The 57,459-nt window shown below is 38.8% G+C and overlaps 1 protein-coding gene across 2 annotated transcripts; it reads left to right on the top strand.

Annotated features, from left to right (window-relative positions):
- Positions 1 to 404: 404 nt before the first annotated feature.
- Positions 405 to 50,617, top strand: prkd3 (protein kinase D3). 2 transcript variants are annotated; one of them, XM_032547526.1, is made up of 20 exons: positions 405 to 805; positions 2,435 to 2,590; positions 2,745 to 3,073; positions 26,400 to 26,538; positions 33,237 to 33,368; positions 33,679 to 33,836; positions 35,218 to 35,413; positions 35,493 to 35,570; positions 35,835 to 36,018; positions 37,401 to 37,524; positions 37,688 to 37,765; positions 42,017 to 42,293; positions 44,326 to 44,378; positions 44,803 to 44,875; positions 44,976 to 45,082; positions 45,220 to 45,381; positions 46,745 to 46,843; positions 47,545 to 47,812; positions 48,911 to 48,996; positions 49,106 to 50,617. In XM_032547526.1, exons 2-20 carry the CDS (start codon positions 2,572 to 2,574, stop codon positions 49,277 to 49,279), a joined length of 2,736 nt encoding a protein of 911 aa, XP_032403417.1. In that variant the 5' UTR covers positions 405 to 805; positions 2,435 to 2,571; the 3' UTR covers positions 49,280 to 50,617. The 2 variants fall into 2 exon arrangements, with proteins under 2 accessions (XP_032403417.1, XP_032403416.1); XM_032547525.1 differs by having other exon boundaries at positions 2,435 to 2,623.
- The last annotated feature ends 6,842 nt before the right edge of the window (positions 50,618 to 57,459 follow it).

The raw sequence follows: 57,459 nt of genomic DNA, 5'->3' as shown, positions 1-57,459 counted from the left end.
TTTAAAATGCTATGGAACCGGGATGTGGTCAGATTTTATGCCATAACGGCCTGCCATACAGCTGCCTCGCAAACTTTAGTCTTTTGACCAATTAGAACTATTTTGTTCTGTCAAACGGCAACATGTGCAAGTGTTAAGACACATTAAAATACATTTTCTTTGCCGTTAGCTGACATTTACTGAAACCAACTTGACATATTTTGTTCCAGTGTTACTTTAAACTTACTTTCCTTTGAAAAATGAATGTATTACTAACCAATCCGGGTCATGTGGAGGATTTTTGTTCTTGGCACAGTTAAGATGAAATAACGGAAAAGGACCGCGCTTGCGCGCTGGTTTGATTACCCCCTCCCCTAGCGGAGGCGCCATTGCTTTACATGGACTGTAGTTCAAGTTTTCCTCTCCGCACATGGAAACTCACTTATGCGGAGATAATAAAAAGACTCCAATCCCCAGCGAGAACAACTACTCTCCCTCTTTTTTCATCCTCGTCAAACAGGGGGAGTAGTCACAGCTGGAAGGATAATGAGATGCGCATGAATTTACAATCTGGAATAAGGGATTAGATAAACTAAATGGACCGCACGGTTCGTCTCGGCGAATCTGAATGAAGAATTTCAGCTACTGTTCGTTAGTTGTAAAACGAAGACGCTGCGCCTTTATTGCGTGTGACGTCCAAAATCGAAAAACAGAAAAAGAAGGGACCAAACTTCAGGCTTAGCTGTCTCTCTGTGGATGGAGTTGAAAAGTTTCATCTTCAGTTGTCTCACAATGGAAAGACAAGCGCCCTTCGCTGGAAGTGGAGGTAAAGTGTCATTTACTTCGACGGATTTGGGCTGAAACAGATTTTTCAACGTAGAGGGGGTTCCGGGGCAACAAAGAGGGACAGAGAGAGCAGATTTGGCGGCTTGTATAACTTGTTTTGCTGGCGTCCGCTCGGTTTAGGTTTTGCCAGCGAGCCGATAGAAAGTGGGAGGGGTGCAGATGTTCTGAAGCTTTGGGTCCAGATGTTTGTGCGGTTGCAAGAGGTCTAAACGTCAAGTTGAACTATCTCCTGCCTCTCCTTGGGGCTCTAATGTTCGTTTAGAGCTCTGAAGGATGAGGTAGGAACTAAAAAAGTTACAATTCTGATATTCTTACAATTTCAGTGGCTCATTTGTTAGAAAGTATCTACAAATTGATAGCAACTGATATTTAACAAAGCAATGAAAGGCAACATGTTTTATGCTGTGCATAAACTGAAAGCAAGCCAAATAAAAAGTAATATTATACTGTAGTTATATTAAAAATTACAAGCATCATAATGGTAAAGCCCTGGGGTGTAAGATAAACCAGTGATTCCCAACCAGACGGGCCCTGAAGTGGAGAAAGTGTGTCTTAGTGTAAGGGACACACTGATTGCATGGTCAAACGAGTTTGCATGCATTTATCTGCATTTTGCAAGTGTTTTCATGGAAGCAAAATAAATAAGCACATTATTTTGACTGTAATGGACTCTTAAAAACAGCATTCCCTGCACACGTATTCACTCTCCACAGAGAGAAAACAGGAAGATCCTGAAACAAACAGGAGTTTGTCAGTTAAATATGACATGCTACAGATGGACGAAACGTGGCGTCTGTGTTCTATTATTGTAAAAAAAAAATATATATTTTTAAGGGTGGGGATCTTCGCAAAAGAGGTCGCTAGGTTTCATACTTCTCATGTCGTGCATCGTTATCGGGAGCAAAACATATTGCAATTTATTGTGCTGAAGTCACAGAGTAGTTTGTTTCTTTTGCTACTTGAACTAGTTTTTAAAAATATAATGATTTATCTCATAAATCATAATTAATCCACATAAGGTGTGTGTGTTTAAGGTCGCGTCAATCTGATTGATGACTGGCATTTGCTTTTCAAGATCTTTTAGCCTACTGAATTTGCCCCTCAAAATAGCTGAGTTAATCAGTTTTTAAACATTTTTTTTATTATTTAATAAGCAGGTTTATTTGTGGATAATATCAAAATTAGTTTGATCTGAACATTTTTGTTAGTAGTTAACAAACAAAAATTAAACAAGAAGAAGAACATCTGCTCTTATATTTTTGTTCTCCCTTGATAAGCATACGAATAATAATGCCTGCCGCTAAACTGATTGCTGGTGGATAACTGATTTTATGATTAGGTAATAGAAATCAGCAAGAATTAATGAATTATCAGATTTTTTCAAGGTGTGTTCCATTTTTCTAGGAGAATATTTTAACCACCAGCTGAACTGAATGCCAAGTTATAAGAGGCGGGTAGTTCCAGGATTGGGAATAACCCTAGCGTAATGAGATTTAGCCTCAAGGCTTGGAACAAAATGTAAACACCAAGAGCTGACTCATTCATGGGCCTACTTTGCTTTTTATTGTTCTAATAACGTGTGTGTCTTTGTGTGTGTTTGTGAGAACAGGCTTCCTCTGGTCAGAGTGGATTACTGACTTTAGAAAAAAGAAGGAGCAAAACGTCAGGATATGAAGTTTGTTGCAGCAGCCTGTGGATTGTTCAGAGACCTTCCCTCCCTCACCTGGCCCATCTCTTGAACGATGCATGCATTTTCTGAGCTCAGGTGGGTGGGCAGCATCCTCTCAGCATCATTTCTGTGAGTCAGTAACACCTAAATTAAAAATATATGCCGCTGACTCATTACTACTGATGAGGAGCGCACATTTCCCGTGTGACAAGCCCATCCACAGAGACCGTGCTGTGCTTCTCCCTGCCAGCCTTCACTGAATCCCACCGTTCAGCGTTTTCTCAAGTCTCAACTGGAAGAAACCCAATGTCTGCCTCCTCTCCCCCGTCCTTTCCTCGGGCCTTCCTGCACTCGCTCCATCCGCTCCACCCACCCTCGCCGGGATCGCCTGGACAGCTCTACCAGCGGCTCTCCAACGGGAGCCACAGCGCCCCAAGTCCTACCAACTCCCGTAGCTCTTTCCATGGGGTCTCCTTCCTGCTGCAGATCGGACTGACCCGGGAGACCGTGAACCTGGAGGCCTGTGATCTCTCACTGTCCGCAGTCAAGGACCTGGTGTGCTCCATAGTTGATCAGAAGGTAAGATTGTCCTAAAATGTCTTTTTTTTTTTCAAGTGCCATCCATGCAATTATTCACTTTTTGAAATTAAAGGTTTTCCTAAAAACTTCAGCCAACATAATGATGCCTCGGAGCATGGTCTTTTGTCTCCCACCACATTCATCTGTCCAGATCATGTTTTTCCAAAGCAGACATCTGCGCCATGTGCTTAAATAATGAGTCAAACACAGCAGAAACGTGCAGGATGGTCGCGCCGAAGCTCCTCCAGTTACACAACACGCCGTCCACGTGCCAATTGTTTATGTTGTGGTGTTTTGTTACTTGACGTGAAACAAGTGCACAAACATGTACAGACCAATGCAGCACTTTTTGGTCCAATCTGGAATCCACTTTTATTTTCCATGACGGTGGTAATGTGTTATAACCACACCGCTGGAGTGGATTTCAACACAACTGTAGGTCATGTTGGTAAACATAATTTACCATTTCTTTTGATTTCTGGAAAAATAACTACTCGGATGAGTGCAAGTGATATGTTTTTCCCCTGTTATTTTCCAGTTTTGCTGAAATTTATCAAAAAGTTTTATTCATGTATTTTGTTTTTCTGTGTCTGTGCGTGTGTTCATTTTTATGAAGTGTAACACTTTTGGAAGAATAAGCATTTAAAGTTTTGCTTTATGAAATAGCTGAAATAGCATGAAGAAGTAATTTGGGAAAACTATTAACTCAGAAAAGATCTATATCGACCTAAGGTACAGAGTCAAACAATCAAATATTTTGTTGCCAACTTCTGATCACAGTTTTAGTTTTTATTGCTTTTACCTGTAAATACCACTTTCTCATAGAGTACTTTAAGGCTACGTTCACACAGCAGGCAAATGTGACTCAAATCCATTTCTTTGCACATACCTAACTTTTTCATCGCAACCCGAACATCCCAATTTCAATCTTTTCACCCCCCGAAGAAATCTCATCTGTGCCACTTCCATATGTGGTATGCGGAGAAGTATCTGTTTGCAAAGCATCTGCGGTCTAAAAGGTCTTTTCATATCTTTACATCTTATCTGACTTTTAGGTCATTGATGTGTGGTGTGGATCATGATTCTGCACCAAAAGAAGCCAGATCAGACATAAACAATGGCTGAAAATTATAATTTTGAAGGAAGTCTGTGTCAGTGGATCACATCACATCACACTCCCACTAGTTGTGATCAAACTGGACATCCAAACAGACTTCTCTGCTGAAGTCTGTTTGCTGTCCTATCTTTTTATAAGCTTCCCTCGTGTTGCCATGATCTTGTGACAATACTTTTGGCTCTGAATAAGTTTAAAATTGATCCATAGTCAATGGCATCCATTATCATTTCTGTAAACAGTGCGCTGCTCTGTGATGTCGACATTCACGCTCTCCTGATGATACACACCTAAAATGTAATGTACACCACATCTTAAATAATTAAAATTCACAAATTAAATAACAATGGCATCTCATTTGATATCTCAGAGGGAAAAGCTTTGACTTCGTGTTAAGTCCTAAATGTAAATATTATATTTCTACAGGACACTAAGAAGCTTTTTGCAATCCATTGTCAATTATTTATGTTAGCAGCAGAAACAGCATCACAAGCAGTCAGCACTATACAGCTCTACATGTCACCAATTTACATATTTGACTAATATTTCTGAACAAACCAAAGTTAATCAATAGGTGATGTTTTAGTTTCTTTAGCAATTTGCATTCACTAATAGCATTGCTAGCATTACTGACTGTAAGTGTCAATCTCTGCGTCTATAACAGGGCATCTGTTTGTACTCAGAAAGTTCCAAGGTGTTAGGGTCTCAGAACTAAGGCTGAAAAAGATGGAGGTCACTGAGTAGCCTTGAGCTCAGTGTCCATTGTGGCTGTCAGCCATATAAAACACTCTGAAAGTTATAGGTATAAACTATTTATTCACACATCTGACTGTTTCTGCAAATTAAAGCACTGACACTTACTGTATCTACAACATCTACTTGTTAACATGTGCTTTTAGTGTTTGCGTAAGGTGGCTTGCATTGCTAATCATGAAACAAATGGGACAGGTTTTCCAAATGGCAATAAATAAATCATCATCGGTTGTGATATCATTGACATAATCTGCTCTTCAACTTTAGAAACAAACCAAGTCTAGCATGTTCCATGTCGAGTGAAACATGACTCTTCAAAAGGATAAAACTTAGCAACTTTGCTGTAATTCGCTCAGCTTCCTGTTATCTTGAAGTCTAGTTCTCTGTTGTGGTAGCCTGCATGAACAGACAACATGCCTCTACATAATACACGGCTTCCTTTCTAGAAGCTTCTACTAGCTTTTGCGTGTTCTCTCCCCTTGTTTTGAAATTATCTACAGCTATTAAATTTACAGTTTGATGTACAGTATATTCTTAGTATTACATCATAGCTGATATCTCATTTGTTATTGCTTATAATTAAAAAGTAAATTTTAACATTTATGTGATGGTTGATGTAAAAACCCTTACACCTCTGTCTGTCGTAGTATGCTTTCTGTGCTTGCTATGGAATATAATATCTGCTCATTTACATTTATTGTAGAAATAGTAGATGCATTTCAGATGTCATCTTTGAAACCAAATCATGTCATAATTTCTTATATAATGGAAATGGCTAACTTTGTTTACGGTAACAACTTTTATGCCAAAGTACATTGTTGTCAGTGTAACATTATAGGTTGAAAACAAATTGGATTTTTATTTTCCAACTTTCTGATGGCCTAATGGGGTCAATCAAGTGTGAAGTCATGCCATTCTGGTCATTAGACAGTTTTTCTTTTTTTTGAAGTTTTTGTTTTTTTGACTTGTTACAAATTCTAAATAGTATTTACCTAACACTACATTTAAGTTTTACCAAACCATCAGCTTGATTTGTATTCACCTGCAGGTTCTAAATATCTTTCTAGTGCTGTAAATATTTGTTTTGCATTAATATTTTCTGCACTTCGTTGTTGCATGGGATTAATAGAGAGCGAAAGCCTAGTGAATTAATTTAATAGCTCGAGAGTGGATCCATTATCGCCTTTTTTTGGCCTCTTTTGATTAATGTTGATTACTCTGTTTGGTCTGTAATTATTGTTGACGGAATAAAGAAGAGCCTGATTAAAAAGAGCCATTTCATCAGCAGCTGGAATCTGCAGATTTAGACTGGACATAGCAAGGCTGATGTTTGACACAGTGGTTGTTAAAAATGAAGAGGAATGACATGAGGAGCTGGCTTAAGCAACAGGAGGATGTGGAATTAGCCATCTGTACTGAGTTTGGGTCCTTTGCCTCCAATGTTTTCTGAGTTGACATTCCAGAGGAGCTGGGTAATGTTGTTGTTCTTTACAAGGTCGGCTGATTCTCACTAGCTAGTTATGAGCAGTTCTGGTCCACAGAGCAGAAAATCTCATCACCACGGACATTTCAATGGATTCTGTAATATGTTGGATCTGTTGCAAGAAAACAGTAAGAGGAAAAGAGTTGGAAATATGAGGCTTTAAAGACTAAGAAAATCAGTACACGGTCCTCCCAACCAGCACATCTGCCAAGATGAAATCCATATTTCTTTTCTCTTGTGCACTCTTTTTTTTATCACAGAAGATGGTATCCATTCAGATGTGGTGAGATTATCTTGGTTCTTCTCTACATTATTGCAGCAGAACACATCCAGCCTGCTCAACTGCTTTTGTTGTAAAGTTTGTCTGCCAATTGTAGTGTGCTGCTTCAACTATTTCATGACATCCAGCCAAATGGCTTTGAGATCAACGGAAAATATGACTGTATCCTCGTGTGCTTTCAGTTTATCCCTGCCTCGCTTCTTGTTTTAAAATATGCATGACAGTGGGAAGTTTTTGTACGGTCCAGGTATTCGTGCCAATTTGTAAAGCTGTGGATCTCTAAACCTGGTTTGATTGTCCACTGATGGATGTCCCATGGCGTCTCTAGTCAGCAGAACTTCAGGTGTCTGTCATCGAAGTGGAGACAGGAAAACGATTTTGGACTTCATCTGTCAATATCTGCATGGGGGTAAAAAAAAAAAAAATGAATGCAAGTGCGCTTCCCTCCCATGGTGCTGTTTCCTCCGCTGAGACTTGGCCCGTTTCACCGAGTGACTCACCATTCAGTCATGCGACAAACAGGGATGCTCAGTCCAACTAGAATCTGCAGTCCAGTGTCAAGCTTTCTGCTGTGTCATCATTGGGAACTTTCTGAGTTGATTTCAGTTCCCTTGTCTTAGTTTTGTAAAAAGTTCACATTAAAAGGCAGAAGTTCCACTGCTGCAGAGATGGCAAAAAAGCTGTGTATACGTTTTAGTTATGAAACAATATCCTGATAATCATACATCTTTTGGAGACCTGTTCAATTCATCGTTTGAGAGTGCAAAGTGTATGGGACAACTGCAAACCAACCAAGACACATGGCTATACATCTAGATAGATAGATAGATAGCATTTATTGTCATTGAACAGAATTCAACGAAATTTCCATTGCAGCTCCCGTGCAAAAGGTCAAATATATACAGTAAAAATAAGCAAACACACAATAATAATAATAACAATATATACAACTAAATTAACTAAAGGCACTCAACCATCCAAAGAAGTAGCAGCAGGTCCAATTATGGCAAAGTACAGATGATGTGACAGTGCAAAGTGCAGAACAATATGGCTGTGTGGGGGTGGGGGATATATATGTGTGACTGCGAGGTTATGATATGTGTGGGAGGGGGGGGCAGCAGGGAGTAATGGCTCTGACGGCTGTGGGGAAGAAACTGTTTCTCAGTCTATTTGTTGTAGTCCGTATATTCCTGTACCGCTTGCCTGATGGCAGCGGCACAAACAGTCTGTGGCCCGGGTGGCTGGAATCCATGGCTATGGATCCAGCTCTCTTCTTGACCCGGTCTGTGTAAATGGAGTCCAGGTCTTGGAGGGGGCATCCCACAATGCCTTGTGCTGTTCTCACCACCCGTGTCAGTTGTTTCCTCTCCAGTGCTGTGCAGCTACCATACCACACAGTCATGTTGAGGCAGAGGATGCTCTCGATCATCGCCCTGTAAAAGTTCACGAGCAGCCGTGAGGAAAGTCCAGCCCGTCTCAGTTTCCTGAGGAAGAAGAGCCTTTGTTGTGCTTTCTTCACCAGGTGGGAGGTGTTTGTGTTCCAGGAGAGGTCAGACGTGATGTGGAGGCCCAGGAACTTGATGTTGTCCACATGTTCCACCACTTCTCCATCTATGAGAAGGGGAGTGTGATCCGTCTTCCTGGACCTTCTGTAGTCCACAATGACCTCCTTGGTCTTCCCTGTGTTCAGCACCAAGTTGTTGGCTGAACACCACTGAGTGAGCTGCAGAATCTCCTCTCTGTAGTGGGTCTCGTTGTTGTCTGAAATGAGACCCACTACTGTTGTGTCGTCCGCGTACTTCACGACTGTGTTGGTGGGGTGGATGGCCACGCAGTCGTGTGCAAACAGGGTGAAGAGAGCTGGGCTGAGCACACAGCCCTGCGGCGTGCCTGTGTTGAGGACCAGTGGGGACGATGTTGAGCCACTTATTCTCACCACCTGAGGCCTGTTGGTGAGGAAGTCTCTGATCCAGTGGCACAGTGAAGCGGGCAGCCCCACCTCGAGTAGCTTCAGCACCAGCTTGTCTGGGATGACGGTGTTAAATGCTGAGCTGAAGTCTACAAATAGCATCCTGACGTAGGTGTTGGGATGCTGCAGATGGGTCAGCGCTGTGTGCAGAGTGATGGAGACAGCATCCTCTGTTGACCGGTTCGCTCTGTAGGCGAACTGAAGGCTGTCCAGGTTTGCGGGGATGAAGTCTCTGATGTACCTCAGAAGAATCCTCTCAAAGCACTTCATGATCACCGGGGTCAGAGCGACGGGCCGGTAATCGTTCAGGCTGGTGATGGACCTCTTCTTCGGTACAGGGATGATGGTGGAAGACTTGAGGCACTCAGGAACCATGGCGAGCTGCAGGGACAGATTGAAAATGTCCAGAAACACTCCTGCCAGCTGGTCGGCGCAGGTTTTCAGCGTCTGGCCTGACACCTTGTCCGGTCCTGGAGCTTTGTGGGTGTTGATCCTCCTCAGGGTGGCCATCACCTGATGCTTCTGTAGGACGAGGGGCTGGTGCTGCTCTTCCAGTTGGGGTAGATGTAGGGCTTCTCTGCTGCCCGCCGTGTCAAAGCGGGCAAAGAAACTGTTTAAGGTGTCAGGCAGGGTGGGGTCGCGGCTGGTCAGCTGAGTGCTGTGTTTGTAGTCCGTCATGGTTCTTATGCCTCTCCACATGCTTCGGGGGTTGTTGTTGATGAAATGTTCCTCAATCTGCTGTTTGTACTGGAGCTTGGCCTGCTTAATACCTTTTTTCAGTTCCGACCGGGCCCTGCTATAAGCCAACCTGTCTCCAGACCTGTAGGCAGCATCCCGGGCTTTCAGCAGGGCCCGTACTGTGCTGTCCAGCCATGGTTTCTGGTTTGGAAACACTTTTATGGTCTTAACAGGGAGGACAGCGTCGGTGCAGAACTGAACATAGGACAGAACGGACGATGAGTATTCCTCCAAGTCTGCGCCGTCCCTGAACACACTCCAGTCTGTATGCTCAAAGCAGTCCTGAAGTGCAGAGGAGGCCTCCTCAGTCCAGACCTGAACTATTCTGGTGGTCGGCTTAGTTCTGCAGGCCAGAGGCTTGTAGACAGGAATCAGCTCCACTGAGATGTGGTCAGACATGCCCAGATGTGGAGCTGCTACAGCCTTGTAGGCTCTGGGGATATTGCAGTAGACCTGATCCAAAATGTTATTGTCTCTGGTGGGAAAGTTTATGGATTTGTGGAATTTGGGAAACACAGCCTTCAGTTCCACGTGATTAAAGTCCCCCGCCACAATCACGGCCGCCTCCGGGTTGGAGTTCATCTCCAACCGAACCAACAGACTCCAAACCAACAGACAAGGAGAGTGTAAATCAAAGAAGCAACTAGGGGCCTATAGCATCTCTGAAGTATCTAGTCTAGTCTGGTATTGCTCTGTATTTAGCCCCAGTCATCTTCCCATTAACTAGACTAGATTATTATTATTATTATTATTAATGGGAAGATGACTGGGGCTAAATACAGAGCAATATCAGATGAAAAGCTTTTGAAGTTTCACCTTTCAGTAGGATAACAACCCTAGAAATACAGAAATAAAATTTGTGGAGTTAAAGGGGCGTAATGTGAAAAGTTAAAAGTGTGTGAATACTTTTGAAAGTACTGTACAAGTTTGCTTTAGAAACATTTGGAATTAAACTTAAGGAGGAAATCTGATGTAACGTGACGTTAACATCTGACCTTACAATCTAATGGTAATGGAAGTGGAAAAATTTTATCATTATATCCTTACACCACCCACAAATTAGCTTTCTAATATTTTTATTAGAACTTTGTACTTAATGAGATTTTTTGTTTTATGGGCACATGACTCATTTTTGCCAACAGTATTCATTTGTGTTTTGGATAGGACTGGTGCTGTAAACTTCAAAGACCTCAAAAACAAACTTTCGGTACCTCATGCAGAAAAAGAGTGACCACAATGAAGTCAGGACGTTAGTATCACATCTGTCTACTGATGTCTTCATTTTGCCCCTTCTAACATTTTCTGACCAATGTACGCGTCTGACCAAAAATAACAGATGCTTCTTCTCATCTATGTAAGCGGAGGCTTGTTGATTGAAGGCCGAAGTGATGCTCAAATTAACTCGACTTTATTACAGTGCTGTTTATAGTACTTTAAAACTGGTTGCAATAGATACTTGGTCTTAATGATGCAGATATATTTTTACTTTCTGGCAAGAGAAATGTATGTGAACAAGAGCAGCTACATAGTAAAGAAAATATCAAGTCATCTACTTGGATTTAACAGGTTTTTATGGAACACTGTATCTCACCAAAAACTAAATAATAATCAATAAACTTGGTCGATAAGAATTATTTATTTCAGTTTTAAAACATATGAGCTGAACTTTGAGCCAGGATGATAGATTTATATCTAGTAAAATAGAGTTGATATAAGTTAGACCAGATAGCATAAAAGCAGTGGGACTGTACTAAGCTTTAAAAACTGGGAGCTGGTTCTTTGTTGTATTGTTTCATTATTTGTGGAAAGTCGCAAATAGGGTTTTTGTAATGCAGAAAACAATCTTAAAATTTCATCCTGGAAGAAAGTGAAGTCTCAAAACTTGTTTGACACCTGTTTTGATCAGAGTTTTAGTTAGAATTAGTTACATTTTAGCTTGGAGATGTTGTTGTTGTTCCACAGCATCAGTGTGTTTTAACTCATTTGGTGTTAAGTATTGTGGCTTACAAACAAGTTCAAGCTCCTAAAGAGGACTAGGAAGAAAAGTGAACTTGTTATTTTGCTGCATTCACTTCTTTTACAAAGTGGAAAGCAGTTGCTGCTGTGGTATGGGTATCGTAGCAATCTGCAGTCGCATTCTTTTGGTATCTTCTTAAATCTTGTGACCATAGCTCAAGGACAAATAGTTGGTTTCTTCCTGACTTCGGTGCTTTGCTTTCCTTAAACATAGCTGTTTTAAAGTTTCGTTTTCTTCTGTTGTTTTTTCCACATTAAAGTTTTAGGTCATGTGTTCAAACTTCATAAGAAGTCACGCAAATTCTGAAATCACCATATTGAAAATCCACACCACACATGAATACAATATATAGCATTGAAGTGGTTTGGCATCAGTATGCCAAATGTCCCAGATGTTTGCAAGGTTGACTTTTCATGTCTCCCCTTAACTCTTTCGTCTTGAATCCATCTCATTGTTGGACAGGGAGTCATGCAGCCTTGTTATAATAGCAGTGCATTGTATAGATTTTGTGCAGCTCATTCCCCTCCCTGCGAAAGGCTCAGCCACATGACTTGGCCAGATTCCACTGAATAGATTTCCTTTCTCTGTTCTCTGAGCTGATCTAAAAAGTTGCTTTTGATAGTAGTGGTTTGAACACAATAACCAGTTCTAGCGGGTTACGGTTAACCTTAGAAAAGAACAATCGGGTCTAATAGGTTCAGGCTCTCGCAAGTCCTGAATGCTTTCAAATCACTTCTTGTAGTGTCACCCCTCCGGAGGCAATCCAGGCTCCTTGAAGGCCGTGAGAAAGGACGAAGGCAGCCAACCATTGGGTGGTGGAGACAGATCTGATCCAAGATGGCTTGTTCACATCCCGGCTGTGACTGCGCCATGACTCCAAGCCTGGAGCTCACTGTGCTCCGATTTCTCCTTCTGGTGTTTTTGGGGGGGGGGGGCTTGATGAATGGCACGAGATAAACATCCATAGCTTCCACTTGTCGAGCGCTTCCTGTTTGGTGTCGCCCAAGTCCTCTCGTGCAGCCAGCAAGGGAGCAGTTGTGGGACAAAAGTTCACGACTCTCTGAGAATGACTCCCTGCAAGCCAGCTGGTCGCCCTGGACCGCCAGCCTGATACAGAGCATTCCATCTTCACCCCGGCATATTTGGAGAATGATGCGATGCTGATGATGATGATTATGGGTGGGATCAGACTATTAGGACATGGAACATTTCAGTCAAACACTTGCTGGATGCCTTGTTAGATCAGTTTTGCATTCAGCAACGCAAAGTTTTTGTAATAGTTTTTTTTTTTTTTTTTTTTTACTGATAGTGCAGAGTTTACTCCAAAATGTCAGTTCAGTTCCTCTGAATTATTTGAAAAGAAAAAACTAAGGGTTTCCTCTATTGTTCCTGGTGTGTTCATTACATGATGCTGTTGCAGTTGCAGTACAGCTGGAAGGGCTGTACTGCAAGCTGTACTGCAACTGCAGCACAGTACAACTGCAGTACAGAAAGGCAGCTGCCTCAGCCACAGGTTTCCCTACTGGTTTTGTCATTGCTGTTAACTCCCAGGCTCTGTTTGAGGTCTGTGCAGCTGCCTCTGTAATTACCGAGACAAAGGCCTTTTTGAATCAGAAACGGGTTGGAGAACATAAGGGAATGGCAAAGCGTTATAAAATAAAAATTAAGAGTGCTTTTAAATATTTTTTTTAAAAGTATCTCTTGAAAAACACTGTAAAAATCAGTGCTGGATACTATTTGTCGCTGCCTTTTGTGTCTAAAGTAAAAGTAAGTTTTAACAAATAAAGACAGAAGCGAAGATACCCCTACCAGCAATGTTTAAGATACATATTTTTTTTGGTAAACATTTACATATAAAGCTGAATGGAAAAAAAAACAAACACAAACTGAATGTCTTTAGTAAGAAAGGTAAAGAAAAATAGGGTTACGATGCACACCGTTATTCTAGTACTTCTTTGCAGAACTCAAATTTTATTACAGCATTTCGATTTTTTGGGTGGTAGTCTATCAGTATGGCAAATCTTTACCTAATACTATACACTCATTCTTTGCAAAAAAAAAAGGATCTGGGACAAATTTGTCAGAAAGCTCTGCTGAAAGATTAAGTTTCTCTTAACTGGAGATGTTGTTTTTGCATCAAACATATCTTTCACAATTCTGACCAAAAATCCAAACCTTAGTTTCAAATTGCCTAGTTTCTTTACATCTCAACGGGCCTCGTATTTTAATAGTGCATACACATTTTGTATCCTCTGTGAATGAGAGAATGCACCAGGTGAAACATTCAGAGGCCCCACTTCACTCCAACTAGCCTTGACTGAAACACAAAGGAAATAAATCACCATCAGATTCCCTAGTAGTCAAGAGATGATGCCAACAAGTGCATCATCTCTTGGAGCTGGTAATCGTATTTCACCCCAGAAGATGTCCCGGCTGCAGCAGCGTAGAACCGTATGTGCTATATGAAGTCTAAACTTTCCTAGAAAGTTCATTTGACTTTTTGTCAACAACAAAACCAGTCACCAGTGAATCAAAACAACTGGTATTGGTTTTAAAAGACATGGTAATTGCTCCTTTTATACATAGGTTTTCAGTGTTTATTTTCAGCTTACTGATGTATGTATTCCAAAACCATGGCGTTGACTAAATTCATATCACAGTGGGGATTGATGCACATGCACAACCTAAAGCCGTTTTACACAAGGAATCTATCAATTTTCCTGGTCTTGGAGTAATTTGTGGAAAACGGGGGAAGAAAGAAGAAAAAAAGAGGGGGGGTATCTCTGAAGTTAAGTGAGCTAAGTAATTTCTACCATCTGCAGTGCACATTGCTGCCTCCTTGCTCCCCTTTAAATGTAAAGTGGCAAGGCAGAACACAAGGCCTGGCCGCAAGAGTCAGAGAATGACAGAGTGGAGAAGTTTGGATCTCTCTGGAGAAAGGGGGTTCTTTGCGGAGGGGTTTGAATTTTTTTTTCCTTGCCAAAACCATCAGAAGAAGGCAAGTTGCACCACTAAACGTAGCTTGTAGTTTGCCTGAATATTCTCCACCGCACTTGACTTGCCAGTTGTGAGTTTATAATCTTGCACCACTCCAATCTCTGCTAATGCTATCTGAAATGGCTTTGATTATTATTGTATTGAAGTGGTAGAGTGCAGCGTAACGGTACACCCATTTAATATGCGGGACTCCCAGCCATTTTGTTTCTGTGAGGCCCAGCACGTGTTATTTGGGATTGCTTCCGATCAGCCCTGAAGAATTTGTAACTGTGCATTACCATGGTTCAATGAAAGAGGATTTCTCGTTTCCCTTATTAATTTACTTATTAACAATTGACTTTGACTGGCTTCCGTCTAGGGAGCTTCAAGCATGACAAATGCTGACTAGAAACAGTCAAACTGACGTTGCTGGCACAAAGCTTACCCTCTTCATATTAATGCATCCCTTTTCTGTGTAGTCAAGTTAATCTTTGCTGACTAGAGGAGCTCTTAGAAGCAGAAGATTACACATTTTTTAGGAGATCTGCCAAAATGTTTTTCCGGTGACCAGCAGTGAAGTTCACGTGACTTCTATTGTTGCCACTCAGTCATTTCAGCGAGGCAATATTGATCTCTGTAGCATTTAGCATGTTTCAGAATGTCTTATTCTGTGTTGTTTTCTCAGCACTGTTTGCTTTTCCTGTCTCTCAGAGCAGAGAGTGATCTGTCAAACTGATAGGAAGGTGGCAGAGGAAGTGAAATTATATGTTGATGCAGCAAGAAGGTCTTTGAGCTAAAGAGGGTGAAGGGCATGCAAAATGTTTAACTAGTAGCATTATTTCTAATGTATTAAAATGGAACCTTAGGAATTGTACAGCTACAGAACTTTTGTTTGAATTTCAAACGAAAAGAAAGCAACTCAGCATGGCTCCCTCTGTCACTGTGTCTCTTTATTCAGCTACATTGGCTGGTTAGCTGCCCTCAGAGCCGCTCCCTGTTTCCATATTCCCTTCACTGCTGCTCTCCAATCGGCTGTGGTCGGCAGAGCAGCACAGCCTGTTCGAGTCTGTGTGAAATGGCTTTTCTGCACACTGAACCTGCCATTATTCTTGTCCCTGCATATAAACATTTAGAGAAATTGCCTGTTGGAGCTTGTGTTTTAAAAGGAGGTGACAGCTTGAATGTTGAAATGTGGCTGTTCTGCTTGTTTTTGAGTTGGCACCAACTGCGTTAAGTGAAATTAAGTCCACAAAAGAACCTGGAAATCAAGGAGCTTGTTTCTAATGGCTTTCCAAAACAGACCTCGCAATGATTCTTGATGTTTTTTTGTTGAGCAACAGACGTCTGCTCCTACATCCTGCTATTACCACACACCTACTGACCTCCATCAGAACAAGAGAAAGTGCAGACGCCATCAATCTTGCAGAAATCGCCCCCAGGTTCATCTGTTCATTTTCTCCATGTGGAGCTGGTGGCTTTTTCCTGGATCACATTGAGAACATGGAGTTAGTAGTTAAGTACGCTGCCTTGTAATACTATCCATATATTTTTTCATATTTTGCCGCATTACTTTAAAGCATCTGACTGACTAACACAAAATAGTGCCTAACTGTGAGGATAATTATGGTTTTCAGTAGAAAAATAAACAAAAAATCTGTTAACGGTGGGATGCGTTTTTATGATGACTCTAAATAACACCCAAAGTAACCAAATGGCTTCAGAAGCCAGTATTATTATAAATGGCTTTCATTTGTGTGAAATTTAATCATGTCATAAATCTAGCTATTTTGTAGCTGTGAAGCTTAAGAGGTTTGTTATAGAATATCAGTGAAAACACAGCACCATGAAGACCAACGATCACAGCAGACAGGTCAGGGATTAGTTTGTGATTGTTTGAAAGAAAACTTCAAGAACTCCAAGATACAATTTACCACAAGTGGCACAAGAAAATTCAGAAGAAGGAGCTCTGGTAATTGGCGTTTGCTGTTGTGGAAGAAAACTTAGTTAGTCTCTATAATGAAAGATAGTGGTGTTAGTATCATGATGTGGGGATGCTTTTCTCCTGCAGATCAGAGCTGATTTGTAAGATAGATGGAGCTAAATAATGCAAAGTCTTGAAAGAAAACCTGTTGGAAAACACTTGAAATTGGGAAGAGGTTCATGATGGCTCTAAAGAGACAGACAAGAGCTACTGTTGCTACATGTTAGTGTCAAAACTCAAACCTGACACCCTTCAGGATCTGTGGCAGGAGTTGAAAACTGCTAGCCAGGAACTCTTGATCTAATCTGATATGTTTGCATTTTTTGAGAACCATGTTTTGTTTTCCTGCTACTTTACTTTGGCTATACACCACATTGGGCTGTTCTGTCTCATAGATTCCAAATAAGATGCCTCGCAGCTGCCGAAGTTTGTAGCTGTAATTTGGTATGAAAACGTTTGCAAGGCACCATATATGTTTAAGGCAGAGGTTCAGGGGTTGGATCGTTTGCGGCCATAACTCATCAGCTGTGTGCAGGGGCCTGGCCAAGCTTGGCTTAGATTATGCTGCTGTCTTCCTGTGAGGGCCTTAGATCCTGTGACTCAGCCTTCCTCTGCTCTGCCTGGACACCGCTCATGCCTGTAAAAAGCCATGCACACACTCATGCATACACAGACACATGAAACCATACACCTATAGAAATATAGGTTACTGAAGAGATGTGAGACTGTTTCTGTTATTTATGTAAATGTTTTGCAGTGTTAGGCTAAAAGCCACCTGATTGGATTAGTGATACAGTGGGTTGTAACTAAACAATGACCTCACCTCCATTAGCACTTCTGTGGCTTTTGTACTTTAGGCAAATTCAGCTCAGGGGGAGTATTGTTTCTCCAGATCAAAATAATAAAAATATGTCAGAATATCTGTAGGATTTTCTTCAGACTGCTCTTGGATTTGGCTGGAAACCATCTGCTTTTGTGATTGATGGAAATAAGGTAGAGGGTATAGCTTTCTTATCGTCTCATGCTGATTGAACGACATCTAAAATGACAGGTGTCTCCTCTCCTGTTATACTGTGGTCTGGCCAAGGTTCTGCAGCTAATTGCGGTGGTTAGAGGAGCGATTCCACCACGTCTGCACCAGTTTAAAATAAACAAAAAAAAACAGAAGATGACTTAGAAAAGCAGCATGAAAACTAGTAGAGTTTATTGCATATAATATCTTGGCACTTTTTTAACTTCAGGAATTTTTTAGCTGTGCAAAGCCTAACTACAGTGATCAAACATCTCTGGGACTTGCAGACTGATAACCTTACAGCATTTTACTCTTTCCCTGTAGCGTGCTGTTGCTGCAAAGAGCAGCAGTTGAATTACTGTTAGGATTTTGACCTTGTTTTGCATGTGTCACACTGTAGCACCACATACATGTGGAGCACAGCGTTATTTCATGCTTAGCTGGGACTTCGAGAGTTTAGAAGCATCAAGTGTCATTAAAAGTGTTGCGCTGCTATATTCTGTAACGACATTGAACTTGTACTGTAAGAACTATGAATGAACAGCGAGACATATTCCCCCACATGGAAGAAAACACATTAGTCAGCCCTAAGAGTGAGAAAGTAGCTGCTTCTATTACCACTAAGTTACCACATGAGCTTCCTTTCTGCTACATGTGGCTCATTGAGTTAAAACTTTTCCTTTTGCAAAGGAAAAACGGCTATGTAATGAGGAACATTTACAGTGACTTTGTTTCGGTGCACGACGGGATAGATTTGCAGGATTCTGGAGGTGTAGAAATATGAAGTATGAGACAGCCACGCACACCCTCCCCCCATTTCTTGTGCCTCCAGCTGTAGGGTGTTTTTCTTGGCCTGAATGTAAAAACACAGAAGCAAACAGCTTTATGTTATGTATGGTGGAAACAAAGCATGAATCATGGAGTTTGGCGGAGAGGGAATTACCAAAAATGTCATTTCTATTCTGAACATTACATGTGTTTGTCTTCAAAATACTTTCATATACACTGTAATAGCCATGCTGCAGAGCTTTGTGGAACTGCTTTCGCACAAAAAATGTTGAAGGGGAAGTGGCATAGCTTTGACTCAGTGGAGCTAACTTCTTTTATTCTTTGAAATTTTATTTTTAAATTTTGTAATTTTTTTACAGTGTGTACTTTAGTTTCTGTTTTGAAATGAAGATAAAAAAGTTTGTTTTCCTTGTAAATAGTGACTTTTTGTAAAGTAGACCATATTATGGGATAAACTGCATTTTTACAAAGCAATAATAATAAAAAAGAAGAAGCCATATGATGAAAATAAAGAACTGTTAGGGAGACCGGTGTGCTCTGATTAATTTAGACTGTTGAAACTTTAGGTTTAAGTAAATGCTGTCTTTATCTTTTAGTCAAGATTTGGCTGCATTCAGTGTTTTTGTTGCAACTGTTGCATTTGGATATTTTAGAATACCGGTATTGAAGTTCAAAAGGTGAAAACCCTTTATACAGTAAATGAAATAATTCCTGGTAATTTTCAAAACAAAAGTACATTATCTAAATACTGTTGTAGTTTTATTGTAAGGTAGAGAGGCAGAACATCAACAAAAAATAAAAAATAAGGGCTTTAAGATCATTTTTATTATGTCCTTGTGTCATTGAGTGAAATAGGCACCACTTATAATCTGCTGACTTAATAGGATGTAAGACATTATTTGTAGCAAAACATCAAGTTTTCCAAACATCTCAGGAGGGATTTTGAGCCACTCCTTTTTACAGAAACTCTCTAAATCCTTCAGGACTCTTGTTTTCTGCTTGAAAATGTACGGGTTTTCTGTTGGACTGAGGTCTGGAAACTGATTTGGCCACTCCATGACCTTAATCTACTTCTTCTTTGATCACTCGTTGTTGTGTATTGTAACCTTTGTTTTTTTTTTAAATGCTGGACAACTCATTCTTTACCCCACTTTAGTGTTAACCTAGATTTCCATGTAAATGACTCTGTTCATTAGTCAACCAAAGCACTGAAATTGCCCTGGGGCCGTAGCAGAGCCGATTTGTACTGATTGGAAATCTTGACTGGGGAACTAAAACCTATGTATGGCTTCTGTAGCTAGGGGATGGTTGACCTCAGTAGTTTACAGTGTAGCAAGTTCCTAATGGTTGTCTGGTTATGTAGTCTTTTTGGTTTCAGATCACTAACAAGTTTCCTAAGTAATCACTGGCTGTGGAAACTTCCTATTGGATACCAGACAGCTTGGATTCTGTGCTTCTCCAAATGAAATTCAAACTTTTCTTTTATTTGGGAAGAGGAAGTTTACAGCAATGTCTGATCCTTTTTCTGATTAGCCCCGGTAACACTTCTGACTTTGTTTTTGGTTTAGGAGTTTAATATGTTGAATGTGACAGCTTGAGCCCTTGCGTTCTGGTTGTGGTGATTCTTGAAGCACCAACTCCAGACCATCCCTTTTGAATCTAACTAAATTCTTTAATGGACTTGCTTCATAGTCCTTTCAAGGTTGCAGTTATCTGTGTTGGTTGTGCACTTTTTTGCCACATTTTTTACTGCTAGTCAACGTTCCATTAGCCACACTTATCAAAGCACACAAAAACTATTAATGAATTAGCATGAAAAAAATTAGATTAAGATGTATTTTACCTGTATTTTATCACATAAATGTTACTATTTTAGTTTTGTATGTAGTGTAAGGAATGTATTTGAGCTTCTTTCCTATTTAACTCTTTTTCATGAATGTTGCTTTTTCCCTTTAGCAACATTCATGAAAATTTGAGGAATATATAACATTAGCATGATGCAGTTATACCATTTTTGCAATGATGCAGTTCTATAATCAAAACTATAATTGTATTTGAAAAGTAGATAATGTGTATATTTGTTCCTGAAGAAAGAACTGTATAGTCACTCTAACCTTATTATGTTGAAACAGTTAATAGAGGACGAAAAAGTTATTAAAGCAATAAATTATTTAATTTAGTAACATAATTTTTGCAAAGAATTTATCTTTTTAATGCTACTTGAAAGTTTCTGTGCACATTTTAACATTTGCATTTGATATACACAGGAATTTGCATCATTTACCCTCAACACTGGTGAAGATATGCAACTAGTTTTTCCAGTGGCGTACTTTGGCAAAGTATCGAAGTATCGAAGCGCATTTTCCTCTTTTGTGGGTGGTAAATTACACCTGTTTTGATGTGAAAAAGTTTCCTTTCTAAGAAACCTATACTGTGGTTTATTCCTTTATTGCAAGACTTGTATACTAAATATGAAACATCTTAAAGCATTTATTAATTGTCTGGGGCAAAAATCCTGCTTTTAGTTGCCTTTGACACCAGAAACTCGGCATAACGTACAACAAACTAAAAAAAGTTATCTTCTGTCTTTTGATGTAGTTTCTCCAGGGTATGTGATCCACTTTCTTGCACAATTAAATAATTGCAAACTTATAAGTAAATAGTGTTATTTATCTGTTGAATAAAACCACATTTGATCACACACAGGTCCTGTGACAGCCTGTATCTTGCTACCGCAAGCAAAATAAACAAGCGCCTTCCACCTCCTGACTGGTGTTGAATATTTCACAAGAGTCAGGCACCTTGATTAAAAAAAACACTCCAGCTTTTTGGAGGTTGAATGTTATTTTACTTGCATACCTTGTTTTGTCATTGCATTTCTTCAGTAACCTAGATGTACATGCTTATACCCAGTCGGAGGAGCAGTTGTTCCCTCAAAATCTGCCTAAAGTCATAGCTTCAGTTTCCAATAAAATCTTAAGAAATGCTAGCTACAAAGTGGTAAAGATGTCTTTTAAGTTTAGGTTTACATGAAGTGACACTTCATTACTGCAGGCTTAATGAAAGACTGCATTGCTTTAAATAATGACAGCTCACAACATTTTCTAAACTAAATGTTGTGTAACTTTAACCTTTACACCGTGGGTGTCTGGCTGTGTCAGATTAGATATTTACAGTGTAAGAAGGAAGAATGGCCTAATGCAGTGAAAATAAACCACATGACAGTCGAATGCCAGAGGTAACGGGGCCTTCCTTCCCTTTGCCATTTTAGGAAAAAATTTAGCCTGTTTTGAAGAGTGTTTCTGAATGAATCCATTATAGGCAGACAAATAACACTAATGATAAATAAGGTTGTAGAGGAAAGTTAAAAGACATAACCTTAAATGATTAGTTAACTAATCAAACTATTGATGGAGTAAAGAAAACACACAATCTCAAAGCTGAGACTTTATTCTTTAATTCCTCTTTTTAGTTTTATATTTTTGTAAATTTGTCAAAACAAAAAAATCTGGTTCCTGATATAACTTATGAAACTGTTATCGTCCCTTTTTTACTTTTACAGTGTTTACCAGTTGAAAAATTTTTTGTCATCACATCTGCGTGGTCCTTTACCAGGTTGTAACGGTGTAGATCAGCCTAAGATCCAGCAGCATGCTCTCTTCACTGTGATCACAAACTACTCTTTACACCACTTGACTTATGAAATCCTTTTACTGTGCCTTGCAAAACCTTTTTACATTTAGCAGTATAACCACAAACTTGAGTGCATTTTATTGAGGTTTTCTAGTAGATGAAGGCAAAGTTGTAAATAGTTGTGAAGTGCAGGGAGATTAAGCTTTTGGTGTGCATTCAAATGCATGTGTGTTAAATATACAGTACACCATCCTCAGCATGTCAGATTCTGCTGATCAACAATTATACAACAGTCGGACATCGAAGGATGATATGAAGTCTCAGTTCTATGTAAACCTTTGGACTGAACAGTTGTTGATCTGTCTATGCTTTGCACTAGGTCACACTCTTTCTGCAATCCCATGTTACCTCTTACAGTTTACAGCAAATACAAGTAATACTATCTTCCAAGGTATAATGTTGGAAGAACACCCCATTTATTGTTGGGATCTTTCAACTGATTGCAAGGTGAAATAAACATGCAGTAATCATCCTTAGAAACAATGTTCTAGAACATAAAACATTCACTAAACATCTTCACGGCCTTGTCCCTGACCTGATTGCTGTGTTCCTTGATTTCCATGACCTGTTAGTTCACTGATGTTCTGAACGTCTGAAGCAAACCGCTGAGGCCTTCACAGATCTACAGTATTTACACTAAAATTATTGTATTACATACTTATTACTCAGGGGACTTCAAGAAATCGGTTGTTGTGGATTTAATTTAGGGGTAGCAGAGTAACAAGACCTTACTGCAAATGCAAAATTTGAAGTTTGTGGTTGTAACTTAAAAAAGGTGAAAGATTTCAAGAGGTGTGAGTAGTTTTGCAAAGCATGACATACTGTATGAACCAATTATTTAATAATTGTACAGATGTAAAATGTAATTTTATTGTTTTTCATGGTTGAAACAGTTGAATAACATGTCAGTCATGTTTCCCTGTCACCTTTACTCACTTCTTTTGTCGCTGCCCTTTGCTTCTGTTAGTCACAACAGGATTTAGCACATCAAAGGTGGATTAGTTCGTTTAACAAAACCATACAACTCTGCACTCGTCTTTCCAGCCTGACTTGAGGACCTCACACACAGTCCCCCGGTCTTTGGTGTGCGTGTGTGGTCGTGGGTGCTTGGCTGACTGAATCTTTGTTTGAAGATGATAAAAAGCATTGCTAGCCTTCAGAGATCCATCCAATCATATGTGTAGAGGCTGTTCTGTGAGATTTAGCTTGCGTAAAGGCTGTAAAACGGCGGTAAGCGCTTCATTTTCACAGACCAGAAAGAAAAATTGTGTCAAAGTTTGCTTTAGACAATCATTCACCCCATCTATTTCTGAACAACAAACTGCTTTTAGCTAAAGTGAAATGGCTAAAAAAGCATCCTAAACCTGCCATTCTATTGTTCTTGTACCTCATGCTTCCTCTTGCTTTATCGGGTGTGGAAAGTTGTGTCCTCTGCCCTTGTAGCACTAAATGCTTGCCTGCAGATGCTCCTGCTTCAGAGCTCTGCACAGTGGAAAGTACTGCTCGATATGCCAATAGGAGGGGGTGTCAATCTGGAAAGACTCTAATTTTTAAGTGTGCATCTGAGAGCCAGCTTGTCCGGATGGAGGAGGAAAACCCCACAGCGAAACTGCAGCCAGCTCAGGAAGGATGCTCCCCATTTTTCTTCCACATACGGGGCGGTGGCGGTTCATGCCACATGGTGTTAATCACCTGAAAGCGTGACAGGGTTTAGGAAGTAGATATGTCAGAATGAGGGGGCGAGCTGGAAACATTCCATTAAGCCGACACGTGCAACACGCAGTGTCGAACTGAACAGCATCTATGTAGCTGTGAAAGTCATTCATTTAGTTTTAGCCACGATGATGACTTACATTGCTTTTACTACATTTCAGTGAAATTATGTAATCTTACAGTAGTGGCCAAAAGTTTGTAGGATGAGAGAAGTCTTGTTTCTTGCATGCAATACTGCTTCAAATTTCATGGTGGTAAGTTGGATAAGTCATTAAAAAGATTGATCAGACTAGATTAAATGAACTGGAAAGTCAATAAAAATTCATAAAAACTAACTTAATTAAGGAAAAACTCATTTGGACTGTTTAAATTCAGCCAGACAATGACATAATTTCAGTGGAGAGTGTTAACAAGGCCTGGCAGCAGAACTCTCTCTGTGATTTAATTATGAGTTCAATTCTTTTAAAATGGAGTGGTGCTTGGTTGGACCCAGGACTAAGCGGATCTTATGGCTGGCTTGGGAATGCAATGGAGTCCACTTGAGTTTGATCTGGATTAGGTAACTAAGGAGAAGCAAGTCAAGGGTTTTCCCCTTTCAGTTTTGTTTCTTTTTATTTGATAAATCATTGTTGATACCATCCCTTGGTTTTATTGTTATACCATCCCTTTTAGAGTGATGAATTAAAGGCATTTAAAACTAAATAGTATTTGCGTACAGTCCTTTTAAAAAGCTATATTAACACACTTCCTAAGTACATTACTGTATGTGGGGATTCACTGCCAATTAGTGTGTAAAGAGGTGAATAACATAAATGACTGTTTTTTGGAGTTTTGTCTTTGTTTACAAGTCACCTGCAGTCTGTGTTTCTCCAGCGATCAGACGACCTTGGTATTGGTCTTTCTTGGCACTTCCAAAGACCCCAGGTGTCTTTTGTGTCCTGTGCCCAGACACTGTCAACCTCTGCTGCTCCCAGGCCACGTGGATATTGTTCTGTCCTGCCCATTGTGCATGACCCAGGTTCAAGGGGAAACAGCTGGCCTATCCCTCAATATGAGCCATCTTGGCATCAACACTAGGCTGATGTCATGGTCTAAGCCCCTCCAGTTCCCACTTTGCTACAAAACCATGAAAACTGGATTAAAAAATCTCAGTATTGTTGATCGACATTTTCCGTACAGTCAGGTGTGCAAAATGTGTTGTTCACAGGAGATGAGAAGAACTTCCTTTTCAAAGTACTTTGATACAAAAAAAATGTTTTTACTTAAAATACATGCAAGGTACTGCTTTAAAAATTCATTTAATTAGTAAATAGAGTTAATCTGGGAGGCTCTCTCAACAGGTCATGCAATCCACAAATCAGAACTTTATAAATGGTGGGGAGAAAGAATCCTTATGACTTTTATTCAATGACAGTCATAAGAAGCGCTGTTTCCCACAAGCTATTCAGAGAACACAACTAACATGTGGAGGAATCTGGCAATCGTGAGAATTGTACAATGAGACACGACTGTGGTAGCTTTACACCTTAGATGTGCTTTTCTTCAGCAGTGACGGGAAAGCTGATGAGAGTAGATGTGACGATGGATGGAGCTTCATACAGCGCAATGCTGGAAGAAAACTTGCTAAATGCTACTAAGACCATGGACTAGAATAAAGGTTGACCTTCTAGAAAGGACATTGAACCTAAACACAAAACCGGAGTTGGACAATGGAATAGTTCAGATCAAAGCATATTCTTGTGGTACACTGGCCTAGTCAAAGTTAAGGCCTTAGTTCAGTGAAGAATTTCGAAGAGGATTCCAATTCAGAGGAGCTTTCCATCCAATATGTTTGAGCTTTTGCTGCCATAGCTGCAGCAAAAGGCGATTATACAACAGATGAGTGTTAACTTTATGTCCATGCCACACTTTTCAAATTTGTTTTTGTAAAAATATAAAGCATAATTTCATTTGCACTTTTTTCTTATGTGTCACTTAAAACTCAAATATAATAGACTGAAGTTTCTAGATATAACACTACAAAATGTGAAAAGATTTTACTGACATGGATACTTTTGCATTGTGCTGTATATTTGTATATACAATAGGGATGCCAAAATTACTCACTAGGAGGTTATGAGGTGCTGTAAGGGCAGGAAGTGACTCTGCATTGAGAGGAGTTGCACTTCCTGTGCTTTGGCTCTCTGCTACAACACTCAGGATTTCTTCTTTGGCCTGTTTTGGTCCTAATCTTACGTCTTTTAGCAACTCCTTTTCACAATTACTTGGTTTCATGTTAGCTTTGGTCAGAACACTAGCGTTAAAGATGTCTGCCAGTTGAAGGTTATAGCAGTATGGTTTCCTTGATGATTTTTCTTTGGCAAATTAAGTTAAAGAACAGCAGATAGAAAAATCAAATATCCAGCTTTTATGACTTGATTTCTGTCCTGAAAATGGGATCCCTTTGAGTTACATTTCCTCATACCTTGTAGTGTAAATTCCTTTGAAATGAGGAAAGGAGGCCTGTCAGGCAGGGGCATATTTCCTGAGTCATCGGGTTCAGAATACTCCTATACCTCTACAAATGATGATGTAAGACTCTGGAAATGGCATAATATGATTATTTTTCACAATTGGATAATTTTAGGAGTTTCACTGCAGCACGAGATTGTGCGAAATAATCAGAAAGCCCAAACAGATCTGCAGCAGATCTTTCTGCAAATTCTTTGCAGAAAGTCTAACATTAAAAAGTTTTAATGCTACTTGCACATAAAAGTAAATGTTACGGATATGTTTCTCTTGCATCATTTACTGATCTTATGTCTTCAGTTCCCAGAGTGTGGCTTCTTCGGCATGTATGACAAGATCCTGCTGTTCCGCCATGACTTAAATGATGAAAACATCCTGCAGAGGCTGACCTCAGTAGAAGACATCCATGAAGGGGACCTCATTGAGGTTGTGCTGTCTGGTATGTATGCATGCAAACTATTCATGAGGACGTGAAAATTTTGTTATTTTTTCTTATTATTAACACCTCATTGTTGTTACATGTTTTACTATTCCTTGGTAAAGTATTCATGGCTATTGAAGTCTTTTTTTACCCATTTTGTCACGTTACAACCACAAACTTGTTTTACTTAGGTAGTACATAATTATGAAGTGAAAGAAAAAGCATACTTCTTTTCTTTTTGCACTTGAAAAATCTGAAATATGTAGTGTATTGTTGTACCCCAACATAAAATGCAGTGCAAACAACTGGCTTTCAGAAGCCACCAAACTAATAGAGCCCACTTACATGCAATATAATGTTGGTATTAATGCATCTGCTATAGGAAAGCCTCAGAGATTTCTTAGAGAACAATAATGAATAAAAAGCATCATGAAGACCAAGGATCATAGCAGAAATAGTGAAAAACTTGTGGCACAATATGAACCACCATACTTTTTTATCTACTTAGTCTGAATCAACTTTAGGTATTTTGTAACAAATAATGACTAAAACTGTAGGTCTCCAGATGTGCAAAAGACTTGATTTGATGTACTGTTGCAAATTTGGAAAATTATGTTATTTTCTTTCACAGCTAAGCACTAAGGTCAATAAAATACACTGAAGTTGTGGGTGTGAAATCAAAACGTGGAAAATTCAAGAAGGTGTGAATACTTTTACAGCTATTATCTTAGCTGCATTAGGTAAAGTTGAGAAAAGCCCAGATGAAGGACGAACCTACAAATGTGAAGAGACACAGAGTTGATGACATCATTCAAAGCTTCAGTCTGACAGTTTGGGCTCCAGTTTATATACAGTTTATAATACTTGAAAACTGGCAAAGTTTTAGTTCAGTCTATTCTTCTCCAAACAAACTTGACGTCATGCTTCTACAGACTTCCAATTCAGGAGGAAAGCCGACACAAAATTCACAGAGATGTTTAATCCAACTATTTTAAAATCCAAACAGTTACTGGAAATGAATAGACTTGAAGGAGCTTCAATTCTCTGCCATAAATGCTCACACCCTTTCCAGAAAACACAATTTATTTTAAGGTCAACATCAAGAACTGAGTTCAACACTTTCCATACTTATTAAAACTAGCTGCTTTAATAAAATAACTTAACATGAGTTATAAAAGCTTCCTGTAATCACTGTAGCCAATGCATGTTTGTCTGTCTTCCTGTGCTCACCTTTGTAGCAGCTTCACAGGTGTGAACCTTTTTTCTTTTTCATTTCCTGGAATGAATGAATCAACTTCCTCTGCGAGTGCTGAGACTTAAAAAAATACCTCAGAATATCCATTTTGCTTTAATCTGTTCTGCAGCTCCATCTGTCTCTACTGGGAAGCACCTGATACCACCTGTGCTGCATATCCCACTGTCTCTCCTGGGCTGAGGGGTTTGTTTGCATGGATTTAGGCAACGGATGACTGTATAGGTTTAGAATCCCAGGATTCCTCAGGCATCAGGACTAAGGAATGTAGACTTAAGACTGGAGAACTTCCTCTTTTTCTTTCTCTATGTCTGTGTTTGTCTTTTTGTTTCAGTCTGTAGCTGACTGCCTGGTTTCATTCCCTCTCATCTAATCTACCCTCCTTAAATTCATCTGCAGGTGTAAACTCTGAAAGTTGAGCTCAGTGATTCCTGAGCTGCCTGATTAAAACTCCTGTGGAAGATCTGACTTTTGCTACTCACCAAAATCATATTTTTTTAAACATTTAATGCAGTTCGTGACACTGAAACAAAAGAAAGCTCTGGTTTCCCAGGCCTTTCATTTAATATAGAAAAAATATGAACCTTCTCTGCCCCACAATTTGTCTCCTGTCATCTTCCGTTCATTTTCCCTCTACTGGTATGTTGTTGGAGTCTGCGGCTGTGGGAGAGGGACGATCTGAATATCTTCCTCTCTGCAGGAGAGAGGCAGAGGTTGCTTTTTCTTGGCTGGCAGCTCAAAGAGAAAAGTGCTTGTTTTTCCTGCAGTAAGTGATTGTAGTAGACCCTTGGAGTGTAAACAGGCTCTGATGTGCAGGGCGGCCCCTGGACACAGCGGACACTGTGCAGAGCCCTCTTGCCCTTGAGGTTTTGGCCTGGCTGTTTGTCCCTTTGTTCTGTTTTTTAGCGTCTTTTAAAGCTACCAGCTGAACTTTTCTGTTAAATCAAACCAATGCACTTTAGATATAGTTTATCAACAACAGAATAACTAGTCTGTGTGAGTTTTTCTATCTATTTTGTTATTTTGTTGTGAATTGTTATTCTGTTATTCCAAAAAATAGCTCATGTAAGTGCTGCTCAAGATTACTCATTTACTAGAACTGTGCTTCTGGCGGAGAACCAAATTATTGTTACAGGAAAACTGTTTATTCGCCGTCATCTTTGGCCATGCTTACTAGCCTGTGTATTCATGGCAGTTTCTGTTGTGGAGACGCTTTAAGAGATTTTAGCCAATAAATATTTCTCATCGTTTATGGCCTGTGATGCAGACTGGAGCAAACACAACTGCAGTAGATTGTTTATCAGTCAGTGATTCTAAATAAAAATGCATTGGCTACTGTTCCTATAAGATTATTAAAGATCTGTGGATTATTACTAATTTCTAAATTATTTTTATTTTAATTCGGTTGCAGAGTTTAACTGCTGTGCTATAGTCCTAGATTACAGTCCATGTTTTCCTTATTCTGACAGTTAGGAGTGGTGATCTGTGCAGTAAATTGAAAATAGGTTCTACATTAGTATTTTCATTTAGTTTGGAGTCTTTGTGTTTTTTAATGTATATCTACTAAAAAAAACTGTGATTAATGCTGTCCTAAGCTGATTTAATGGTTTCTATTCGTAAAAAAAAATCACTCTAGAAGATCCGTATGATTTTCTAGTGTTAGACAAGCACTTAACTTATAGCAAGTTAAGTTCTGGAAAAAAAAAATATATATACTGTATATACATATATAAAGTCAAAATGTATTGTATTTTGTCTATCTGTTCTTGTTGATGTTTTTATTATGATTATTTATGGAGTTTTATTTGTGTTCTGTGTTTCATAACCTGTGTATGAGAACACAGCATGGTTTTCAGTTAAAGTTGTCCATGCTAAAACACAAAGAAGAAATTTGTGCAGAGAGATTTGCTATACCTTAAACCTCTATACAGTTTGTCACTCTACAGCCACAGTCTTCAATGTATTTCATTGTGATTTTATATTATAGACCAACAAGAAGTACTGGTACTGCATGTTTGTAAAGTAGGTAGGAAATAGACACTTAGTTTTCGAACGTTTTTGCAAATAAAAATCTGAAGTGGTGCGCCTTTGTAATCAGCCCTGTAATCAACTCTGATAACCCTAATAAAATGCTGTGCAACCAACTGCCTTCAAAGTCAACTTAGTAGTGAATCGTTTCCACCTGGGTGTAGTTTAGTCTCAGCTATTCTGTGAAGGCCTCAGAGGTTTGTTAGAAATCAGTGAACAAAAAGCATCATGGAGAGCAAGGAACACAGCAGACAGTTCAGGGAGAAGATCTGGAAAGCAGGTATTAGCATAAAAAAAGGTTTTAGCTGAACTTTGATCATCTCACTTACCTGTGTTCAATCCATTATGTGAAAAAAGGAAAAGTAAGGTGAAACTGATAGACTGGACAAGAACATTAATCAGCAGCCATGTGACCTAAGGTAACTCTGGAGGAGCTGCAAAGATCTACAGCTCAAATGGGAAAATTTCTTGAAACAACTATTTCTTGTGCGCTCCACATGTTTAATTTATATGAAAGATTAACAAGAACAAAGTTACTACTAAAAGTTGTTAAACTGGCCCAGTAAAGGTTTGTCGTTTGACAAAGTTTATGGTTGAAAACTGATCTTCATGAATGCTTTCCATACAGTCTCATTAAGCTTGAGCTATTGTGCAAAGAATAAAGGACAAAAATAGTCTCTAGGATTATTTGCAAACCAGGTAAAGATGTACCCCAAAATACTGGCTTTACATATTATTGACTCAGCAGAGATGAACATGAATGAAAGCCACACTTTTCTGGTTTTTGTTTGTAAAATATTTTTGAAAAAAGTGTACCGTTTCCCTCGTCCTTCACAATTATGCATTACTTGGAGATTGTAGACTGTCACATAAAACTCTAATAAATGCCGTTTTGTGGTTGTATTGGAGCAAGGTGTGAAAAAAAATGAAAGCTTTTAAAGTACTTTAGCTATTAACACCTTAAAATGTCTGCAATTTGACCTGGAAGTATGTAATGCAAGTAACACATTTTAATGAGTCCCACTGTGGTCAATGGAGTTGTACTCTGGCTTAAAGACATAAAATATTGATTCCATATCAGTGTTGAAATCTGACAAAAGTCCCCACAATACCAGCTGGTTACCGTAACTTCATTCTGGTGCCTCTTGTGATGTCATCACACAAAGCACAATTAACTGTTATTATCACAGGTGGTATATTATATTCATTTGTGTTTTTTTCTTCTTCTTTTTTTTTTTTTACCATGAGTCCTGTTATTCATAAACACCACACACTTCTTTTCATCAGACGGAAAGTTTTTTTTTTTACTGGATGTCGCATAGCAAATAGATACTGCATTCATTTCTTATGAGAAATACCCTAAAAGCGACAGTCTTGTTTATGTTTTTGTTGCTAATTAGCAGGAAGCGTTGGACATCTGGGTGACTGCTAAGAAATGCCTTGTTGTGAATGCTGCTAAGTTCTCCTGTTGACATGTGCTGGAGTTTTCTTTTGTGCTTTGTATGTATTTCATAACGCGATTTAGAATTATGACATTAAAATATAAAGAACTAAACAAAGTTTGTATTTTAATGTGTTCAACATATCATCATAGAAACTAATATGAAGAAGGAGCTTTTCATCCATAAAGTAGTCCCACGTAGTGTCGCAGTGTGACGTCGCTTTTGTCACCACACCAGCTTTCACTACTTAACCTCAGTGTAAAGATTACCTGCCTCTTGTTGGACGCTGTAGCTGCTTAAATGATTGTATGGGAACAGCACTGAGCGAAAACAGAAGTGTCAAACAAGAACCGAAAAATGGGTTTTGAACTTCTCTTCAAATATTTGATTATCCCCCCCATATTTAATCAAGTCTCCTTCCCACCAATGAACAAAGTATTTACTTTGAAAATAATGAAATATTCAGGAAAAGAAAAGACAAAGGGGCAACATATTTGAAACTATGCTAGATTAGATTGTATCCTCTCATATAGACTGATAAGGATTATTTGTTGATGCTGCAGATGTGATGCCCTCTACTGCAGCAATGATGGTATAGCAGCAATAATTGTAGAGCATCTTCCTGCTTAATCTATAGACATGCTGTGCTCTTCCTTCACAACTTGATCCAACTTTCTGAAGTTTTAGTTCAGTTTCTCTTTTATGTTTTTGCCAAATGCAGCACAGGACCCTTCTTCACCTGAAAGCTATTTGAATATAATTTTAGGTGGAATAATGAAACTGAATTTAACTCTGTATCCCTTCTTCAGGGCAGACTGAGCAATGCTAAGCTTTAACAATTTCTTTGATTCTACTTTTTTGGTTTAAGTTCTTTTGAGTTTTCAGTATTGATGTTATGCATGTTTTAATAGCAATTACATTTAAACAAGATTGCAAACTATAAGTTTCAATCAGTCAATTGATGAAGTTTGTTTGTATAGCACATTTGAACAACAAAGCAGTTCAAAGTGTTTTACATTATAAAAACACAAACATACAAACTCACAGAACACCATCAACCATCAAAAACTAAAACCACTAATCATTTCATCCCTACTCTGAATAATGCTTCACTTTCCCAACTATCTGGACAGGTCTTCACAAAACAGCTGTATTTGCACTATTAAATAACCCTATTTAATATTCATGAGACTTTGAAAGACATTGTGGTGCACTCGATTTCATTTAGAATTTTCAGAGTAAAATAGGGATGGTACAAGTGCACACCACACTTTTCAGATTTAGTTAGCACTTATTTCCTGTTTTGTTAGTGGTCTTAGGATGACAAAATGTGAGCATGTGTGAGGCAAACGGTGTGAAAACCTTTGCTTGTTACTGTGGAAAGCATCTGTTAGGTCTCTGATGGTATATTTAATTTGAAGTGAAAATAGCATATGCTGACCTTGGGCTGGGGAAAAAAATACAAAAAGTTAGATTTTTTTGGCAGAATATAAGCCATTAGACAAAATGGAGCCTTATTACCTGAAGTTTTTTGAAGTGCAGTACATCATGATGGCAGAGTTAAAGACAGACTTTTATTTCCCATTATTTTTATATAGAGTTCCTGCAGAATGGTTTTAGCTTCCAGTTGAGAGAAAATAATAAAAAAGCCAGTATTATTCTGCACTTTGAAATCTAACCATACTTATTTCTTTGTCTAAAATGCGCAGATAATAACATCTTTTCCCCCTAGTATAATACCAAGATTGTTTTTCTTAAAGTATATTATTTTTTTCTAAAGCATCCCTTTTGAAACTAGTATTCCTTACACTGTCACATCAATGCATTTTATTTAGTTATGAGTAATGGTGTGCTAATCTCCTTTGCCCTGTTTTTGATTCCTTTTCATCTGTCTTCATTACCCATTTTCTGCCATTTTCTTTACCGTTATCTGCATTTGTTCTACTTTTTTTTATTTGATACCACATCATTTACATTCTTTTCCTTGTTTCCAGCTCAAGCCACAGTTGAGGACTTCCAGATCCGACCTCATGCCCTCTACGTGCACTCCTACAAGGCCCCCACCTTCTGCGACTACTGCGGGGAGATGCTGTGGGGTCTCGTCCGCCAGGGGCTCAAATGTGAAGGTTGGAAGCACACGCAAATCTGGAGGAATTTGTTAAGAGTTGATTTTGTAAAAATCTTTTTTTTTTCTTTTTCTTGGTAACTTAGTCAAGTTCAACCCAGTTAGGGTTAACAGTTTTGTCTTTTTTTTTTTATTCGGATTTTAATTAAATCGTTTAATTTTGGTCACATTAAATTATAATTGCAATGTTATCTTATTATTTCAGTTTTTTTTTTTTTAGTTTATTTGTCATCAGTTTTCAAACTTTTGGTTTTTATCATGTAGGTTTTTTTAAGTTTTAAACTGGGTTTTGTTTTCTGTTTTTTTTCCAGGATGTGGGCTGAACTATCATAAGCGTTGTGCGTTCAAGATCCCTAATAACTGTACCGGCGTGAGGAAAAGGCGGTTGTCCAACGTTTCACTGCCAGGACCATCTCTATCTGTGCCGAGAGCATTACCTGCTGAAAATACGGTGGTGGTTCCTGATGAGGTGAGCTCTGATTGAAGGAAATCATTCTAGCTTTAAATTATGCGTAGCTACTTCTTTGTTACCCAGAGTGAGGTGTTTTTTTTATTTTTTTTTTATAGCGCGACAGAAACAGAAAAGCCAGATGAGTTTTCACTTGTGGTAAATGTTTACAAACTTCAGATTTGGCCCCTTTTCAGGGCCACTTTGTAGAATCCCACTGATGCAGAAAATTGAATTTAGCTGCACTGACTCAGTGTGAAGCTTCTCAGCGAGGTCTTATGAAACAAATTTCACTTAAAGCCACAGAGGAATCTTTCCTACTGTGCATCCACGCCAAAGGTCATAAGGAAATGTAATTATGGTAATGATATTAAAAGTCTATTGAAGTCCAGGATTTTGCAACTACTAATGTTTTGGTAAAGAAATGGAATGTGTGTTCCTCCCTATTCTGCCAGGGGTTTCCAGACTGTTTGATTTATGCAAATAAGATGGGAACTCTTATGCTCTTATGTGGTAAAACACGGCAAAGTTAATAAGCTTTTTGTGGGCATGGAAAGTCATTCAAATACTCTTTGAGATTTTTTATTTTCACTTTTTAGAGACTTATTTAAAAGTCAAAAAGACTGCACTAAACTTATTAGTGTTTTGTCAGTTCCCCGACTAGTCAAAACTAGCTTTAAATTCAGTTCAGTCAACTGAATATGAATTCATTCTAACAAGTTTACCTCCTAAGCTAGGGGTCTGCAACCTGCAGCTCCAGACCCACAGTGGCTCCAAATACCTTTGGCTAAAAAATGATAAATAAACCTCTAGTGTTTTTAAATATAATTATAAGAACAAATGAAATGTTTTAAAACCTAAAGAAAGAGATAAAATAGCAGAAATGGATAATAAAGTTTGCAGACCTCTGTTCTAAACATTCTGGACTAAGTTTATAGCTTCAAAACAAACTACTTCTCATTCACTTATTTTGTTTTGTCTAAAATGAAGTTTAAGAATGAGTCATGAGATATTTTACAAATCAGCATGTTGGTTAGCATCTTTTTCACTCTCTCCTGTTAAGTTTGCTCACAAAAAAGTATTTTATAAAGACTGAATTCCCTAAAGGCTGCTCTTATTCACAGGTTTTGACAGTTTTCTTGTCAGAAAACATAACTGAGGCCTGAATGACAATTATCTATTTAGACTACGAATGTAATTCTGGTTGCTTTTAAACTTCTTATTAACATCCAGTCAACATAGACATGAGTTCTCATCAGTGTGCTGTTTTGCCATCCAAGCTGTAATAGTGATTAGCTCCAAGATACTAAAAGTTGAAGTCATCATGCTTTGTTTCTGTCAGTGGTTTTAACTCCCATCCCCTCCCAAGCGTTTGACCGTTTCTCCGTTCATCCAACCTCAGCAACAGCGGTCACATCAGGAGGCAGGGAAGCGCATCCTGTCCTGGAGCGGCAGGCCTATCTGGATGGATAAGATGGAGAAGACGCGGGTCAAGGTGCCGCACACCTTCGCCATCCACACTTACACTCGGCCAACCATCTGCCAGTACTGCAAACGGCTACTCAAGGGTCTCTTTCGCCAGGGAATGCAGTGTAAAGGTAACATTGCGTATGAACATGTTGAACTTACAATTATCAGAAAAAATGTAAACACCTCATTATAATTATTGCACTCCAGACTGCAGATTTAACTGCCATAAGCGGTGTGCATCAAAGGTACCAAGAGACTGTTTAGGGGAAGTGGACTTCAATGGTGGTAAGCATTACCTTAAGCTTTCAATTTTTCACTTCTGACTTGTTTAATTGGGAGATAGATAATACACTGTTAAGTAATTGATACAGAAATGTCTACTTGGTTATTTCTTCAGTCATATTCTGCTGTGAGTGACAAGAGTGGCGGAGTCGTTAAAATAAATCTGTTTTTCTGGATGTTTTGCTCATGTTATTGAAGAAGATCTGCTGCACAACTCTATTCTGTATTATTCAATATATATAAAAAAACCTGGACTTAAATATTTAGAGCCCGCCAGCCCTGGGCCCGATTCTGATACCACCATGGATATGATGGAGGTGGACAGTAGTGATATGGACGGTGGACGAAGTCTGGACGACCCAGATGAACCATCCACTCCAGACGGGATGTTCAACATGGACTCTCCCTTCACTGACAGAGAGAAAGATGAAGAGCCTATCAAGACTATAAGGTAGGATAAAAATACAACCACTTTGACAGATGGTTTTCTTCAGGTTGATGACATAAACAACTCTGTAGGTGGCAGTGTTTACTTTGTTGTATCACTGCACTCTGGTTAGTTGTTTTGTTATGCTTTATTTTTGACGGGTTTGAGAAAACATGACAGAGACCTAATGAAACTAGAGAAGTTAATTTTATATATTATCTTTGTCTAGCTGTTTCGGATTGTATGCTTTACAAAAGTATTCATTCATTTTAAACTTTTTCACATTTTGTGACGTTTCCCCTTACAAGCCTCAGGGTTTTTTGGGGGGATTTTATGTCACAGTAGAAAAAATAATGTGTTTTTTTTACAAATAAAAATCTGGAAACCATGGCCTTCAGTTATGTTCTCTTCCCTCCTGTCAATATCTGAGTTTGAATCAAATCTTTAAGTCTTTTGGAGTATTTCTTGAACAGCACATCTAGAGACAGAATAGCTCAATCTCAGACAGATTGAATGAAAAGATTCAGAGGACATGTGTGTTCAAGTTTTGCAGTAGTTCTTCATCAGTGTTCAGGTTGGGACTTTATCTTGGCCATTCTAACACAACAATACCTTTGTTTTAAGCCACTTTGTTGTATGTTTAGGGTTTGTTGTCTTGGTAAAAAAAACCACTCCCACAGCATGATGCAGCCACTGTCTGTTTTGTGTTGTGTTTAATGTTGTGTGCAGTGTTGTTTGTTATCTCTCACATATAGTGTTTTGTTTGTTATTATATTTTCTCTCATATGACCATAATAATCATATGTTTCCACTTCATAAACGCTCGTTTTGTGACTAATAGTTGTCGTGTGAACAAATGAGCATCTTGGCTGTTTCTCTGATTAATGGTTAGTTTTTATAACCAAACCCGGCCTTAAACTTCTTCAGAACTTCACCCTGATCTGTCTGCTGTGTTCCTCCTTCTCAATGATACTGTTTACTTGTGATCTCCAACAAACTTCTGAGATGTTCATGGAACAGCTGGATTTATTCTAAAATTAAATTAGACACTGATGAAATTAGACACTGTTTATTAATTAAGTGGCTTGTGAATGATGCCCGTTTTGGGTTATCGCAGTAAAGGGGTGCCAAATACAATTCTTCAAACTTGTTTTTTGTGGAAATGTTTGAAAGCCACATATCCTTGTCCTCTCACAATTATGGGCTACCTTGTGTAGGTCTGTTGCAGAACAAAAAATATATATAGTTAAGTTTGTTTGTGTAACATGTTGAACAGTATAGTAATTGAAGTGTGAGAAAGCTTTGGTGACACACATTGCTTTTATGACCATTTTAAAATGTGTATACTTAAAGAAAGTATTTAGATAAACTTGAGGTTTATAAGAATTACGGTTTTGTTTGTGTAGTCCTTCAACCAGCAGCAACATCCCACTGATGCGGGTGGTCCAATCTATCAAGCACACCAAGAGACGGAGCTCCACTGTGGTGAAGGAGGGCTGGATGGTTCATTATACAAGCAGGGATAACCTGGTATGAGTAACATCATTGAAACAGTAGCCAACTCCATCTGTTATCACCTGCATAAAAGTTTCCAAAGCTGCGTAATTTACCTCTGAAATAATAATCACATATTTTTGTAATATTTTTAGAAAGTGTATCTTCAGCACCTTGTTTTTCTGCTCTTCTTTTACAGCGGAAGAGACATTACTGGAGACTGGACAGCAAGAGTTTGAGTCTTTTCCAGAATGACACCGGAGCTAAGTTTTATAAAGTAAGCTCCAAAACATGTCCTCTTACTGGAAAAACACACAACTTGTCCTCCACTTAAAACATCCGGCAAAATGATTAACTTCTCTGAAAATATTTCTGCTTGATTCAGTGAAGTGAACTACATGTATAAAGACCTTCTGGCTTGAAATAAAGCACAATTTAAGTATGACACATTATATTATCATATTCATAGTAGTGAGGTATGTAAATCATAGCCAGTGGGAGTGGTGTGACTAAGCTTTAGAGGCGTTCATGTTGCAACAGTATAAAAACTGTAGGGTCTGTGTAGCCCACTGAAATTTCCCCTGACAGCCCTTTCTGTTCTTTGCCTGTTTAAGGGTCACATATTCAACAGTTGTCATTTGTTAGCTGTTGTTTCTCACTTAGCAGGTGGGAGTTTTTAGGACATTTTAAACTTTAGAGGATTTGGACTTGCAGACTTTGCGATTTCCCCATTTTGCATTTCCAAACTGACTTTAAAGAGAGTGCTGACTTTGAGTGAGTGACTGTAATTTGATGTGCAGAGATTGTGTGACACTTCCCTCTCAGTGGCAGGCGCAGTAGTTAGTCATTACTTGGCCACAGGGGCTTAATAATGCAGTAATTACACACCAAACACTGAGGGTAGGGAACTGCAGCCTAGACGGTAAAGACTTCCCCATGTGTCTTTGTGTTTGCTAAGAGATGTGTGCTTCTGAGACACAGACGCCCCTTTGAGTTGTGGTCAGAGGGATGTTGCAGTAGGATGCCGCGTAGGATGCACAGTTTCCAGTTTGAATGTGTGTCAAGCAGGTGGCTCCACACATTGCTGTTATACAGAGCTCAGTTTTTCACTTTTTTAGTTTACTGTTTGAAAAAGAAAAACAAGAAAAAAATCCCTCTCCCTTCTTTCCTCATTATTCTGTCACACCCTTCATCTTCTGCCACTAAAGCCCCAGAGAAGAAACCTCAGCGGGGACAGACTCCTCAGGGTGTGTTTACTGCCGACTTTATGTGGTTCTTTATTATCAACTTGGCATCCAACTACATTTGAAATCCTCAGCAGGCAAATTGAAGGGTTGCAGCAAATCTCTTTTTTTCTCCCTACAAACGTAAGTCTTTGTTCTACCTCAGCAGATTGTTCAGTTCAGTCTAGTTTTATTCTACTCATTTTTCTACTCATTTTATTTCACTATAGATTTATCAATATTTTATCCACAATTTTATATAAAATAAACATGACTATTTTATGTACATAAACTTCTATACAGGAACTCAAGTATTGAAGCATTAACAATATAATTTTCAGTTGTCTAAAATTATTTCTACAACTCTCAACTATCAACATTGTTATAAAAACATATATTACCAAAAATCCCAAAATAATATTTGCAATTTAAAAATATCTATTTCTTGAATTTTACTATATATATACAGTATATATCAGTCTATTGTAGTTTATTCTCAGAACAAAAAATATTTGCGTCATTTGCAAGCAAAATTGTGGTTTACTAGGTACATCACCAATGACTGATAAACAGTGCATCAAAAAAGTATTCACAACACTTCACTTTTTTCACATTTTGTTATGTTATTGCCTTATTACAAGTTGCATTAAATTAGCAATTAGCAATATTCAAAACATTATCATTTTTGAATATGATGCCACAAGCTTACCTCACTTCTAGGCGTTTGGCCCATTATTCTTTTCAGCTCTTGTCCAGCTCTATTGGGTGGGATGGAGACATCTGTGCAACCATTTTCAGATCTCTCGAATGATGTTCAATTCAATCAGACCCAAGTATAGACCCTGGTTTGGCCATGCCTGTGAGATTTTGGCCATGTGCTTTGGGTTGTCATTCTGCTGAAAAATATCCCATCGCCCCAGACTGAAGTCAAGAGTCTCTGGAGCAGGCTTTCATCCAGGATGCCTCCGTACATCGCTGTACTCATATTTCCCTCTATCCTGTCTAATCTGCCAGTTTTTGCTGTTACAAAACATCCCCATAGCATGATGCCGCAACCACCATGCCTCAGTGTAGGGATAATATTGGTCTGGTGATGACTCATGCCTGGTTTTCCTCCAAAAATGACACTTGATATTCACACCAAAGAGTTCAATCTTTCCAAATCATGTCCAATCCACTGAATTTACCACAGATGGACTCTACTGACGTTGCAGAAACATCTTCAGGGATTATTAGTGAAAACAGCTCAATCTTGAGCTTCATCCAAAGGCTGTGAATACTTGCGTTAATGTGATTTCTTATTTTTCTACTTTTAATTAAAAAAAAATCACCAATTTGAAGCTAAATATGTTTCTATACAGTCATAATATACTGTAAGAATAGAAAACTAAAAAGTTTGAGCGAATGGAGATTAATTTAATACACTTTGAAATAGAGCTACAACATAAATGTGAAAGCCATTTTTTGTGGAAGCAATGACATAGGTCTAGAAACTGTTTCAAATTGAAATCCATCTATTAACACTTCTTCATTAAAAACATGCATGGGTCCATAGCTTTATTTTTAATCTACCACGAAAAGGCATGCAAATGCTTTATTTCAGTTTAAAATAATTAGAATCCTGTTTAATGATGATAGTAATTGTCTAGGCTGAAATTTTAATAATTAAAATGTTCTAAAATTAAATTTTCCCACGTGATTTTATAATTAAATTACGCATAAATATAATGTAGATACACCACATTCAAAGTGCAAATTGTAAACATGTGTATTTTCTCAGTAGTTTTGCATCAGTTGATGTTTTTTCACTTTGCTTGTTAAGTAGTGCTCACTTGCACCCCGTGAAACATTGCTCATGTAACTTATACGTAGCTAACATCCTCATTTCAACCTTCATTAATTTATGTAATATTTTGAGTTACTACATGCTTTACAAAACAGAATTACATTTCCCTCTTAAACTTTACAATGTAACCCTCCTTGAAATGATGGTTAGATCTATTAATTCTGTTTAGCACTCTCTAAATCCTTATCTCTAGTGTCCTTCAGTCTTGTATGTAATCTTTTATATTTCCTTATTATGCTGTTAAATATAATCTAAGATAAATTCATGCTTTTTCAGTGGAAAATGTCATTCTGATCAGTAACCAGAAAAAAGACTTTGTTTTATTTTTATTTTTTAAGTTTCTCTTGCTTGTTGCTCATCAGTGTGTGGCCAACATCATCCTCTCTGCTTTCCTTTATGCCTCCGATCAGATTAGTGGTGGTCGTGTGGTGGCATGGCAGCCATTTTCACCATTTGGAAGCCATAACGGCTCCGTGTTTGAAGATGAGATCCCTGTACTTGTGGCTTCCTCTGAAGAAACTCTTATGGGGGTGAGGGGACTTTTCTCTGTCTTAGTGCTGTCACTCTGAAACACTGGACCCCAGCGCTCCCCTCCCCACTCACACTGCTACCCCAGTTGTGGTGAGGGACAACGGTAGTTGCCTCGTCCTTCATCTCAGTGGCTCGCGGTAGCGCCGGCAGCTCATGCTCGAATGGGGCCCCTCTGGCCGGCCCCTGCCTTGTAATCAGGCAACCAGAGTACTCAAGCTGCCGCAGGGGCTGCTCACGTGACCCGGTCCCCTCTAACCACAAGCACTTCATCTGATACTCTGTGGTGAGCCATGCAGAGGGGACAGCGTGCGTCGCTGTGATCCCTCATTGGCTGGAAATTCTCTGTGTTTGGCCCTCCCTCGTTCTCTTTGATTCGACAGCGAGTTTAAAGGGGAAGGGGGAACTTTTAGTTGCGCCGAAACTGTCCTTTCAGTTTGTGCTCGTAAGAGAGAGAGAAGAGGAAAGTAGAGGTTTTGAGCTTGGACCAAAACTGTGTGAAGACTTGTGGAGTGTGTGAGTTTGTCTATCTCTATTGTTTTTCAGCTTTATCAGCTTGCATTGTTTTTGTTGTACTCATCTTAAAATATAGCCATGTGATTTATTTGGAAGGTAAGATTAAGACTGATGGATTAAAATTTGCTGTTTTTTCCAAAGTATTTTATCTCTATCAATGCTTTAATTATCCCATAATTAAGTAAATTTTGTATTCACATGAATCTGTTTAGATGTGTTTCTTGCTTATTACGTTACTTTATTTTTGAATTAACTTTTTTTTGTTTTGTTTTTCTTTTGTTGTTTTCTGTGTTTAATGTGGACAATTTACCAAAATAAAGTGATTGATGATGATGATGATGATGATGACTTTATATTTAAAAACAAATAAAGAACATAAAAGTATGTTTCACCTACTTTCAAACTTTTCCTGCAGGAGATCCCTCTGTCTGAGATTCTCCAGGTGGAACCTTTCAGAGACTACAGTAATCTGGCGCAGGGCAGCAACCCTCACTGCTTTGAGATCATCACAGCCACCATGGTCTACTATGTGGGGGAGAACAACAGCAGCCACTATCACAGCCCTGCACTGGCTGCTTCTGGAGTGGGTGTGGAGGTGGCCCAGGGCTGGGAGAAGGCCATCAGACAGGCCCTGATGCCCGTCACGCCCCAGCCGAGTGTGGCCAGTGCAGCCGGTCAGGGGAGAGATCACAGTAAGGAGAATCTATTCAACCTCTTCTGTTTGCATGCTGATCCTTTCATTGCTGCCCATTTTAAAGTTTTCAGATTCAGCAGCTTGCAGGATTTTGTTGGGGCCATATCGTTGGGGTTGTCCGTGTCAAATTATGTGTGTTACTCACATAATGTGTGTTGAAACTTTGAAAATCTACTCATATCCACATTTAAGGGTGAGGGAATGCCCTGCTGTGTGTATTTGGTATTCAAGAGGAAGCGGGACTGTGAAGTCATTGTTTGGAGATAATAGGGGTGATCAGTAGAGTCACATGATTGAGTTTTTAATTGAATTAAAACTATTGGTGCCCCAGAGAGGCTGTAGTTTTATTTTTTTTCCCTTTTTCTTTATTTATACAAATTGATCTCATTTAGACATTCAATCTCATCCTCAGCTACCTTTAACTACCTTTATACACACATAAAGGTAGTTAAAGGTAGTTATACACATATAACTATAAGGTAGTTATATGTGTATAACTACCTTTATACGCATATAAAGGTAGTTAAAGTAATGGGAAATTAGGTATTTGTTGATAATAAACCAGTGAAAAATTCTAGTCAGGTTTGCATCCTGTCATGAATCTCAGTGCTACACGATAAACAGCACCCAACATCTGTAAAGAGCTACAAGAACGCTCTCTTGTATAATGTCACTGTTGTCAACACAAGGTATGAAGGTGACCACAGCCAACAAGACTATATGAAAATATGTTTTATTCCTATCAACTTTTATATTGCACTTTTTAAAATCTGTTCAAGATATATGGTACCTTAAAAAATATTATCAATTAAAATATTACAATATTTACAAAAAGATGCACCTTTAATTTCCTTATTTGTTTAGACTGAAGCAGTGGTCCCAAACTTTTTAGTACCGGGGACCGGTCAAGACTTCGCAAATTTGCGCCGGGGGGGCGGCACCGAAACCGATGCTGTTGCTGCTGTTTCTAAATCATTCTGCTACAATCATTCGGCTCAATGTTGGCGCTCAAGATATAACCGACAGAATCCGGTTACAGGATTTTCAAAATAAAAGATCCTCCAGACTCAATACATAAAAAGGAAGTATTTAATTATTTCTTGCGCGCCCCGGTACCAATTGGTCCGTGGCCCGGGGGTTGGGGACCACTGGACTAAAGAACATGAAAACGTATGAGATTTTGCTTTGTCTGACACCAGGATGCATGTTTTTTTTCTGATTTGTTGGACTCTGTCATTTTGGACCTTTGCATTTTTTTGTTTTTCATAGTGGATTATTTCTGGTTCCTGGTACAAATCATGTCGTCTATATAACGTTTCAGAGTTACTATACACCAATTCATTACCCACCTTGACTCCTGACTAATTGGCACATTGAATATTAAGCCAGATATCTTTTTATACTGCTTAATGCCAATGTGAGATGGCCCAAATGGTGTTAAACCAGGAGACAATCAAATGCTTCCATCAACATTCTGAACCACATGACTAATTTGTAAAACATTTTTACCCCATTACTGAACCTGGAGGTACACCTCAGTAGAACTGAATTAATTTCAGAAATATAAACTGAGAGCTTCTATTAAGAACAAGTTGATTAATTTGTGAAAACATGTATTTTTTTTTTTTGAATCATGTTTTTTTGTGTTTATTTAATCGAATGAAAATAAATTGTCTTAGTTTCCTACTGGGTAAATTCTTAATTTGTGTTTAGTCTTGCCCATGTGGCAGTCCTAATTCTTAATTTGAAATGCATTGCATTCTTGAGGCATTTAGTCACGCACATCTCTCCAGATTGATTTATTTGGCCAATTTCTTGTGTAATAAAATGCTTCATCATGTGGGCCTCACTGCATGCAGCTGTGATAAGATAGAAGGATGCTCAGGAGAAGAAAAATGGGAAAACTGACTTGTGAGGAATGCATCACAAACTTGAAATATTTAATGATTCTCTTGTTGCTTAATGCAAGAAGAAAATTTTGTTTTTAGTACCCGTGGGTGAAAAAAAAAACATGTGTTTCCCTCTTTCAGAAGAGCTGTCCATCAGCATATCTGTGTCCAACTGCCAGATCCAGGAGAATGTGGTAAATACAGCTTCTTTAATTTCTTTTCTACCAGAAGCAATTGCGCAATTTCCCAGCACAGCTTGCAAAATCATGCATATGTGTGCTATTAAAGTAGCTGTTGTGGTTAAAGCAGAAATTGTATCTAACTGCTGCTTTTATTAAAATATTTAGTGGAAGCTTTTTTCTTCTCTACATAAATGAGGAAGTTTTGTTTTCCTTTTTTTCTCATCCTTTTGGGTCATGGGTTTTTTTTTATTCAGTTCCACTTCTGCACTAGTGAAAGTTTAAATATTTGGCAATAACCAGAAACATTTGGGAATAGCAACAACATTGCCAAACCATAGATGATGTAATTGTTGGTGATTCCAGTTTCAGTACTGAGAGCTGGCTTTTCCACATGTAAAATGCAGCCATTAAGTAACTGGAAGTGATATCTGTGCAGGATATTGCCTCGATATATCAAATATTCTCTGATGAGGTGCTGGGATCAGGCCAGTTTGGCATCGTGTACGGAGGTATGTTGTTTTTGTCTTAAAAAATCCATGTAAGATTTGGTGTGGCTTAAATTAGCATGGCAATAAATTGCATTGTGTGTGGTTACTCTCATTATTTCAGGGAAGCACAGAAAGAGTGGCAGAGACGTAGCCATCAAGGTTATAGACAAGATGAGATTTCCTACCAAGCAGGAGAGCCAGTTAAGGAATGAGGTGGCCATTTTACAGGTAATAAATGATTGAATCAATAATAACATAAACCATTAATGTGGACCATTTGTACAGGGATTTGCCTTAAGGGTCATGTTAGGGACCTTTGGCACAAGGTTTTTTAACTTTTTTTTTTTTTCTCTCTTTTTCTTTAGAATCTGCATCATCCAGGTATTGTTAACCTGGAGTGCATGTTTGAGACCCCAGAGCGAGTGTTTGTTGTCATGGAGAAGCTGCACGGAGACATGTTGGAGATGATCCTCTCCAGCGAGAAGAGCAAACTACCAGAACGAATCACCAAATTCCTCGTCACGCAGGTTCGTGCTGCTTAAACGGGGATCTCTCTTATCTTCCTGTTTTCCTCACTGTCTCACTAATAGTTTCACCCTCTTTGTTTTGTTTATGTATCTATTAGCTAATAATTTGCAATAAACTGCTTAAAGGAGCAGCTAAATGTTGACTTTGAATATTTGAATCTATTAATATGAAGTGAATATTTAAAGCACACACCCTAATCTTTTTTGTATGTTGCAAATATAAACCTTAATGTTTTTTATTAGGATTTTATGTTATAGACAAGACAAGTAAAACATATTTGAGAAGTGAAAGAAAATAGACACATGTACAGCACCCATCCATGAAACATGATGGCATGTATATTGTGATGACCATTTATACTGTCTGTCCAATTTTACTGAGCTTGAATTATTTTGCCAAAACAAACTGACAAATATTTCAGTCTTTAGATGTGCAAACTGGGATACTTACCCTAAATGGCTTGAAGCTCTAACTGAAGATAATTCTATAAAATATTGATTCAGTGGGCCTGAATACAAATGCATATCACACTTTTCAGATTTTTGTGTAAGATTTTTCTTTCATGATTCTGCTCAACTTTGTTTGCTCTCACAGAAAATCAAATATAAATGCAGTTTGTGTTTTTTATTGTTACAAAATCAAAAGGTTTCAGGGAAATTTAATGTCATATTTTATATTATGTAAGTTTCAATTCTTCTAACACGCATTTGCATGTTTTTATATCAATTTCCTTCATGTCCTTCTTGAACTTTTTCCCCTGTGTCTGGGTGTGATGACCCTCTGCTGATGTTTATTCTTGCTGTGGTGGCCTGATTGGGAGGGATATGTTTATATGGCACCGGTCCACACGGCATCGCCGCCTCCTGCCTGGCTGCCGATTACAGCCTGCAGTGTGCTAGTGGCTTTGTGGCCTAATTAGAGGAGCTGTGGGCCCCGGGGTCTGCTTAGATTTTGGGTCCCAAACAGCAGCAAGGGCCATTAACCACGGCCCCATTAGCTGCAGCGGGGCCTGGCTCAGATGTGGCCAGAAGGACTTTTGTTCAAGCCAGGGTCGGGATTGGGGGACCGAGTGGATTGTGGTTTTGGTACAGATCCACAGGCTGGAATTTATGCAGCGGGAGCTTATGCAAGGATCTGGTGAATATAGATGAGCTGTGCAATGTGGAAATATTTAAGGGCATCTGTGTGCCTATGACTCAGATTTTATTCCACAAAAATACAATTTTTGTGGAATAAAACAACAGTTTATACTGATAAACTGTTTTATCACTATTTAAACTATAAAATTGTAGTTTACATGGTTAGTAACTTATGTTTATGTTGAATGTGCGTGTGTTTTAACTGAACTTGTGCTTTCAACAGATCCTGGTGGCCTTGAGGCATCTGCACTTCAAAAACATTGTTCACTGTGACTTGAAGCCTGAAAATGTACTACTGGCCTCCGCAGAGCCTTTTCCACAGGTAACAACAATAAATATATTTTGCATTTTTTATTCTCTTTGGGTTTATGGTGGCATGTTTGCTTTACTTCTAAAAAAACAGAAGTCTTTTTTTCCCCTTTTCACTGAATTTCAGAAAAGGAATGTTTGTTTTTTTTTGGTTTGTGGCCTTTTAAATATGATCTATAAATCTTTTAAGCATCAAATAATACATTTTTAAATTAAATTCTCAGGCACAAAGCTGGAAAGAGTTCATCACAAAGATACAATTTGTTCCCATTGCTTTAGATGAAACTGTGAAAATACCAAAAGTAATGTTTATAGATAATAGATTTTTAACAAGTACAAGAACACTTCCAAATAGCTATTTTCTGAGAAAAGAAGCATTAAAGTTGATGAATGATGCATAAGTTAGGTCCTATATAAGAATACTATGTACTGCTATATGGGTTGTGCTGTAAACAAAGAAAAATGCAGCCAGTCATTCACCCTGCCCTCAAAAAAACCCCAAAAACTCTTGTAACACCTTCAGAAAGGCTGAATATGTGGAAAAGTGCTCCTGTTATGCACAATAGAGGATCTGTGATAAAATGAGCCGTTTCATTTTTTCCAAAGACCCTAGGAAAGTATTTAGAGTACATGTCACCATAAACTCTAAAATACACACAAATTAGATAAAAATGTGTCAGCATATGTGTGCTGACTGTGCATGTTGTTTTTTAGGTAAAGCTGTGTGATTTCGGCTTTGCACGCATCATTGGTGAGAAGTCGTTCCGGCGGTCAGTTGTTGGCACCCCGGCTTACCTGGCTCCAGAGGTGCTGCGGAGCAAAGGCTACAACAGATCCTTAGACATGTGGTCAGTGGGAGTCATCATCTACGTGAGCTTAAGCGGGACCTTCCCTTTTAACGAGGACGAAGACATTAACGATCAGATCCAGAACGCCGCCTTCATGTACCCCCCGACACCCTGGAAGGACATCTCTGCTGAGGGTAGGAAGACAAAGAGCAGTCTTGTTCTTTCGCTCTCTCCCTTTCTGTTGGAATTTACCAAAGCTTAATTTATTCTGGTCTTCACCTCTGTAAATAGTTGCCAGCCTGGTTGCACCTGTGTTATAGTGTCAAACTGAAATTCAGATGAACTATCCCTCCCCACCTACATGTCTGGGTCAGCTCAACTTTTTAAAGCTCGACTTTCAATGTCTGCGGTTGAGATGAATCACTTTCATTTCTTCTCAACTGTCCAAGATGTAACTCCTCCCACGTACAGTTCACAACTCAAGATGATGCTAACATCAGGTTCTTACTTTTATCTCTACATGTCCCTGTAAAGGTCACAAAACCTTGTAAACTATGTGTGAAAATGTTTGTTTAGCATCAAATATTATATGATTCTAATGTATGTGCAGTGACTATAAAAAGTATTTATAGCGATTTGATTTATTTATTTCTTTTTTTCACATCTATCGCACTACAACCACAAGCTTAAAAGATTTTTGATGACACTTATCACAAGGCATTTTATAATTGTGAAAATGAAGGTAAACGATTCATACTAAAAAGTGTGGAAAATTAAAAATTGACTATGGAACCGTTTTTCTTAACATATTTTTATATTATCTTAAAGGTAAAAGTCTATATTTTATGAAAATTAAAGTAATGAACAATTGAAATGAACAATAATAACCAGGATAGGCAATTGTTTTTGACTGAAGTGCCCATTAAGTCATAAAAAATGCTGGAAAATCTTATCAGATTGAGTCATAAAAATTATGAGATTTTTAAATTCAAATATTTTAAGAGCCCTGGACACCACTTAGTTTCTTCCATCTCCACCTGTAACAAATCAAGTCTTTTTCCTAATAAGATATTTCTTGAATGCAGATGTACCAGATTTTTTTTAGGGGTTTTAAATTAATACCAGAAATTCTGTTCTCAATTGGAATTTTGATTCCCAAGTATCCTTTTGTTTCCACTCAACATAAAATCCTAATAAAATACACTTCTATTTGTGGTTCCACTGTGAAAATATTCAGGTGTGAATTCTTTTGCAATATGTTTAAGTCTGATCAACGTGTGTTTCTGCCACAGCCACAGACCTGATCAACAATCTTCTCCAAGTCAAAATGAGGAAGAGGTACAGCGTGGACAAGTGTCTGAGCCATCCCTGGTTACAGGTGACACAATTTCCTTTTTTTCTTTCATCTAAACAACCATGTCACAAAGTTGCCAGACTGATGGGTTATAATACCTCAACAGAGCTTTAAATCTGAGCATGTTTTCCAGGATTACCAAACATGGCTGGACCTCAGGGACTTCGAAACGCGGCGAGGTGAGCGCTACATCACCCACGAGAGTGACGACGCGCGCTGGGAGGAGTACGCAGACGAGCACAACCTCCCGTACCCCAAGCACTTCATCATGGCTCCCAACCTGGATGACATGGATGAGGACCCCTAGTGGTGAATGAGCTTTACTGCATTGTGTATCCACATGAAGGAAAGAAGACTTTTTGGAAGCAAAAAAAAAAAAAAGCTTTTGGAGTGGCAGGTTTTCCCTCCAGAACTGTTTGTTGTGGAAACAGAGCAAAGCTGACCGAGTGGATGGCTTCACATCAGGAGCTTTTAGATTGGGAAAAACCCAAGTTACTTTGTAGCACGATGAGGAGGCTAAGATGCGTATCACAGAAGCGCATTAAATGACTGTCAGCAAAGAGGACTGTCCTCTCTTCCTTATTGTAAAATTTGTCAAACATTCCCCGGATTTGCCTGATTTTGGTTGCTTTCTTCAAGACAAACTCAAGCCCAAAATTCAACCTGATATGTAATAGGGCTAACGAATCTTCATTATGGACAGCGGTCTTGATGTAAGAGAGGAGATGACCAAAAGCCTTACATCAGGAGTAAAAGGCACCTTTCACAAGGGAGTAACAGTCTGAGAATGAGCTCTCTCCAGAGCTGTTTGTCCTTCGGCATGAACTGGAACCATGACCTGCATACGTTTGTTCTGTCATGTATTTTACTAATTATTGTAGGTTATTGCACTATTCAACTATGAAGAATAGCAACTGAATAGAAACACTATTCGCTGCTAGAGAAAGCAAACGTTTTTTGTTTTTTTTACATTTCCAGTGTGTGCATAGTGTCGAAGCAATCAGCGGAAAGTCTTTGCAGCTCACATGGAATTAGCTGCAGGTATTATCAGTGTTTTCAGGTCTAACAGTGGCAGCTAATAGTGTGAAAGCGTGATCAACCTTCCCCTGCAGAAAAAAAGGTCTGAAAATTGGTTACAAATGTCGTTCCAAACTGTTTTATTTATTCAACATTGTGAATTTCTTTGTGCAAACCGGAAACCACAAAGATGAGTTTAAGACAAGCTCCCATGTTTCTGCATCCTCTTTCTCTCCTTTTTGAACTTTTTTTTTTTTTTTTTGCAAATTCTGGAAAAGACTTTTTGCTGCTCAGCAGGCATCTGTAGATATCTGAATAAAGTTTCCAGAGGCCTAATTTATTATCCTCTCTGGAGCCTTTCTACAATGTGTTTCGCAAAATTCTAAAAATTCCACAGAATAGAAATAAAACTGGGTATAATCAGAGCTAAATTCAGGAATTTATACCCTGGTTTTGTACTTTTTGCTCTGTTTGAGTGGTTTGGGAGAATGTTCCAGTTTCTCTTTGTCATTTTCCATTTTTTCTTTTTTTTGTTGCCACTGGATTGGCAGGTGTCTGTGTTTTGTATATTTCAGTACTTACCTGATGAAATAAAACAAACAATAAAATCACTTTGTTCTTAATTAAAGCAAATCAAGCCATGCATATTCAGTAAACAACTGGAGTTTGAACTATGTTGTTAGTCTTCATGTTGTGGTTTCTGACAGTAGAGCCCATTTTCAGGGGCTGGATGCGATTGTTGCGCCACAGCGAGCAGTCAGCAGAGCCTGCTGCTCGCCACAGAGGAGTAATGACAGCAAAAGAGATTTGATAGGAGAAGAAGGGGGTTTGAGGAAGTCTTTGAAATCATTCGCTATTAAAAAAAATACGTGTTTGATTTCAATAAGTGTTTAAAATGCCTTGTTTGCCAACTAATTTTGAATGAACTCATTGTTTAGGGATGTAATTTCTGATCATTCTACAGCAGAACTAAACTAGAACTACAATTAATATTTTTTTAATCGGATCAGAACCGTTTTATTTCCCATTAATGTAGGATTGTAAAAAAAAAAAAATCTAGATTTTTTCTTCTTTCATAAAAGTTTAGTTTTTCTTTATTCTAAAATTAAATGTTAAAATAACTTTTTCTTGATTTAATTATGGAACAAAGTTTTTCTATGGTAAGTATTTATCAGAAACTGAAACACTGTTTTTTTTATTATTTATTTATTCCTATGCTCTAACCATAAAAAAATGAGATGTAAAAAGGACAAGCTTTACGCTACTAAAGCCTCATAGCATAACAGACCTCACAGTTGCACAGCTCAACACCTGGGACAGAAATGTTTTCACATCTTTTTGGATGTGTTTCAACAGAGATATAACTCACAATATGGCAGCAACATTGATGCACAATCCAGGCATTCATGTGGCATCAAGTCTTCTATGTGGCTACTCTGATCAACCAAAAAGAGTAAGGGATGATGACAAAAACACTTAAGAATCATTCATTCAACAGGGATTGTTAGAAGTGCCAGTAAGTGTGGGCCCAGTCAATTATTTCTTCATGGGATTTAAAAGCAATCAATACTTAAATCCTTTTGACACTTCTTCATCAGAGTTGCATATTTGCAGATTTTTATTTCATATTTTGAGACTAACATGTGAAAATAGGTTGAATGTTAGGAAAGGTAGATGAGATGGATCTCTTTTCTGATTAAACAGAGGTGTAGAGGTTCATCATACTTTTGAGTAGAAGTAGTGCTTTAACATTATATATAATCTACTTCAAAACCAAAACCAAACAATTTGCATCTAGAAAGCATATAAACTTCTCAGCATAGCATGACAAATTTTATCACTTTGAAGAGTTGCATTTAATTTCTTTAAGTGTAAATTATAACTGCAGATATTGCTTTTAGCTTTCAACATAAAGTAACTGTACAAAGTTATCTGTTTACAAATTTAAACTATTTGTGGTTGAAAAATACAAACACAGTTAATAATCTGCATAATAAACAATTTGAACTACTACTGCAGTTTTTACAATGAATTTGGTGTAAATTATAACAGTACCTATCCTGTTTAAATTCAATTTAATTTTGGGGTAGCGTCTTAACTTCCAAATGACCCCGTCCCACCCAATAATCAACATTCTTTCCAGACCGCAGCTTTATAAAGAGGTGCTTTACTATGAGAGTGTTTACACACACCAGCCCAGACGGCAAGCAAATTCTTATAACTGTGATTACAACATTTTCATTTGAAATGTTTGTCTCTTTTGATGTATGTATTATAACATATGTTGATTTTTTTTTTCTTTTTTCAAATTTCAAGTAAGAATCTTGTATTCAGGGGTCATGTTTGCACAGAACACATGTTCGGGTGTTTTATAGTATGTTTCAGGAAGGACACAGTTCTGTTTGCTACCAGAAGGTGTCACTCTATGTTGTTTTTTTTTCAATGCATATGTACTGTAGTAGAAACAGTATAAAAACGGAGACAATTTGGTCCAGTTGAATATTTCAGAATGTTTCCTATGCATAAATTTAAATATCAGAGTGTTACCAGCCACATAAAATATGTCTTCTTTTAATTCACCAAATAATACATCTTCCAACATCACATATATAAAGACTAAAAGATGAGAATAGAAGGATCAGGAAGTGACCTTTATTCTGTCCCCTCATCTTGAGGTCTGGGTATATTTGTTGAGCAGCTTTGCTTGGTAGATTCTTGGCAGGTTTCACGTCAGGACACAGAAATCTTAGGGAGGTCTGTGTTGTGCCCCCTTATCCTCCCACCCTTCCTCCATATCCACCTTTTCCCTCCTTCCCTATATGTTTGATATCCATTGGCTGCAGACCAAACAAGCAAACAAACAGAACAACAAAAAAAAGCCATCAATCAGACAAGGTTGGCCTGGGCTGGAGGGATGAGATGGGGAGAGATCTTGTTTGCTCTGCAGGCCAGTTCCATTTCACTGTGATGCCAGAGGAGGCCCCCCAGGACATGGCTATACCCACACTTGTGTTTGACTTCCAGGGGGGATCAAGGCAGTCCTCAGTCCACACTGACACATCATCTTCTGACCCAACGGGATGCCGGCTGCAGCCACAGCCCCCATAGCCTTTACCCAAGCTGGTCCATTTCTGTTCTGTTTGAGAGACTTGTTGGTGTGCCATTTAACAGGTGACCTTTTAACTTCATAAGGCTGTCTATTAGCCATGGTCTGGAAACTGAGAGTCATTAAATTAACTGACTTCAATGTAAATCTTGAAATTAATTAGCAATGTAACATTTTCTTATGTAAAGTCTATACTATCACGTAATGTTGTCAATGTACACAATGTGCATTTGTTGGCCTTGTCATGAATGAGCATTTCTCCTTCCCTTTGCTACGGGCTGATTATGTAGTGCCAAAGTGTTCACTCCCCTTGAATCTGTTGAGAAAAGCATTCCACAAACTCGGCCTTTGTGGAGGAGTTGCAAGAAGACAGGCAGTGGTGATAGAAAGCTACAAGAAGCTTGTCTGCCACAAGCTATTCTGAAGACAAGGCAAACATGTGGAGGATGTTACTCTGGTCAGATGAGAGCAAAATGAAACTTTTTGGTCTACATGTAAATGTGTGTCAGAAAGGAAAACACTAAACACACTATTCGCATGAGGAAACATGCTGTTGAAAGTAATATTTTTATCTTCAACAGAGACTGGAAAGTTGGATGGAGTTGAATACAAAAGAAGACTCGAGACTGGGGCAGAGGCTCAACTTCTGCATGAAACATACAACCAGAGTTCAGAAGAATGATGTAAGTCGGTGTGTATTCATCCAGTTATGAATTTTTGGGATATCCTCCATAGAATGTGACAGGACTTCGGTGTTGTCCTAAGAAAGACCAAAAATGAGAAACTTTAGATGTGTAAAGTGAGTGATGACATACCCCAGAAGATTTGTTATTGTGGTGAAAGGTGGCTCTGCAAGATAGTTAAAACATTTTTCAGTCACAGAAAACACTGGAAAAATATACTTTTTGTTCCTCTTCAAAATGATGCTGTAATATTGTAATGCGACAACAACAAAAAACAACTTCTTGTACCCTCTTGTACGATACTCTTCACTCCTCTGTTCATTGCTCTCCAGATGCATCAGCAGTAAGACTTCACACTCAGGAAGCTTTGAAGAGCAAAATAAAACAGTGGTAGTGAGAAAATAAAAAAGGTCATTGTTATTTCCCCCTAATTCTGTGTCTGTTATATTGTAGTAGTATTTAGCTTTTTTTCTTTTTAATCACGTACAGCACTCCGTAGTTGCAGAAATGTTCCATGCAAATAAAATTACATTGCCTTCAAAGTTTATGTTTTTGGTCCAACATTATTATAATAAGAAACATTTATAAATGAGATGGCTCAACTTTCAAGACTTTCCCGTGGACAAAAAAATGAGAGCTCAGTGTGTGGCAGAGCATCTTCTGTTTCACTTAGAGATAGAAACTAAAGCTTTGAATTGTTTCCTGGTCTCGGTAAAATGCAGATGGGGTACATGGGTGCGTGTTTGACTTCTTGACTCCAGCTGTGCCTTGAAATTTCTCCTAACCCATCCCACCGACCGGTTGCTGTGTGATTCGCCCTGCATGCCTGTTGCAAATCACCCAGGCACAATACGCAACCCTCCTTCTCCACCCTCTCCTCCTAAAATGGTCGGTCATTGAACTCTCAGGCAAGTGGCAATATTTGCTCACCTGAAACACACACATTTTGCCAATTGGAGCAGGGGTGGGCTCTGAGGCTGGGGAAGGGCTCCACAGTGCAGCTGTGGTCCCAGAAAAAGACCAAATCAGGAAGTTTTCTAACTGCCTGTGGAGGTGGGGGGCACGCTCTTGCCACTGACCTATTGTATCTTGAAGGAGGCAGGGATAGTATTTGTTCAAAGCTGCAGGAGGCTGATGAGGTGCTAATCTGCTGAGAGGCTGTGTCGTTGGACCCCAGTTCCCAATGGCCTGTTAGCTGTCGGGGCCCTGTAAAGGAGGCACAATTTATGGGCCCCAGCCCAGGACTCAGCCGTCAGAGTCCACGGGTAAGCAAACACAGATTGGACACTTATGCTGTTGCTCTGGAAGGGCAGGCTTTAACACCGGGCTCCTGGGGTGACACGTAGGCAGCGCCTCCTCATGACTCTCCCAGCCCACCTCCCTCTGCTCCTCTGTAAACACGACAAATTAGCCATCTGCATATGGATGGGCTCTCAGGCCATGCAGGGAGAAGGATGACAGTTCAAGTTATCCACTCTGCTGTAATGCAGACCAGAAATACATTTTCACTTGTCTCTCTCTCATGTGTGTGAAAAAAGCAACAGATGTCAAGGTAGGTAAGATGTTTTTGGTATTCTGTGAACTGAAATGAAAGTGCAGGAGCATTTCAGATGGGTTCAGGAGTCAGAGGTAATCCCAAACTTGAATTTCCCCCTCAGTCTCGAATGCAGATAAGACAGCAGCAGATGTGACCCTGCCTCACTCGCTGCCTCTGAGGCTGATGGGAAAACAAAAGGCAACGTGGAGCACTTTGAGATGACAAGAGATGTGTGCTTTTTATCAAGGTGGTTATTCCAATCCACCATATTGAACTCGCTGCAATCTCTCGCACCCCATTAACTAAATCAAAATAAGATTAGGGTTGCTGAATAATTATTCTGTCATGGAGAGGATGCCACCATTTGTCCCTGTCCCCAGAGACACTCAGCATTATAAAGACAATTACTGATTCACAACTTTTTAATCATGAGGCCCGGTTTGCTCTCTTGTCCGCTCAGACAGAATCTGACAGCGTGGTGGCCGTGTGTGAATGGCAATAGCTCATCATGGATTATTGGGTGGGCTTGATTGTAGTGATATTTAGCCACAGAGCTTCCCATGGGAGCCTGGCTCTTTAATTAACATAGCACCACTGCCCTCCCCTTCGGTTTTTAATTGCCTTCAGTCTGCGATTAAATGTGTATTGACTCTGCAGTTGGTCCACCAATGAATAACAATGTGCTGATTTGATGATATTAAACCTTCTTGCTCCAATACACATCCCTGTGGTTCTGAGAAAGTTTTAGACATCACAAGGCGTCAGAGCACGTGACTTGGGTCACACAGTATACATTAGGTGTCTTAATTAGAGCCGCTTTAAAATCAGATAGATGTTTGAAGTAGATTCAAGCAGAAAGTGCTTTAAAAAAAATAAATTTCATGGACTTGCTTTGATGTTCATCTTTTACTTTGTGGTCCTCCTATCCATGAAAAGAATCAAAATTTTTAAAGTGGCCATATTTCTACCCACTTTACTGTTTTGCAGTGGTTTAGATTATAAGTTCAATTATTATACAGAACTACTAATACAAAGAATTACTACTCTACTGTAACTGTGTTGGAGTTTGTTTTTGTTTTTAACTTTGGCCACTTTTTTCAATTTTTACTCATTGATGAATCATCATTCAGTTGGTGCATCTTGATTCCAGTTTCTCAGCTAGGCTGTTTTATCGTTGATAAGTGTTATGGGTTCTGGGTGAGGGGTGTCTGGTAAGAACGTCTCTAAAATTCATAAAAGTTACAGTTGAAACCAGATGTTCATGTATGCTGAATAAAAATACACAAACCCATTTTTTCTCACTTTCTGAAGTTGAATTAGAGCAAACGTTTCTTGTTTTAGTCTAGGTAGAATTATCAAGATTATTTCTAGTTGCTAAATGCCAGAAAACGTGGCATAAACGTGTTTTTTTTTTTATAGAAATTTTTGGTAACTTTCCTTAACTTGAACAGTTTACATACATTTAGTCAGTATCAGGGATAACTGCTTTTTTCAAATGTATGATTTGGGTCAAACCTTTTGGGTTTCCTTTCATAAGCCTCTCACAATAGTTTGCTGGAGTTCTGTCTCATTCCTCCAGACAGAACTTGTGTAACTGAATCCATTATGTAGGCCGCCTCACTCCCACACACCTTATCACAGCTTCTCCATAACTCTGAGATCAGGACATTGTAACGGCCACGGCCACTTTGTAACCACCTTGACTGCTAGCTTAGGGTTATTGAAAGACCAATCTGTGCCCAAGCTTTTACTCTCTGGCTGATGTTGCTTCAATATTTCTACGTATTATTCTTTTACTTATGATACATCTAATTTATGAAGTGTACTAGGTCCTCCTGTAGCAACAAATTAAAAAGTTAAATCAAATGTAAAATGTCAGACCAGAGGATTTTTAGTTCCATTTAGCTTAAGATTTTGGTTGAAATGGTTAGAATGGTAAAAAAAAAAAAAAAAGCCTCATGTGGGGATTGTTTTGACCCACATCATGTTGTGGGACAAAAAAGCCCCTCAAAATGATGCGGCCACCCCCATGCCTAGTGTTATAAAACAATATCCCAACCTTTAAATTTGAACAGTGCACTTTTGACTTCACCATCAGAAAAAAAAATAAAGTATGACACCAGTGCAACCTATGCATGCCCTCC

This window comes from Xiphophorus hellerii, chromosome 19 (assembly GCF_003331165.1).
Source record: "Xiphophorus hellerii strain 12219 chromosome 19, Xiphophorus_hellerii-4.1, whole genome shotgun sequence".
Classification (NCBI taxonomy): domain Eukaryota; kingdom Metazoa; phylum Chordata; class Actinopteri; order Cyprinodontiformes; family Poeciliidae; genus Xiphophorus; species Xiphophorus hellerii.
The sequence above is the reverse complement of the archived record's forward strand: the minus strand, read 5'-3'. Positions and strand labels throughout refer to the sequence as shown.

Excerpts from the sequence above, each read along its gene's own strand:
- prkd3 (XM_032547525.1), top strand. The coding sequence starts at position 2,572 with ATGCATTTTCTGAGCTCAGGTGGGTGGGCAGCATCCTCTCAGCATCAT. Across the intron at positions 26,539-33,236 it reads CATTGAGGTTGTGCTGTCTG|CTCAAGCCACAGTTGAGGAC; the intron begins GTATGTATGCAT and ends CCTTGTTTCCAG. Across the intron at positions 36,019-37,400 it reads GAGCCTATCAAGACTATAAG|TCCTTCAACCAGCAGCAACA; the intron begins GTAGGATAAAAA and ends TTGTTTGTGTAG.